At 38.5% G+C, this 72089-nt stretch overlaps 2 protein-coding genes and 1 non-coding gene across 7 annotated transcripts; 2 read left to right on the forward strand and 1 right to left on the reverse strand.

Moving 5' to 3' along the window:
- The first annotated feature begins 27780 nt into the window (after nt 1-27780).
- Nucleotides 27781-38974, forward strand: LOC107787420 (uncharacterized). Of its 5 annotated transcripts, none has more exons than XM_075226120.1 (4): nt 27781-27918; nt 29122-30911; nt 31636-31745; nt 38633-38974. In XM_075226120.1, exon 2 carries the CDS (start codon nt 29290-29292, stop codon nt 30016-30018), a length of 729 nt encoding a protein of 242 aa, XP_075082221.1. In that variant the 5' UTR covers nt 27781-27918; nt 29122-29289; the 3' UTR covers nt 30019-30911; nt 31636-31745; nt 38633-38974. The 5 variants fall into 5 exon arrangements, with proteins under 5 accessions (XP_075082221.1, XP_075082224.1, XP_075082220.1 ...); XM_075226123.1 differs by having other exon boundaries at nt 29122-30137; XM_075226119.1 differs by lacking the exon at nt 38633-38974 and having other exon boundaries at nt 31636-31946.
- On the reverse strand, nt 36774-36892 carry LOC142167619 (U5 spliceosomal RNA). The gene has a single exon (XR_012697712.1). It is a non-coding gene; the product is annotated as a U5 spliceosomal RNA (small nuclear RNA).
- Nucleotides 38975-42042: 3068 nt separating the features above from the next.
- On the forward strand, nt 42043-51543 carry LOC142167004 (uncharacterized). Its single transcript, XM_075227152.1, has 2 exons — nt 42043-42351; nt 50962-51543. Exons 1-2 carry the CDS (start codon nt 42043-42045, stop codon nt 51541-51543), a joined length of 891 nt encoding a protein of 296 aa, XP_075083253.1.
- The last annotated feature ends 20546 nt before the right edge of the window (nt 51544-72089 follow it).

The following is a 72089-nucleotide window of genomic DNA, read 5'->3' on the forward strand; positions in this document are numbered from 1 at the left end:
TTGGTGAGTTTTTGAGGTGTGATTTGGGAGATTAGGGCTTGGGAATTAGAGAGTGAATTTTGGGATTTTGGAGGGGAAAATGATGTCGGATTTTGATAAATTTGGTATGATTGGACTCGTGAGTGAATGGACTTTCGGGTTTTGTGACTTTTGTCGGGTTTCGAGATGTGGTCCTGGGGCTGGGTTGAGCCTATTTCGGATTTTGACTTATGATTTCGTGTTTTTTCTTGTGGAATTGATTCTTTTATCCTACATTAATTATATCGTACTGCTTGTGGCTAGATTCGGGGCGTTTGGAGATTGATTCGAGGGGCAAAGGCATTGCGGAGTAGGATTTTACGCGGTTTGAGGTAAGTAACAGTTTTAAATCTGGTCATGAGGGTATGAAACCCCAGATTTTGGTATGATGTGACTATTTTGGGAGGTGACACATATGCTAGGTGACGGGCGTGTGGGCGTGCACCGTGGGGGATTGTGACTTAGTCCGTTCGTGAGACTGTAAAGTCAAATAGACTATTGTTAATTACTTGTTCTCTTTGTGTTATAGAGATTTGAATGCAAATCATGTTATAAATCATGCTTAGGCTATGTGATAGTACGTTTGGGACCCGCAGAGATCGCGTACCTGTGAAGTATTTGCTAATTTATATCTTGTACTCAGTCATAGTTTTACATGCACATCATACCTCAGTCTCTTCTTGATTCCTGTTGATACACTATGTTATTTTGTTTGGACTGATCTTTATGATTTCTGAGGGTCGTGAGACTAGAGAGGTACATGACTAAGTGAGGCCGATGACCTGGTTGTGAGGTATAGATACCGTAGCACGTGAGTTGTCCGTGCGAATCATGATGTTTATACTTAGCACGTGAGTTGTTTGTGCGGATTCTAATATGATACTGTAACACGTGAGTTGTCCGTGCGGATCATGATATGATACGATAGCGCGTGAGTTGTCCGTGCAGCACATGAGTTATCCGTGCGGATTATAGCGCTTGGGCTATATGAGTCCCTCCGGAGTCTGCACACCCCCAGTGAGCGCATGTACCTATTGAGTGTGAGTACTGAGGGCTGAGAGCCGAGTGATTGAGCTGTTGTGACGAGTTGAGTGTCTGTTTCCCTGAGAGGCTGTACTTGTTTTTCATTTGTTGATGCACTTAGTTGCTATCTGTTATTGTTGTAAAATTTTTGAAAGATTCTATATCCGGATTACCTGCATTGTAACTGTATAAACTGATTTGACTTGAACTGTCGGATTTGAAAGCATATCTATTCTTTGCTGGAATTATTGAAAATGAACTGTATTTATATAGCTCGTCACTACCTTCTCAGTTCCTTATTTATTTATGTTACTTGCTAAGTTGGTTGTACTCATGCTACACCCTGCACTTCATGTGCAGATCTAGGTGTGTTTGATCACGGAGGTCGTTGAGTTCGTGCGCGATCGAGTACCGGATACTACAAGGTAGTTGCTGGCATCCGCAGACCTTATCTCTCCTTCTATGTTTTTCTTTATTTCTGTATTGATACTTAGACACTGTTTGTATTAGACTGGATATCTAGATGCTCATGGCTCAGTGACAACCCGATGTCGGGCTATTTTTCCGCACTTATGCTTTGGATTTTACCCCATTTTAATGAAAGACTCCGGTTATTTTAAATATATGAATTCATTTCTGTTAAATGTTGAAAGTGTTTTGGAGATGTCGGCTTGCCTAATATTACGATAGGCGCCATCACGACGGGTTAGGTTTTGGGTCGTGACATTCTCACGCCATGACTCGTGGTCAGAATTCTTCCAATCTCATAACTATTGCTACCTATCATGCAGTCTATATGACTTTGTCCTTGTATGTGCTCCTATGCGACTCTTCTCTCACTTTCCTTCAGCTTTTAGCCAGTCTCTAGGCCTCACTTTATGAACATATACAGGACTGCGACAAGCTGTCCCTCTGGCATCTATAGGTATACTGAAGTTCTTCGCTTGGTACTTTTTTAAATGTACCACTATTGTTATATTTTGTTTCCTAGCCTTGGTTATCTGTCCGTATAGCTTTAGTGCATCTAGGTAGGTCATACCATACTATAACACTTACTTCGATTTATTATTACCGAGGTCTGCTACCCAACTCCAGGTTACTCTCCCACTGCCTATCCCATATGTATAAATCTAAGTCCTTTAATGCTTCATTATTACTGTTCATCTAAAGAATGACATCATAACATCCTCTTATACTTTGGAATTTTTATCCATCTATTATTGATTCACCTTAATGTTGATCTATATCTACCACTGATAACTTGAGACCTCTTACGTAATACATTATCACTAGGGCTCATGTCTCATCGGGGAACATCTGAAGTGATTTTCCTGATCCACCTAGGGGTGATACTATACTTCAATAACCGTATTTCATAGCATCCCTGTGTGATTCATCTTATATGGGTATTCTAATCTCATGCAATGCATGAAATCCATTTTCTTAAAATCATTACTCATTTAAAAGACTAAACGTCATCCTCTTATCTATCACCATTACACCCTTATTCTACTACTAGGGCAGCATTTCATCTCTTCTAATTTCTCATATTCTTAGACTCCTCTGAGTTCTTTTAGACTGTACCGAGCTTTCTATAATTTATGGAAACCATCAGCTTTCTTGTTTTTATAGGCTTAATCTTGAAGCCTTACATGTTCTTGTCACCTTCTCACTCACATTTTCATAACCTTACTCTGGTCTACCTAAAACCTTGTCGCTCTATCATACTTTAGCTTGCGACCTACACATATCTATTTATACTACTCGCAATCTTCCTTTAAATTGATAGCACCATAGATTTCCTTCCGTGCCTTCTTAGTTGTCTTTAAATGTAAGCAATTACTTTTCCTGGCCTGTTGGATTTTATTAACCAAAGAGATTCGGCTTTGCGCTTTGCAAGTGAGATAATTGTCTTTCCAACATCGTTCTGCCACTTGTTGCATGAATACTTGGTTTATCTTGTTTCCCACGAATACTGGAATTTCCTGTAACTCATATGATCTCAAATATCACCTTTGATTTTTACTTCCCATTCATTAGCCAAGATGGTGTCACTTTCTTATGGAGTGTATACAATATTGTAGTGAGACTATTGTTACAAGACCATTTCTTCTTTATGTCATTATGCTTAAGTTAAAGCCTTCTTCCTTATTTCCTCAGCTAGTCTTTCTTTGTAGTACTTAAGGGAGACCCTTTGACTCCTGTAAAGTTGCGAGCTTATTACATCGTATACCATAAAGAATTTTTGATGTTCTTACTCGCCTATAATTATCCTTAGTTACTTACCTCTCCGCCCTTGTGCTTGTAGGATTGCTTCTGAGCTGAAATTTTTGACTGTCTTCTCAGTGGCACCATTTTTTATTTTTGTAACACTTATACGGTACCTTTAAAAACCCCAACTCCTATCTGAATATTTCTCAAGGATCACGATGTCATCATATTTGCGATACTGAATTCCCTATGTTGGGTTTCACTATGTTTATCTTACACGGTCTGTTGATTTATTTGTATCCATTTGTCTAGCCATAACTAGACTCTTCTTGAATCCACTACAGACTACTCGTTGGTCCATTCTCATATATATATTCTGTGTAACCCCTCTTGGGTTATGTTCTTTGTCTTAACTTACCTCTCGTACTGGCTCCTTATGTATCGAGTGTTCATTCCCACGTATTTATCAGTATCATCTGGTGCAGAACCCTTACTGCCTCTCCCCGGCGTCATGCTTGCATAATATTCTGGAGTCGTATCATATCTGTAGGATCTGAATAAATGCAATCTCATTCCTTTTACCTTTTTACCGCATTCTTTCTTTACTATTCCATAGTTACCTCTTCATCTTTGGCGTCTTTTCACATCTTTACTGACATCTTACCACCTTGCGGTAACCCTTCTATACCAAGGATAACAAAAATTCTTACGCACGAGGGTGACACCTTGTGTAACTGGCACACTTAGTCCCTTAAGCTTAACTTTGCTCATAGTGCTCGCTTTAGGGAAGCGTCTTCCTGAAAAACCTTTAAAGATTATTCTTCTGTTGTCCATTCTATTATCACCGGAACATGATGTCTAAAATTCTCATGACGTCGGCTATTGTCAAATCATTCGGTCCCTAATTTATATTCATTTTATCTTGTTCACCAACTCATACTAATTTCTATTACTCCGGGGTCTAACGTTTCCTTCTGGTAATCACGTTGGAGTCACCAACTTATTTCTCGAAAGAAGGATGCAACTTTATGGCTTATACTCTTCTATTGTTTCAAGGCATGTCTCCTCTTGTCTTTTCCTTCACTTTACTATAGACTCTGTCATCGTGTCATATTTTGATTTACTTTTATCACCCATATATCACATCTTACTCATGATTCTTCATTTACTCTCTTCTTATTCTCCGGATAATATTTTTGTCTATCACTTTATTCTAAAAACTTCAACAAAACGTTCTTTCACTTTTAGCTTCCCTTGCTTCATCTCACTGACTCTTCGGAATACCTAAAATTCTCTTTTTTTTTTACTCGGGGCTGGAGTCATACTAAGGTAAATATTTATCCCTTCTAGGATTCCACTGCCTATCTTCTGAAATTTCTAAACATTCTAGTATTCATATCTGACTGTACTATTCTAGAGTTCACTATCTGGGTGTCTCACAAGGAGATCTATTACCACATTTGCACTATCTTCGGAAATGTTAGCTAATGATAACAATCCATCCACCATTTTTAGGTTATTCTAACCCCAACTGGATCCTGATATCCTATCCTTCTCTTAAACTATATCTTCTGGTTGCCATAGGGAATAATTAAGATGAGTGTGGCCAATTGTATATAACTCTATTACTGTTGAAAGTAACTCATAATGCTTGTATTTCTCTGTCTGAATTGTAAATACCGATACTCTTCATTAACTAGGTACTTCATTCCCTTCTTCATCTTGCTTCTTTTACTTGCCAAAACTTGTATCTACCTTTTGATTCTCTTTTTTTTTTTACCATATGGGTGGATAGATATTCTTGCCTTAGGGCTCCATATCAAGAAGCTTACACATCTTAGTACACACATGATCTACTGAAGACCTCACATTTTCTCATCATAAGCATGATGCAAAATCGAGTTTCTCTGACTCAACTCTTCCACAGCCACATTCAATCTCTTACCAACTGTCTTTCTAGATGTAGGTATCATTGTATTACGAATAAAATAAAATTTAGGAGTTTGAATTCTTACAACTAAGCTCTACCACACGATCTAGAGTAAGAAGAAAGAGTGACAGTCCTAAATGTCCAGTAGCCTCCTGCTTATAAGTGTGGTGCACAACACACCCATAAACAAGACTCTAATAGACACGGCTTGTAGACTCTCTAAGACAGAACTGCTCTGATACCACTTTTGTCACGACCCAATCCGTAGGGTTGCGACGGGCACCCGACGTATAATTCAACCGAGTACCAACGTAACGTATCCTTCTTATCATACTATCATGGGTAAATGAACCAGAAAGGTCGTCATGAGATAACTAGAATTAAATATAAGAGAATAATTGACATGGGATGACCCAACATGATATAGAAGCTTATGTATACGACATACGGGCCAATAAGGCCAACATGATCATTTGTATACTCAAAACATAGGCCGACAAGGCCATACAAGTATCCATATACATGACATCTGTCTACAAACCTCTACGACTACATAAATGTCATAAAGTTCGAGATATGGCCCGCCATACCAATCAATACATGTCCAAATCATACTGACCAACTAGGAAACTCCGGAGCAAGTAGAGTGCACCAACACCTTCCGCTGAGTTGATAACCTACTAGGAGGACTCTCAACCTGTCTATCGGGACCTGTGGGCATAAAACACAGCGTCCCCAAGCAAAAGGGATGTCAGTACAAATAAAGTACCGAGTATGTAAGGCATGGTAGTAGTATATAAAAGACATGAAAGAAACATGGAGTAAAGAACTCAACCTATAATTCTGAATAGCTCTGTGAATCATGAAAAATTTATAATGTCATGTATGTGCGTATAAATTCCATACCATGCATAGGTATATGCGTACATAACATCATCAAGCCTCTGAGGGCATCTCATCATATCATCTCAGCCACTGTGGGCAAAATCATCAATGTATACCAACTGATCAGGTGGTGGTATTTATATATAGCCATAACCTTTTCCCATATCCCATATACATATAATATATGCATATATAATACCATTTGGTCATGGGTCAATGTACATATATAAATGAATGTAATGCATAATGAAGTAAGTCAGTAAGATTTATCGGAATGTAATAAGATCAATATGCCTTTGGATAAACTTTAGCAACTTACGTATTTTTCTGATACCCATGAACATAAGATATAATAATAGGACACTTGGGGAATCAAGAACATAGGCACCCCTAGTACTTCTATGAATATAGTCATTTATGAAAGTTTCACGTTTGCACGTTTTATTTGTATCATATGGATCATGCCAAAAGGAAAGAGTGGATAGCCTTAACATACCTTAACTCCATTGAGTCCTTAATACCTTCCAAGCAATTCTTCAAATAACTCAACTCAATCTACCATAGCATAAGGAGATTCAAAATCAGTGTTGAGTAAAGGCTAAGTCCGCAACTTAAACTAGTAGCTCGTTTATGTAAATTTGGGCAGCATCTCCCCTGTAACAAGAGCCTCCTCCAATATCATATACCAACAACAATGAACAGAGAAATCCAGCAATACATAATTATCAATAACAAGATACCATATAACAACAATAAGTCACAACTACTTCACGACGAGCTACAAGCCCAATTGGAATCTGTATATCCCATATCACCCCTTATAGACTTCTTGATTTAACTTAATAGTATCATTAACATGATAATGAAGTCATTCATCAATTATTCCAGCCTTATACCATATATTTATAACAAAAAAAATAATCCACAACTCCAATTATCCTCAATTAGCAACTTTATTCACTAGTTCATGTCTAGTCCATCCATTTAATTTAATCAATGTCAAGATAACCTTAAGCACATGAAAGAACACAATATACATACCTCCTACAGTAGCTTCAAATCGAAATCCAAGTTATATTTAGCTTACAACAACTGTCAATGGCAATACAACACCATAGAAGTGACTTAAGCTATTTTTCACTTCCAATCCCAAGTTTCGTATGCTTCTTTCACCAATTCACTTGATAAACATATAGACATGCATAACAACAGAAACCATATCATAATCAAGTTATTTTTCCCATTTTTCAGCCATTTATAGTTCATGGAAACAACCTTTCCAAAATAGTCCATTAAAACCCATAACATCTCAAACTATTTCAAGTCTCCTCTTATAGTATTTTGCTCAAATAATACAACCAACACACAAAAAACTTCAAGTACATATAGTAGGATTTTATACTCACATTAAATAGTAGAAACAATATAAAATTTCAGCCAAGCACAGCCCACAACTATCCTCAATAATACCACAACTCTATAGGTGTTGTATTCTCTTCTTTAATCAACTTTTGGTATTCAAGTTGGTATGTAAACACTTGTAGTTCTCCTTGAAAATCTAATATATATGAAGGAAGGACTGATTATTACCTTAATCAACAAGAAAATCATGAAATCTGAGGTTACTTACCTTTGAAGAACCCTCCAAAACAGCCACAAGACGAAGAACTACGATCTAGCAAGCACCACGGAATTTCTAGCATTGGATTCATGTTTTCATCTTAGGTTCTCACCCTAGAATAATGGAGAAACTATTGGAGAGCATTTAGGAGGATTTAGGAACTATTTTGGACTAGAAAAATGAGTTAAAACGACAGAGAATTGACTTTAATACAAGCTGGAATTTTTCTCTGACTTTGTTGGTCCCATGGGTGCTGCTTGCGCAGTCTCGCGAAAACGCGAATATATCTCTACTTCAATATCGTATCGACAAACAGTTAAATATGTTAGAAACTAGACTTAAATACTTTCAATTTAGTATATAATATGTCCCAAAAAAATATCATAAAGATTACGAAATATATTTCTCAAAAAGCTTCATTATCAGGCAAATCCTTAGTCGGTTTTTCCGTAACTTAAATCCGATTTTTCTCAATCTTTATATTTTATATACAAATATCATATATAGTCATATCATGACTTTAAACTCATTTAAATCATGATTAAAAAGTCTCAGATTCATCTTAACTTACTTAAGACTTCGGTAAACCTTTCTTATCCTTGTAGAAGGATTTCGTCCTTTTTGAGCTTACATTAGATAATCCTATAATGACAGTGACGTCTGAAGTACGGGGTGTAATAACATGTCCCCTTAGAAACATTTGTACCTGAATGATAACTCTTAAAGGATTGCGAAAATAGGACGTAACATCATTAAATCACTTTATATACTTTCAAAGAGGATCTCATTTTCAAGCTTACATCAACTGACTTACGACATACTTTCACGTACAAAAATATGGGGTGTAACACTTGTAAAATCTTATGATCAACTAAGTAGGTTTTCCAAATTATGCTACCAGTATGATTGTTATGCAAGGCTTTCTTGTTAGAATCTTTATAAGAAGATTGTATTCTACCTTTTTCATGTGTATGATTCTGCTTGGGTTGTAGTATGCAATTCTTTGAGTTGGTTCTGTTTTGAAACAATATTTGCAGTGGTTTGGTGGTACCTTATCTTGCCCTTGTTAATCTTGTTTACTGGAATTACTTGCCCGTATGTGTTTTTGGTGCCTGTCAACTTAGCATGGCCCTGTATATTGGCTAAAACTGCAGTTCTTTCAATTGTAAAAATTAAGTGTTTAAATTACTCCAATGCGTAGTTCTATTGCCGGTATGGCTAATCTGGTATCCATTAGCTTAATTACTGAAATTGTTTGGGCATGGTATATTGGGCCTGCCTTTTGTATTTGGGGGTTCTGGAGCGCACTGTCTGCACCTGGAGTTTGGGCTCGTTGTCCGCATAAAGTTCTAAGCATATTTGAAGGCTAAGATGCGTTATTGGGTTGTTCTTTATTTGTATTTGAGCCTGTAATTATTCAATATAGTCTGTAATAATTTGTATAACAAATGACGGGGAGATTAATGAAAGGAGGGGTTGGGACATTCTAATATTTGCATGAAAGGGTAGAAAACATGCCTATAGGGTCTCTGTGTAATATTTGCTATTTCGTTCAACATGTCTTGTTTGTTATTCTGTTGGTATGTTGTACACTAATAGAAATCATGCCTATAGTAATCATGCACACCTCACTTGTACACTGTTCAAACACGTTAGTCTAAGTATCTACCATACTCATTTCTATGTTACTACTGTATATTTAGACAGCATGCATATATGATGTATATTATATGCTTTTGTTCACCTAGATTCCATGTCCATAGGACTTCAAATAATCAATTTGTTAATTGCTTCTACTAATTCTAGTGTATTGCCCATCTAGATATCATGACTATAAGATTCTAATCTTTTAATCGACTATTTCCGTTGTTTTCATTACACTGCCCCGCCTAGATGACATGTCTATAGGAATAAAGTGTTATAAAATCAAGCCTAATTGTCAATTGTTAGAAATCCTGCCAATAAGATGTTGTCGCACGTATAAGAACTGTTTATGACATCAACGTTGTTAGTACTAGGCTCTCACAGCTGTTTCACTGCCTAATTATGCAACTGTTAGAAACCATGCCTATAGGACATTAACGTCTGCCTAAGGTGCACGCTTATAAAATTCAACATTAGTAATCTGTTAACTTGTATCGCTTTATTGCCTTACAAACAATTAGGAATCATGCCTATATGACCTATGATGTTTTAACTTTCCTATGCGTTGCTTATATAATACTGGAATCCAGAATCACCTAGAAACCATGCCTTAGGACTTTAAATTTTGATTATGAAATTATATATTGCTTGAACTGCTCGCCCGCATTTGATGTTTATTTGTGGAGGCTAACTTGGACCTTTAATTGTTTTTAAGTGAAGTCTTATATGTTTTGAATGTCGCCTAATTTTTACATTTTGAACACCCTAAGCTGAGTCCAGAACCGCCTAATAGTAGGTCCAAAGCCTCCTTAACCATAGGTATGGGATGGGTAGTGCACACATAGGATACGATTTAGAATTAAATTAGAGCATCTTCAAGTAACAACCTCAACATAGTAATTGGGTAGCGGGAGATGATAGTTTGTACCCGCTGAATAATATAAGCAACCCCTACCTTAAGGGAGTTACGAAGTATTATTATGTTGCACGGGGTGATTCTTTAGGCTAAAAATATTAGGACCCCCTTTCTTTATGTACTTGTTATTTACACTTAGTCATTTAACATAGATCAATATAGTTGTATCCGTGTAGTCATTAAGATTTGTATCGATTCTCATGTGTTATGATAAAACTCTTCGACTTATGTATCTTCTTTTGTTTATTTGATCACTTGGCCTAATTATATAATCCACATAGTTCGGTCGGGACCCACAGTTGTGGACCTCGAAGAGTGTCTAACACCTTTTCTTTGAGGTAATTTGAGCCCTTACCCGATCTTTGGTGACACCGACTAGTCAAACAGAGTTATTTGCAAATAGGTGCCCTAACGCACCTTAAAATTGTTAGGTGGCGACTCATCTCTTTTAATACCCATTTAAAAGAGTTGTCACACGCTGAAACCCAATATTAATCGAACAGCTACCAGATCGAAAGGTATACCTGGGCACGGGGTTAACCCCCGAACTCAGGAAAAAACTCATTGATTTTCTTAAAGCTAACATAGATTGTTTCGTTTGGTCCCATCTTTACATGACAGGGATCCCACCTGAGGTAACCACTTATAAGATGAGTTTGGACCCAAAGTTCCATCCGGTTAAGTAGAAGAGGAGGCTACAGTCTGAGATCAAGCATGCGTTCATCAAGGACGAGGTATCCAAACATCTTAAAATAGGATCCATCTGGGAAGTTAAATACCCGGGATGGTTAGCTAACGTAGTGGTAGTGCCTAAAAAGGGAATAAGCTAAGAATGTGTGTAGATTACAAAGATCTAAACAAAGCATGCCCTAAGGATTCTTTCCCTTTGCCTAACATCGATAGGATGATCGACGCGATAGCCTGGCATGAGATACTCAACTTTCTCGATGTCTATTCCGGGAACAACCAAATTCGGATGGACCCGGACGATCAAGAAAAGACTTCTTTCATCACTAAATTTGGCACCTACTGTTATAATGTAATGCCGTTTGGATTAAAGAACGCGGGTGCCACCTACCAATGCCTAGTAAACTGGATGTTCAAAGAACAGATAGGAAAATCAATGGAAGTTTATATTGATGATATGTTGGTCAAGCCCTTGCGAGCAGAGGACCATTTAAAACATTTACAGGAGACCTTCGACATACTAAAGAAATACAATATGAAACTGAACCCGGAGAAGTGCGCATTCGAGGTCGGATCGAGAAAATTCCTTGGGTTCATGGTATCCAATCGAGATCAACCCCGACAAAATCAAGGCCATAGAGGACATCACCGTGGTGGACATACATAGAGTAATTAATAGAGTAATTAATAGAGTAATTAATAGAGTAATACTTTTCAAATACTGGCCAGACATATAGCCGCCCTGAGCCGGTTCATCTCGAGGTCCTCGGACAAGAGCCATCAATTTTTCTCACTATTAAAGAAGAAGAAGAAGAACTTTTCCCGGACCCCGGAATGCCAACAAGGTTTGGACGAACTCAAATGGTACCTATCGAGTCCCTCCCTACTTCACACTCTGAAGGCGGACGAACAGTTGTATCTCTACTTGGCAGTTTTCGAGATGGCGGTAAGTGGAGTCTTAGTCCGGGGGGAAGAAGGTATGCAGTTTTCTATTTACTATGTCAATAGAACTCTAGGAACGGCCGAATCAAGGTTTCCTCACCTGGAAGGCGCTCGCTTTGCTAAGCGCCTCTAGGAAGCTAAAGTCGTACTTTCAATGCCACCCCATATGTGTCGTGACCTCTTACCCGCTAAGGAATATCATGCACAAGCCCGAGATCTCGAGCGAGTTGGCCAAAATAGGGGTGTTCAAAACCGAACCAAAACCGAAAACCGAACCGTAAAAGTGGCTTAATGGCTTATTGGTATCGGATTATCGGTTTAACGGATGAGAAACTGATTGAAATTTTTTTTATTAACGGCTTATCGGTTTAACGAATGGGGAACAGATTGAATTTTTTTATCCATATGTATATTAAATAATAAAAATCTCTTCCATACTTCCACTTCCAGTAATGACTAATGACGTCTGGCCCGATATAGTATTACTCCATTAATTACTCTATTAAACTTTAGAAACCCTAACACTCAGAAGTGAGATCTCAATTCTCATGAGCGACAACAAGTCACAACTCACAACCAGCTGCCAACCCTCTCGACCTCGAGGCTCGCCTGAGCCTCTCCCTCTCGCCTTTCCCTCTCTCCATAGCCAGAGTAGGCAACAGCAGATGGTAAGTTTAGTATTCATATTCAAGCTTAAAATCAATGAAAATCTGTACATCTTTAGATTTTCGTAGATTAGAATAGTTAGAAAGATTAACTAGACCTTATGAATAACCTAAAATAAAAAAAGGTTAAAATGAAGGGTTTTTTTAAAATAAATAAATAAATAAATAAAGAATGGTACTATCTGAAATGAATGCAAGTCTTAGGAATTACTGGAAGCTCACTCCTCCAACTCCCAGTTTGCATTTTAAAGTAAAATAAGTAGTACTTACTATATTCTTAACCTGCCATCCCTTGATAGATGTAATTGCCATGTTTGGAAGTGCTGAAGCATTATTGGCTTTTTGCTGGTATGTACTAATTATTAGTAACAATGTAACATGAAGGACCAAAATAGTCCTTTGTAATACAGATTGAAGTAGGCCGATAAACTGTCCTATAATAGCTAAACCGATACTAATCCGCCCAATATCTTATTGGGTGGCTAGCGGATTAATACATTTAAAAGTCGATAACCGATAAGCCGAACCGTTAAGAGTAATTAACCGCCCGATAAGCAGCCCTAGGCCAAATGGGCCGTGGAAATTAGCGGGCACGATATCGAATATCGACCCCAAACCACTATAAAATCTCAGATTTTGACAGACTACGTGGCCGACTTTACGCCAGCCTTAATACCCGAAAGCGAATTATTGTTAACCTCTGGGACCACTTCGAGGATCTGGACCCTTTTCATGGATAGTGCATCAAATGCGAAGGGGTCTGGGCTCGATATCGTATTGAAACCACATACGGGAAATGTAATTAGGCAGTCTATTAGAATTTTGAAATTGACTAAAAATGAGGCTGAGTATGAGGCCATGATTGCATGTCTAGAATTGGCTAAAAGCCTTGGGGCCGAGGTGATAGAAGCTAAGTGTGACTTCCTCCTCGTGGTAAATCAAGTTAATGGAACATTCAAAGTAAAAGTAGAACGGATGCGAAGATACTTGAACAAATTACAGGTAACCCTACACCAATTCAGGGAATGGACCCTGCAGCATGTACCCCGAGATTAGAACAGCGAGGCCAATGCACTGCCTAACTTGGGGTCATCGGTCGATTCCGATGAATTCAATTCGGGAGCAGTAGTGTAGCTAATGAACTCGGCGATAGAAGAAGTCCACGCTGAAGTAAACTCAACGAGTTTAACTTGGGATTGGTATTGGAGGAACAAATACATAGACTACTTGCAGATCGGAAAATTTCTTTCGAGCCCTAAATGTCATGCCCCAAAATCGAGGAGCGCAACCGGCGCTCAACCATGTAAACCCGGCCAAGCAAGCCTATTTAGATTTTCTTCTACCCAAACTCATTTATGAATAGTGAGAATATACATGTTTTCGTTAATCAACAAATAAAGTGATCATGTCTGCAATACCAATTTCTTAACATTAGTTACTTTATTTTAAAGTCTCAATTCCAAACACATTTTTCATAATCTGAAGTAGAAATAGTAATTCAAGCACAACACACGAGTTTGACTTCCCCAGCACCATTATACAACCCACACTATGTCTATGGAGCCTCTATAGGTAAAGATGAGTACAATGATAATGTCAGCAATAAGGCCCCGGCTATACCTCAAACAGAATACACAAAGAACAAAAGATGCATGATCCCGGGATGAAGTGGGGCTCACCAAGTCAGCTGGGAAGAAGGTGTACTGCTATCACTAATCAATATCTCCTATTGTTGAACCACCTGCATCCATTTAAAGATGCAGTGCCCCCGGCAAAAGGGACGTTAGTACCGTCGAATAGTACTAGTATAAAAACTAAACACCAATTTAAGAATTCAGAAATACAAGATGAATATGATGAACTAGTGCGGCAATAGAATAATATAGATAACCGTTTAAACCATAGCAAGCTTATTAAAAGCTATCAATAACATTAATAGGATTGAAGATGAGATCCTCTGTAACCATCTTCACACAAAGCGGCCCCGCCGCCTCACCCGATGTATGCAGGTGGAGGTGTACGTGCAATACCACAACTCTAATCAAGTGGTCCTGCCACCTCACCCCAATGTATGCGGGTGGATGTATAACCACAGTACCAAGAACCTACACAAAGCGGCTATGCCGCCTCACCCGATGTATGCGGGTGGAAATGCATCAACGATACCAATACCAACACAAAGTGGCTATGCCGCCTCACCCCAATGTATGCAGGTGGTGGTGCCATAACAATACCAAAACTATACACAAAGCGATCGTACCGCCTCACCCCAATGTAAGCGGGTGGATGTGCAGTCCCACAATACCATAATCTCTACACAAAGTGGTCATGCCGCCTCACCCCAATATATATGCGGGTGGAGGTGTATCACAATCATAATCTCTATACCATAATCCCCACACAAAGTGGTCATGCCGCCTCACCCGAATGTATGTGGGTGGAGGTGTATCACAATCATAATCTCTACACAACTTGGCATAATAACTTTCACATAAATCACGACTAGAAATTATAACATGTGGATACATAATCCATAGTTTGGGACACATCCTCAATTTATAATGCAATATGATAAGAGCATTTGAAACACGAATTGAACATATATCTTCATCACAAAACTTATCGGAATACTCCATTTATAATCAACATCTCGGAACTTACAAGGATATTGGGAATTCCAATTCTTAAAGAAGAGTTTAGCCACCATACCTCAAATGAGATTCCTTAAACTCTAAAACGTTCCGGAATTCTTAGCAACTTCAATCTATTTTAGAAATATAACAAATTGAATCAAAATTAGGAAGATGATCATGGTTCTAGCTCATTTGAGTATTTTATCAAACACTAGGTGTGCACAAGGTTTCAAGGTCCTTTTATGGAGGATTCCATCATCCCACAACCCAATCTTTACCATGCTTAGTTCAACAATCTTCCTACACCCCTTGATATCACATGCATGTAAAATAATCAGCTCTCATGCCCAAAAATTATCTTGCTAATTACCCATTTTCAGATGATTTCGAAATTAGGGTTTAGGGTGTAGAATCTTACCTCTAGGATGAAGACCTAGTGAGCTTGCCATCTTAATCTTCCAAAACTGGAGCAAGAATTGAAGAACAATTATTGAAGAACACCTTCTCACTCTAGGGCACTCTCTCTCACTCTAAAATGTCAGATTATATCTCAAAATGGCCCAAAATGTGTATTTAACGAAGTAGGGTCGGATTTTAAAACCCCAAAAATAAAGCTCCGAAACAGGTTCTGCGGTCACATATGCGACCGCATAATGGTTATGCGAACCGCATATCGGTCGCATAATTGGTGTTCAAAATGACAAAAAATCTGCCTGAGTCTGCGGTCACTATGCGGTCGCATCGTCGATCGCACAATTGCTTCCAACTAACCCAATTAAGTGCCTCACTCTATGGCCATTATGCGGTCCGCAGAGTGATTCTGCAGTCGCATAGTGGACCACAGAAATGCACTTTTCCACAAAAAAAATTTCCTTTACTTTCCAATGCATTGCTCAACCCAAAAGGTTCGAGCCGCGGCGAGCTTTCTATAATACTCAACACGTAAAACCAATTCAGCACCACGAAACATTATTTTCTTTTGCAAAATTTTATGAGGCCTTACACTAAAGAATCGAGAGCCCCGCATACCAAGGCTGCCAAATTTAGCTTGGTCGAAAGGGCATTGTTCAGGAGGACCTTCTACGGCTCACTAACCAGATGCTTGGGACCGGGACAGACCGAATACGAATGAAAAAAGTTCACGAAGGCACTTGCGGAAACCATTCGGGGGCAGATTATTTGGTTCGGAAACTAATTAGGGTCGGCTATTACTAGACCGAAATGGAGAAGGATGCGAAGGACTTCGTACGGAAATGTGATGACTGCCAAAGACACGCCCCGATAATCCATCAATCGGGAGAAATACTCTACTCGGTCCTGTCCCCGTGGTCATTTATGAAGTGGGGAATAGACATCATCGGTCCCCTGCCATGGCCACCCGGTAAGGCTCAATTCATACTATTCATGACCAATTATTTTTTCAAATGGGTTGAGGCTCAAGCATTCGAAAAGGTTCCGGAGAAATAAGTCATTGACTTCATCTGGGACCACATAATATGTCGATTTGGGATACCGGCCGAGATCGTTTCCGATAACGGAACACAATTCATCGGTACTAAGGTGAGTAAGTTTTTTGAAGATCATAAGATCAATAAGATACTATCAACGCCTTATCACCCTAGTAGGAATGAGCAGGCGAAATCAACGAACAAGACTATTCTTCAAAACCTTAAAGAGAGGTTGACCGATTTGAAAGGGAAATGGAAGGAGATCCTGCCTGAAGTCCTGTGGGCATACCGTACGACTTCGAAATCGAGCACCGGGTCCACCCTGTTTACTTTGGTCTATGAAGCCGAAGCCTTAATACTAGTCGAGGTGGGAGAACCCTCAGGTTCCAATATGCAACCAAAGAGCCAAACGCCGAGGCCATGGTCACGCGCCTGGAACTATTGGATGAAAGGCGGGAAGTCGCCCAGAAGCAGCGAATAGAAAGGTATTACAACCGAAGAGCTAGCCTCCGACACTTCCAAGTTGGGAACTTAGTGTTGAGGAAAGTAGCACTACACATCAGGAACCCGAACGAAGGTAAACTGGGCCTGAATTGGGAAAGACCATATCGAGTTGTCGGAATAACCGGCAAAGGCTCATATAAACTCGAAGCGGGAAACGACGTACAACTACTAAACAACTAGAACGTGACACATTTAAAGCGATACCACTGCTAAGGTATGAACTCAATTACTTTTTAATCATGTTATAATTTGAAATAACGTATGCAAGTAATCGGCCAAGGACGGATGTGGCTATTAGGTTTGAAAGCACATGTTGTACTTTATTTTCCTTGGACCGGTTTTGTCCCGAAGTAATTTTTTCGGTAAGGTTTTTAACAAGGCAACAATAGAATGTGCTACCTTAGATTTGAAGACTGGTTTCAAACCGAAATCAATGATCTTTTGCTTCAGGTCAACAATATTCGAGCCCTCACGAGTTCGACCTCGAATACTGGGGGCCATTGCCCTCGGATTAATTTCTTTAGCAATGGAAAAAGAAATTTTTATGTGCTAAAAGCTAAGGCTTGGTAGTTAGGATTCATTGTAAGGGCCAAATTGTGGTATGAACCGTACCCACATAGTCCACTCTAGCCATAACATAAGTTTTTATGCGCCTTTGATCATGTACCTTGCATACTAAGTAATGAAAGAAATTTCTACTTCCTTTACAATTTGTTACTGTGTATGTTTTCTTCTTCGATCCTGGATCCTAAAGCCCACTGACTACCCCTACTCGGGGACTGTCGAGCCCACGGGCTACCCCTATTCGGGGACTGTCGCCCGACAAAAATTCAGACGACCCAGGCTACCGTATCCCGGAGGCACCAAACCCATTAGGCGGTGCCCAAATATAAAAGGCTACTGCTACCCTAAAAACGGTTCAGAGACGTCCGAAGTCTGTAACCAGAAAGTAAGACCCTTACGAAAATTCAAAACCTATTAATGGTTACTCTTGGAAAAAACATCATCTAAAAACACTTAAGCATCTTAAAAACCTTCGGTCTCAGCAAAGGTTTGAAGCCACAAGTAAACCAAAGTTGCATCGAAGTCTTGATTTTATGCTAAGGCATCCAAAACAATACGCAAATAGAAATTGCAGGAAGATGCTAGAAAAGTAAAGACACGGTATTGCCAGAAAGGGAAAATTTTTACATACAATCCAAAATATATTTACAAAGGCCCAATAGAACAACCTCAAAATAAACAAAAAAAATTATACATAAGGAAAACTGGAAAAATACTAAGGCATCTACACCTAGTCTTCACCGGGGCCTGACTCGTCGCCAGAAACTCGGAGCACTCAGAGCCCTCGGAACCCCCGGAGCCTTCGGGACCCTCGGGCTTGTAGATCTACTTTTCCTCGGCCTCGAGCCTCATAGATTCTTCAATCTCGGTAGATAGGTCAAAACCTCAGGCATGGATCTCTTCGAGCATTTCTCTCTGGGATAGCCGCTTTATGTACTCAGTCTTCGTCTTTAAGCAGGTCTCGGCTACCTCCACATCAGCCTTGTACTGGTCCACCATTTCCTCAGCATCAATAGAGGTTTTCATGCAATTTGGACCTTAGTGCTGCATGTTCTTGTCCAAGAGCATCCCGTTCCGAGACGACCGAGCTCAGCTATGCCCGAAGATCATCATTCAGCCGAGACCACTTACCGGCTTTATTCTTCGCCACCCGAAGTTGGTTCTCGACTGATGCTAGCTCTGCTTTTGCAGCTTCCTTCTCCGAAGCCAGCAAGTCCATCTTTCCCTTCCACACTTTGGTCGTGGCCTTGACCTCGTCTATCTCGGCCCGAAGTTGATCAATCAGGTCTATCTTCTGTTGGACCTGCGAAGTTGTGTTATTAGTCACCACGACTACCTACTTATTTTTAGCCTCAAAGATCTTTACCTTCTCAACCAGGTCGACGTGTTCCCGCTTCAGGGTCGAGGCCTTCTTTTGAGCTTTTTCCAGCTCAAACTTGAGAATCGGGAGGTCTTTGAGGGCCTCGTCCTGCTTAAAGGTGACAAACATGTGGGTCGGGTCGGGCCGGTCCGGGTCGAGAAAAATAGTGATCTGACGGTCACCAATCCGGGCCGGGTTACGGATTTTACAAATCGGGCTTAACGGGTCCGACCCCATCCGGTCAAAAATTAAACCGAAACAGTTCCGGGCCTAAAGGGCAGGCCGGGCCTTGTTTTTTTTTTTTTTTTTGCATTTTGTATAACTAAAGTAAAAATATAAAATAAAAAAATCTTATAAAAAATGTGTTTGAATAAAGGATGCAAAGACTTTAAAATTCTTATATTTGAATATTTCATTAAGATAATAGAATACAATGAAGATGAAAAAAATTACATTTATAATTTGCAAGTTCAACAACAATAATAACAACAACAACAACAACAACAACAACCCAGTATAATCCCATTAGTAGGGTCTGGGGAGGGTAGTGTGTACGCAGACCTTACCCCTACCCTGGGGTAGAGAGGCTGTTTCTGATAGACCCTCGGCTCCCTCCCTCCAAGAACTCCCACCTTGCTCTTGGGGTGACTCGAATTCACAACTTCTTGGTTGGAAGTGGAGGGTGCTCACCACTAGAGCAACACACTCTTGTCTATAATTTGCAAGTTCAAACTTGCAAATTAAAGTTTACATTTAACAACAACTAAATTAATGAAAAAGAGTAAATTCAAAGTTTAATTATTAAATATAAATCTAGAACTTCAAAGGTTTTGTATTGCCTTAGTAAGTTCTTCATAATCAATATCACCTTCTTGGCCATCTTCTGGAGTGTTAAATTCAAAGGCTTTCATAGTTTCATTTCAAATTTTCATTGCATAATAATACTTCAAATTAATCTAACAAACTAAAACATTAAGCATAATACGTCTAATAATTTTAAAATAATACAAATTGTCTCAAATCAACTTAAAATCTTAATACGAATTTCTGGAGGACGCTCAAGACAACTCTTCATATGACTCCTTAAACAACTTGTGCCCTCCCACTTTCGACGAAGATTTAAGACTCGGCCACAGTTCATGCACTTTACTTTGTGAATTTCTTCATTTTCTTCTACCACCTCAAAGTGTTCCCAAACATATGAGCGCACTCTAGAATAACGGGGCATGATTTAACTTGAATTGAGAATTTGAGTTTGAGAAATGAGAGACGAGTGAAGAAATGAAGAATAGGGGGTGTATTTATAGTTTTTCAAAGGGCTAAATTAGCAATTACTAAAAGTGTTACTCCCTCCGTTTCAATTTATGTGAATCTATTTCCTTTTTAGTCTGTGCCAAATAGAATGACCTCATTCCTTATTTGGAAACAATTTACCTTTATGCAATGATTTATAGCCACACAAAATATATGTGCCTCATTTTACACCACAAGTTCAAAAGTCTTCTCTCTTTTCTTAAACTCTGTGCCCAGTCAAATGGGTTCACATAAATTGAAACGGAGGGAGTATTTTTTAAAATAATTGCCCAAAAAGGGCTATTCTTGCAAAATATCCGTTGGGCAACAGTCAAATTGGAAGCTGACCGTTACCAACGGTCAAATGAATTTTTAAAAAATAAAAACAAAATCAGAAAATCACTGTTGAACTGGGTCGGGCCGGCCGGTCCGGTTAACCGGTTCAATAGTGATTTTCTTTGACTGAGTTTGACCGGTCCAATTAACTGGAATTTTTTTTATACGGACCAGCCCCCTAACCCAGCCCACCCGGCCCCCTAACTACCAGTTCGGGCCAGTCCGGAAACGGGTCAACCCGGCCCGTTAAACAAGTTTAGTTCTGCTGCTCACTGAGAGCCTTGTACATGTCCTTCTTCCGGACCTGCTCTTTGAGCTCGAACTCGATCTAGCTAATCTACAAGCGGTACCAGATGAAGCTTTCATGGTGAAGCACTAAAGCCCGTAAAACAATGAAGTAAATAGAGGACATCAAAAACCAAAGTGAGATTCACAAAGGGGTACAAAAGGGTTGACGCTTTACCCAGTTCAGCGCCTGCTACGCCTCGTTGAAGAGGCTCGACGTGCCCATTTCGTTCATCTTTGCCTGGTCCTCCTCGGTCACCAGGCATCAGAGGTAGTTGGCTATGCCCACCAGAGCAAACAGGACCTGGGCATCCTCCGAGATTGAGAGAACGACCATTCTCTTGTGCTTGGGGTCTACTCTCGGAGCAGGAAATTGCTTCACTAGTTTTGGGCTCGAACTCGGCCCGCCCACTCCCAAGGGCACATCCTTCTTCGGGACCTCCAGGTGACCAAGCCCTAAAAAATCCTCTAGTGCGATTATACCCATACCGTTGAAGAACATGTTGAGGGCGTCATCTGGGACCTGCACCACCTCGCTTGACTTTTCTTTGCCCGTTTTAGCCTCTTCGAGCATGGACACAGTATATGAGGGTGTCTCCATGATGTCAATGACACTGGTTGCCTCCTTAGGAACATGACCAGCTATCTAGGAGGCCGCATCCTACGTCTCCCCCTCTGGTTCCCGAGTTAGAGTGGGTCGACCTAATGATCCTCTTTCTTGGTCGTCGCCTGCTCCTTTTTATTGAGGGTTGACCCATGAGTGATGAAAAGGTCGTCATCTTCGGACTTGTCCCTGAGCCGATAGAGAGAATCAAGGTCCGGCACCCTGGACTTGGTGCTCGTTTTGGGCTTCCGGACACAGATGGTCACCTTCTTCTTATTCTTCTTCGCCTCGGTGTCGGGGGAACCCGAGGACTTTCTCTTCTTCTTCTTCTTCTTCTTCTTCTTCTTCTTCTTCTTCTTCTTCTTCTTCTTCTTCTTCTTCTTCTTCTTCTTCTTCTTCTTCTCCTCCTCCTTCGTGGCAGCCTCAGGCTGCCCTGAAACGGAGGGCTCAACAAGCGAGGACGGATCCTCGTCCTTATCTAATAGCCTAAGTTCGGTGGTCTTAGGCAAACTTGTAAGAAAAGAGAAAGGATTAGCACTGTGTAAGTTAAAAACATGGTGATAATTATTCAAGGAAGAATCTCACATGAGAACATGCATTCCATTTGCCCTTCGAAATCTTGCGCCATGCGTGCTCGGAGTACGACATCTGCTTGCAGATCTCTTTGATCCACTCCTTGAATCGGGGGATTGCATCAGAAACTTAGGCAACAACTGCACGACCACAACCACAGGCAATGAGAGAAAGATTAAAAAGAAAGGATTACCCGAGAAAGACAATACTTACAGGATGCGTTCCACTCCTCAGGAACAACGGGAGGGATCGGGTCTTTGGTTTTCACCCGAACGGTCTCCCCTTCCAGCCTCGGTCTTAGTCCTCGTCGATGCTCGAGAATGGAGGCCTTGATTGCTCGGAGAACGAGCTTGATCAGTCCCCCTCGGAAGATTTAGGGACTGTATAGGCAGAGTAGATGGTTGAGGGCGAACCGAGGGGCTTCGATATTGTCCATGAAATAGTGTAAGAGGATCACGATTCTCCAGAAGGATGGGTGGATTTTCCCAAGGCACACCTCGTACCTTTTGCAGAAAGCAAGGACTACGGGGTCCACCGGGGTGAGCGTGAAGGGGTAAGTGTAAACACTCAAATACCCCTTCACGTGAGTAGTAATATCGTCGTTGGGGCCAGGAATGACCACGTCCTTACCCTCCCATTGATAGTCCGCTCGAACTATGGGTAGGGTTTCTTTAGTGATGAAGCATATGTATCTCCATGCTCCCTCGCCTCAGTCTTGTTGACTAGAGGCCTTCTCGACCTTGAAGTTGTCTCCGATAGAGCAACCCTCGGGTATGAAGCTCTTCATGGGAGGCTCCTGAGCCACTTTGGGAACGGACACCTCGGCATCTGTAGCCGAGTGGGAAGATGAAGGAGCAGCCTGCTGAGGCACTAACTTGGAGGTTTTTGCCATTGTAAATCTGGGGAATATGAAAGTCTGAAGAAAAATATGAAGTTTTGAAGATGGTATGAAGGTTTGAAGTTCTGGCTTGAAGGTTCAAAGAGGATGTATGGGGATTGAAGATGAAGATATAAAGGCTCAAAGAAAAGTGTATGAAGATTTGGAGAAGTTAAAAGCGGTTAGAGAGTTCGAGGGTAAAGTCTAGAATCGGAAAGTGGAAGAAGTGAAGAAGGTTAAAGCTTTTATAGGGGAAAAACAATCAATGCGCGATGTTTCGCATTCGAAGCCAGCTAGCCGGTGACTGACATGTGTCCGAAGTCAGAACGACGCGACTGATGAGACGTTTCGATTTACCCGCTATCTCGGTTGTAACGTACGAAGGAAGGAGCTAGGGTTCATCTATCGTTTTGGCAAACCTACTCTCCGGAAAATGAGGAGACTATCTGTATACGGATAAAATCGGGGGTAATGCATACCTCTATTTTCCGGTGAAGAAAATGGAAGAAGGGCATGGATGCACGAGATCGAAATCGAGGCTGGGAGCCCTTCGTATCAAGACCTATGGAAGGTGAACGATGTAATCATCATCGGACATAATAAAGGGACGTTCTGCGGACCCAGAACGAGTTCTAAAACCTCGGAAAATACAGTAAACGGTTACACATGACGGATAGAGGGCCGTGATATTCATACATAACCGGATATCACAGCGCATATCTCGCTCGATATTGGTTACAGATCAGTAATTAACGAGAAAGGAAGATTTTTATCTTTTTAAAACTTGTACTAGGGATGAAACTCTCCTACTATATAAAGGAGACGTTTTTCTTTTGTAACACATGTAACACGTGAATCAAAGTAATACAAATTTATTTCTGCTTTCTAGCTACGTCAAAAGCTTTTATTTAATTGTTTTGTTCTTTGTTCACCACTGGGCTCGAACCAAGGGTCCAATCGAGGGCTAAATTACTGCTCAACCTAGGGTCGGACTAGGCCATAAAATTACAACTGGTTTGATCGTTTACTTTGTTTTTAACTCGTTTATCTAATATTCTTGATTATTTATGTTGAATCAATCCACGTATCTTTAAAATCACGTACAAATTTAATTATCATCCAGTTTAAGGGTAAACAATTGTTGTTGGGGCTTTATGTACACGAATATAAATTGGCAATATCTTTAAATCTTTCATACAACGAACTTACAGAAATTTCAATAGCAACTTCAATTGAAAAATACCTAAAGAGGAACAGCGAATATCTTAGAAGGTACTTTGTCAAGTCTTGAGAAAGGTTAGAAATTAGAATAAACTTGTTAACTTCTCTCTTATTGTCCGTTGGGTGTGAGAAAGACAAACAAGTTTGTCACGTTTTCAACTACAATTATTTTTTATTCTTGTCCAAACATAATTTATTTTCCCAAAATCAATCCAGACATATTTTATTTCTCAAAATCAAATCCAAACATGGATGAAAAACAAACCAAAAATAAAAACAGAACAGAAGCAAACTGTTTCCTTGTTTGACTTGCCGCAGTTTTATAGATGCTCCAAAAAGAGAATCGTATATATACTTCAAGTGGGATTAATCGTTTCCTCTAATTCGAAAGTTTTCTCTTTCAATCAACATTAAGCCAATTAGAGTAATTTATATTACTATAACCAACTTTACAAATGAAATATAAAGACACGCGCAAAATCAGCACTTTAATTAAATTAACAAGATTAAAAGATTCTTTACAAACTAAAATTATTGTAATAACCAAGGCAGTACATTTCATGATATGTGACCCCTTTATATCAATAGAAATATAAAATATATGCTTGTATCACAGATTTTATCATAGAATGAATTGAAAATACATTACTACTGTAAACATTAAGACTCCCTAGTATATATCGAGATAAGTCCCAAATAGAAAAAAATTGAAACTTATTATAGCTTAAATAGTGAGTTTTGATAAAACAATGATATTTGTATATTTAACTGTTTGGAGTTTAAAGGTTAATAATCTAATAGAAAAAAAAACTATCTTTATACTCGTGCGTTGCCAAATGACTAAATGAATGACTATGACTATAAAAAATCTCGTCAAATTAGACGTAATTTATCAAATTAAAATTTTATTTAATGAAAATATTTTAAAGAGAATTTCAAATGTAAACTGATAAGTGCAAATTTGTATAAAAGTCCAATACGACAAAAACTCTCTGGTAACGATACGAAAATCAAAAAGACACTTCATGAATGACGTACACATACATAAAATTGTATCTGGACAGAATAGTGGGCCAAAGAAATAAAAGATTAAATAAAATACGAATTCACAATTTTTTTTTTTTCATGTTCGATGTCCGTTATCTGTATTGGAGCCCGACTATATTCAAATTCGTGCCGCGTAAGACTCCATTCGGCGAAAACGTTCCCTACCAAAATTTTTTCCATACACTTGACTCGTACTTGAGACTTCATTAAGAAAAGAATAGTCTCGTCCACTGCAACACATATTTTGGTGTTCAAAATTAAACGAATTCACATGTTTTCAACTTAAAGTGGAAAAGGACGATTAGGCAGGTAAATATCTATGTCCAATTCATTACTCATCAGCCACTTGTGTGTTGCCCAATAGCCAATCCCACGAAATGAAATGAAATGAAAAGAAGACAACAAAAGCTGAGAGGTGTAAGACAGCGTAAGTTCTGTCGTAAAAGCCAAATTCTTTGTTCCCCTTTCTTAGAGGCAAGTCTTTCATGTTATAGTTTTCCATTTTTGAAAGGTGAGTGTTGGATTACACGTATAAAAAATGGAGCTACTATAATAAGATCTTTAAATCATTTGGTTGGATTAAATTTGAGCAAAGAATTTTTTATTTTTTCAACGAATCAATTATAATCTATCCCTTTTAGAGTTTTTAGTAAAAACTAGACTTCCAATAAGCATGAGTTATTTCTCTCGCAGAGAAACATGAGGCAGAGTTGTAAGTATTAAGTAATTAACCTCCTAGATCAATTACCAGCAATAAATGCATAAATTCCGGCTATCTATTTATATTTTTCCCTTTTAATAGTTGAAATATATTTAAAATGCATATGTTTCTTATATACTTACCCGTTTGCTTTCCAGATTTGTTAGTGATGGTTATATCTGTCTCTATGACTCCGTATGATCTTCAAAAATAAAATCTCAAAAACATACTGTATGCATGGAGAATAAAAGAAAATACTGCACGAAAAGTTAAGAGGCTATGTCGTTGAGCAAGTTAATTTTCTTGTTAGAATTACACTCTTTTCATTGACATGTGTAGTTAAGATGTGTCTTAAACAACCTAGAAATCAATCACTAATCCAATTTGAGAAATGATTTTTGATTGATTTTGAGAAAATGACACTGTATGACCGCTCTTAAAATAATAACATAAAAAATCTATATTTTCATGTGTTATATATATATATATATATATATATATATATATATATATATATATATATATATATTTGTATTTATGATAATTTATTTTAGATTTTTTTTGCGAGAAAACTTCATTTATGACAATCCGTTAGAAACTAATATCAGCCGCTAGCTACAAATTGCAATATGCATTTTATAATCCAAAATTAATTATAAGGACTAGCCACCGAATTATACATCTGACCCACAAACACAAACACAGGTTCATTTGGAGAAATGATTTTCGGCCCAAAATGGTTTAGCCGGAAAACTTCACCGGTCATAGCAGTGGCCAAAAATTTCACGGTCGTCGGAATTCAAATAGCAAGCAAGCGACCTTTTAGATCTAGATTTTCATAATATCAAAAGCCAACGAGATCGAGCACAGATCTAAAGCCAACGAGTCGCCAGATTTAATATAAAAAATTCACGAGTCGCCGGATTTAACGAGATCGAGCACAAATCTATTGCCATTTCCTCTCTGTAATTTGTTTCAAAGGATTGGCTCCCATTGGGCCCCCTAGTATCAATTACTCTCCCTATCTTTTATTGCAACTCGTGCATATCAAACATGAATATTTTATCAATCTCTTTTTTGGACCAACTTTTTCACAAAAAAATTATATATGAAGCTAATATTTAAAACTCATTTTAGATTATGTATTAGACTGGAGAGCATTTCTTTTGAATATTGGTATATTACAAAATATATATACAAAATAGACTATCACTATACAAAAATTATACAAAATACACTGTCACTATACAATTTATATACAATAGACTGTCATTATACAAAATATATACAAAATAGACTGTCACTACACAAAATATATACAAAATAGACTGTCCCTATACAAAAATATACTAAATAGACTGTCACTATACAATTTATATACAATAGGCTGTCACTATACAAAATATATACAAAATAGACTGTCGCTATATAAAATATATACTAAATAGACTGTCACTATAGAAAAAACTATACAAAATAGATTGTAAAAATACAACAAATATACAAAATAGACTGTCACTGTACAAAAAATATACAAAATAGATATTTCGGGCTATTAGATATAATATGTTTGGGCCGGAGGGTTATTTTGTGTAAATGAGAAAAAATATGGGCAATTAAAATTTTAATAGGCTATAGAGGATAGTTTTCTCTTTTTTGGAGCCTGGCCCGATTCTGGTTCAAGCCTGTGGGCCAATCCTGGTCTTGGTCCGGAACCGCGGCCGGCCCATTTGAGAACACAAAAACAACTTAAAGATAGTTTGGGGACTACATCATAAAATTAACGCCACGTCAGCTGATGCTCAACTCGCACGTGGGCTCTACAGTCTCAAATTGGACCCGGATCCGACTCCATATAGGTCCTGTTTCAGTTTCAACACATTTTGGAGCTGCACTTGAAGAGCAGAGGAGGAAGCGATAACTGTCTTCGAGTAATTACCTTTGGTCTTTCCTCTCAGTATTTTCTTGAGTATTTTGCTGCTGTGTACGTTAGAACATACCCTAAACATATTATCTGAAAATGTGAAAATCATATTTTTTTTTCTTTCTTTGAAGGATTTATGTATATGTATGCATTGATTTGAAATTTGAGTTTTTTCTGGTTCTCTTTTGAATGATTTTCGTTTATGAATTAGGTTGATCCTATCACTAGCAAGCAGTTCCAGCAAAATTTCTATTTTTGTATATGTGTATCACAGTATCAGAATTTTCAAAAGGCGATTTTGTTTGAAGTGCATTCTGCTGGGACTTTAAGGGAAAAGCATGATTAAAGAGTAGGTTTTAGCTAAAAATGCTTTTATGAATAAAAAAATGTAAAATTTGTGTTTAGTGTAAAAAAAGAAGAACTATAAACACAAGCATATAATACAAAGGAATTGAAATTACTGAGTGTGTATTATTGTAACTCTAAAGAAGCATAACCAACGGTATGTTATGTTGCTGATTTCTTATGGAACATGATCCTACGTTTCTGATTGTTCTTATCTTGCTCAGTTCAGTTAAGACGGAAGAGATTTTGGACAAGTTCTAGTTATTCCTTTTCAAGTTTTGATAAGTTTATGTACGCGAAACAATGAACAGAATGAATAATCTGTGTTTATTTGGTTCAAAATGGTATCTTTCTGCTTGTAATTACACTATTCGTCAATTCTGGACTATTATATGCCTCTGGAATTTCTGTTATCAATTTGCTCGCAGCTGGTTTTGGTATTGATATTGGTATAGGTTTGAGTATTGAATTCTATGATGTAGCATCCTTGAAAGAAGTCAAGAGGGATAAGTTGCCCAATGATTAGTCACAGTTAAGCGGTTTCTTCATAGTTGGGTCATTTGCATAGCAAATGCTCAAATTGTAGAATTTTTCCCAACACTTTTACTAGTTTAGTTTGTTGTTGGTCATTGAACTAGCATATCATTTCTAAGAGTAAATTCTTTCCACCCTGTAAGAAGTGTTCAAATTTGTCTTAAGTAATTGATTTGGGACCAAACTTAGTTATGCTTGTTGTTTGTGTTCCTACACTTTAGTCATTGTAATGATCCATTTGTTCGTTGTTTGTTTTGCTTCTTGATAAGTACTGCATTTTGTTTGCTTTGTGTGTAACCTTCCCCGTCATAACTAGGTAGGAATTTTACAGAGAATGATGGCAGAAGAGACAACAGCATGTGTCTGGCATGGCTAACGATCCACCAGCGAGACTCAGACGACTTCTCCGAGCAAATTTTCCAATAAGGGTCCTTGATAACAATCTCCTTTTGCGTGGTCTTCAAACATACGGGAGAAACAAAGTGAAAGAAAAAAAGCGATGCTTGGATTTTCATATGGAGAGATATTTCTCTTGCTTGGCGCTACTGCTGCTCTTATTGGACCTAAAGATCTGCCAATCATAGCAAGAACAGCTGGCAGATTTGCTGGGCGTGCCATTGGTTATGTTCAATTGGCCCGTGGTCAGTTTGAAAGTGTCATGCAGCAGTCTCAAGCTCGCCAGGTGCATAAGGAACTGCAAGATACCATTGCTCAACTAGAAGCCATACGTCATGAAATTCGAGCAGTCTCGTTTATGAATCCTGGTCCATTGACATCGAGGCTAGTAGACAACATCAGCGCTACAGCTGGGGCTGGCACGATAGCAAATGGACCTCAGAAATCTGATGAAGAGAGCACAATAGTTGAAAATGGACCTAAAAAATCTGATAAAGAGAGCAAAACAGTAACTGTCACACCTAAGGATCATAATTCAGGGAGTTCAGCTTTGACTGATATGCACAGCCAAGCAGCTGCTTATGCGAGATTGGCAGAAATGACTCCTTTGAAATCTCTGTCCGTAGATAGGGAAGGTCTGAGTGAACTGACTGATGAATCTGGCAGTATTATTGTACTCCCTGTCTCTGCTGAGAGTGCCGGGTTGTTGCCAAAACGTAAAGATGAAGCAAAGGGGTCTGACATTGTCTTAGAAGCAATACTAGAGGCAGAAGTGGCAAATAATGCCAAAGAATTTTTCTCACAGCCACAAAACCAATTAAAAAGTGAATAAAGAGGTATATTGGAAGAACTTTTACACCATTAGAAGGAGGCCAAGTGAGCATGCTAACATTGGACGAAAGATCACCATGGAAAGAGAAACGATTTAGGCCCAGTTGGGGTCTAGTTACGGTTGAGTCTTTTTACCTCGTCTCTGCAGATATCATTCCCTTTCCCTCTCCCCTCTCAATCAGCTTGGGCATATAAAGAAGAGACTACAGCATTAAACCTTTCATTGGGGTTTCCTCCTTTTCTTTTTGCATTGGTTTTTCAATTTTTCTTCTGTGAAAATTCTTTTCTTCTGCCTCTGTAGTTTTCTTTCCTTCAATCAATCTGAAGAGACGACAGTTTTGATATGTTTCAGTCATTATGGTTTAATTGATAAATGCATTTCTTTCTGCAATCTAACCCAAATGTAGCATTTTCTCTTTTCGAACTAGTTAGCATGTACAGTAAGACTATTAATCATGTTTTACACGAGGATCTTATATTCGCCTGAGGTTTTTCTTTTTCTTTCCTTGCATTATCGTTTTCATGGTAATTGGACTTGGAAGGTTTATCTTTGTGTTTTTTCCCACTGAAAAAGCAAACCCGGAGACTTGTGTTTCCTTTTCTTTCTCTTGTTCTCATTCCCTCCTACCTCCTTCTCTCCTCTCCAAGTTTTTTGCTTGATGACGGGAGAGTTTTCATGGACGTGAAAGTCAAACATAAGTTTGATATGAAGCCTCACACTCAGAACGTGGAGGAGTATAGGAAAATGAAAGGACAAATAAGTCAATGATCTACAACAGACAAATACATGTAAGATCCAATTCGTGTTTGCTATTACCTTGATTAGCTTGCTGGAAAAAGAGGCCACACTAATGATCTCGGAGTGCATATGAGACCCATGCCTGGCATGATCAGGTATTGCATCCGGACTTGATAGCATCTTCTGGATGCTTGATTAGTGTAAGCTATTTCAACTGACCAAACAAAAATAATCGGGTATTGCATCCAGTACTAAGTTATTTGCTATGTCGTTGTTTCTCGAAGTAGAAATCTATGCCGCTGTTTTTTTTTTCTATTTTTTCATAAACCATTTTGTCCGAGTGGGATATTCTTTCTAATGTGTAAGAGATAGGCATCAGGTGAAGAACTTGGAAGGATCTGGAATATCCCTAACTTTACTGTATTTTTACTTTCTAACTTTAAGACCAATTTTGTAGTCTTTATTTATTTTAAGACATAACAAATTAGAGCTTTACTTAGATTATGGTTCTTCTGAAGCCTATATGTTAGGCTTCCTAGTATTGTTCAGGAAACATGAATCAAATTGCAATCTGAAAATTGCATAGAATAGCTTAGTTTTGTAGTTTTGTACTAAAACAGAGTTAGTGCGATTTACTAGTACTGAATTCCTCCTAAAATCGTCGAGTGGTTATGTGGAACACTAGATTTAGCGGTGTTATGTTTTACAATCTATTAGCAGTATTAGTCTAGAGTCCAGGTTTCAGCTGAATTGAATAAAGATACGGTTCCAATAATCTTTTCCTTTTAATAATATTGGAAGATGTTGCATGTCCTTCAGTTATGCAGTTGCATTTTTCAACTATCCCATGTATACCTGATTATTTTGCTTGTTTTGCAGCAATCTTTGAAAGATATACTGAAAGAGCTCTGCATGTACAACAAAAGAGGAATAAACCAAGAGAACATATTAGCTGAAGCCAGAGTATAAGAAATCTGTGGAGGATACAGGTGCCAAATGAATTGTGTCTCTGTTTTAACGTATATTAGATGTGCAACGTGAAGTAATAGGATTTTTCAGAATTCTCTTTCATGAATGTTTATATCCCAGGCCTTCACTAGTCAATAGGTGTGTTGATATAATGTTCTTGTCAATCATGAAATTGCATAGAGTTATGTGAATGAGATAAATACTGGAAAGCATTAACTAAACCTACTTTCTTTATTTTACCTTTTTGCTTACTTTACGTCTATGTTTTAAAAAGCCGAGGGTCTACCGGAAACAACCTCTCTGCCTTCTTAAAAGTAGGGTTAAGGTCTGCGTACATACTACCCTCCCAGACCCCACTTGTGGGACTACACTGGGTATGTTGTTGTTGTTGTTGTACGTCTATTTTTAAAAGAAAGAACTGGGCTCAAGCGTTGTGTTTTTTCTGGTTGGTGTATTGTAGATTGATAGAATTTAGGTGGCTTACAGCAATAGTAACCACATTATGTTGATATCAATCTCGGGCAGTTCTGGAATATTTGTATAGGTTCAATTTCCCATGATGGTAGAGTAACAATATATTATTTTTGACACGCATGACCTATGTGCTTAAGGTGTAGCCATTTTCTTTGCTTCTTATAAATAGCTAATTGGTTGTATAATGGATAAGAATACAAAAATATCTTTCTGATATGTAGTGCGTGAACGGAGTACTCTTGTGCACTAGCTTTCTGGTCTTTTCAGGAGAAAAAAACATGGTAGGTCATAACTTGTTTTAAAGGTGGGGTATCTTTGGCACCAAGGACATCTGTATGTGCGTAAGTTGAATCGTGAAAATGCTGAGACGTATTCTAGTTGTCTGCGTTGGTGGTGTTTCTTTTATAATCCTTGAAATGGAGGCATCACTAGGTTCTTACCTGGGGTTTGCACATCTCTCTTGCCACTTTGTGATTCTAGGTTGGAGATGAGTAATTCTGTAATTGTGTTTGACTCTCCACTTGAGGACATCTTGAAAGCTCAAAGATATTTTCAAGCTTATATTTTGAGCTTGTTGATTCCTTTTTTACTTGTACTGATGATTGATGAGAGCATGGTCATATCTTCTGAGCTTCTCCCCCGCCCCCATTCTTACCCTCAGGAAAAAGAAAAGGAACGAAAAGAAACCAAAGATTGCATCAGTTGTTTTATCTTCCATTTTGACTGTATTTGAAGGGTTTTGAGTCCACAATTAGAAGTATGAAGATTTATTCATTTCCCACTAACTAAAATCTTCTTTTCCTTCCTAGGCTGTCTTAGACTTTTATTCACTTTTGAAAATTTTCATTTAAAATGATTATTTATTAATTCATGTAACTGGAACGGAGTGAAAAGCCCAAGATGTCATGTTGAGTCTAATCTTTTAGATCCAATGATTTCACTCATAATATAATTTGATTGTTTTCCTTTACCTGTGCTCATCTAAAATGGGACAATTTAAATGGGACGGAGGGTGTATTAACTATACCAAATGCAACGTTTAGGGGATGAGGCTTCGCGATTTTCCAAAGGGAGGATGATTTCTTTCCCCCTTCAATTTGTATGATTAGTTCAATGGTATCATTATGTCGGCCATTGGTTAGGTTTGGTTTGCAATGACATCTCTATGTGCTGCTACTTTACTTTTCTTCCAGCTCACTTTGTTTGACTCTTTTACTTTAAGGTCGAAATTCCCAGATAGCCCCTCAAACTTGGCACGATGTCAGTTGGACAATTCAGCTTAACTAATGACCAGATAAACACCTATGTTAGATAGAAGTGTGTTACATGAGCACCTCACACTTGCATGGAAAATTGTGTCTTACACTTAAATTTGAGCGCGTGAAAAGCTCAAAATATGCTTTTTCTTTTTTGAAAAATTTCACCTCTTCCTCAAAATTTCCAGTTGCCCTTTCCACCATTTTCACAAATTTTAAGCTTAATAATCACTTCTCTCCATAATCCAAAAAGAGAAAAAAGAAAAAGAGCTGCCAATTCGAGCAATCTCCATTACCATTGCCAAAATTTCTGATGACCCTTTCCACCAGTAGAGATGGTCCTTCTCATAGATTAAGTTAAATATGTCTTTCCTCGTCAGAGTCTGGAGCTCTATATTTGGTCTTGCATTAATGGGTTTGTTTCACACAGAGAGGATAAAACAAGAGAAGGTCGCTTGAGATGGTATAACTATGTTCTCGTGGACCTCTAAATGCACCATCCCTAGGTGCTGCACTATGATGATAGATTGCTAAAAAGGGGACGAGTTAAATCTGAAATTACATGGGAGTAAAGTTATCTCAAACGGCCCGCAATTTCTTGAAATTCTTACCACGTAGGAAGAACAAAACAAAATGAAAGCAAAAGATCCATATAGGCGATTCCAATAAATTGGAATTAACGTTTGTCATATAGGTGCACTTACACTAGGTTTGGTGTCTGCCAGAAATTTTTTTAGTTTGTTTAGAGAGAAAATGTTGGGGAGTTCTAGTGTTAAAAGATCCTAATTTGTCAAATGATTGAGTATTCGAATAAAACGAGTCCAAATAGGAGCTGCATGGATCACCCAAGGGTGTAGCTTAGTGGTTAATGAAGTGATCGAGAACCATGAGGTCTCAGGTTTAAATCCCATCGGAGGCAAAAAAAACTAGGTAATTTTTTTCAATCTGTCCAACCCTTGGTGGATAGAGTTACCCGATATCTGTGCTGGTGGGAGGTAGAAGATACCTCGCGGAATTAGTTGAAGTGCGCTCAAGCTGGTTCGGACACCACAATTATTAAGAAAAATGATGGATGTTAAAGATCAAGCCGACCCTAACTAGTTTAGAGTTGAAATGTAGTAGTTATTGCTGTAGTACAGAGGGCTTGAGTGTTGGGCTGGTGAAGATTGTTGAGTCTTCTTAAGTGCAGTAATCTCTGATTTAGTTCGTTTATTTGGTAAATAAGGAGTGATCATTTCCCAGTAATATGACATTGGTGATAATGAATGATTTTCATGAGATTTCCACTCTGGGGAATCATATAAACAGTTCATTGCATGGATGTGCCATTCATCCTCCTTGGAAAGGTCAGATGGATAGAGAGGTTATGTTTCCGTTGGAGATTGGAGAGACGAAAATGACACAATTTTGGAGGAGCTTATGATGGCTTGGGATTCCATTCATAAATGATCCATTTTCCTTAATCAAGGAAGGGCAGGGATGCTATTTCCTAGGATAAGAATGTTGTACTTCCAACATTTATGGGAGAGGTTTGGAGTAGTTTGGGGGTGGGAGACTCTTCCTCTGGAGCCCTTGCTTAGGGTAGTGCAGTTTTTGTGGTTGCAAATAAAAATGTTAGGCCTCATTGTTAAGGTGCCAAAAATTTAGAAATTTTTCCTGTGGAGCTCAATCAAGAGATTGATAAGAGTGCGAGATGTGGAGCAGAAGTTTATTGAATATCATGATCATTCATCTGAAACTACTGTTTCACTTAGTGATGTCCACATAATGGATGTACCTGCATATGTGCGACATGGTAAAGGAAATGCATTTTGGCACACTATCTAGTGTCTCCAGTCTCATTTGACTCTACAATGAGATTTATTCTATCCTTTCTGCTAAGATGCTAACATAACAGCTGTCCTATTGGTATGACGATCATGGCTTTCATTTGTCTAGCACTGTAACTGTATATTAGGTACTTGGAATAAATTGCTTTGTTAGTACTTTTTGTGTATAGGAAGACTGAGTAAGTTGCATTCAATCTCCTTTCAAATGTTAACTATTCTTTCATACTTTCTGCCCCCAGGGCTAAGTCAAGTGGCAAAGGTTGAGGGACTTGTGACTTAGGTCACAGGTCAAGCCCTGCACCATATGAACTAAGCGTGGTATTTAAATGGAGAAGGGTAAAGGGGCCTGCCTGCTATCCCCAGGTTTTGAAAGCTGCCAGTGGTCCTAAGGTTTGGCCCCAGACGGATTTCTCAGTCATAAAATAAAAATCATACTTTCATCCTGCATTTAGTTTATTAGTTCTATTACAATGACAGACTGGTTAAAAACTAATCTAGAAAAGCTGGATCTAGTGTTTGGACTCAAGTTCGATATTGATTCATGTGCATTTTGCTGGAAAATAGTAGTTTTCCAGTATCTATCACTTTCTGGCTCAAGAGATCTCGAAGACCTGTGAGCTCTACCATGTAACATCAGCATTTGTCCTGAGAAACACATTAAAAAAAAAATGGCTCCCCAAATTATGATCTACCCTCCTTAGGTTGTTTTGTTTTTGAGTGATTACTTTTTGTGGTACTTGTTACAAAAGAAAAAATGGCATTTGTATACTATATGAATTCGATCTCATTTGCATGACTTTCATGTAGCAAATTGAATTTTATGCTACTGAGATTTTGATGTTGTATAATTAAGTATGACAGACATCCGTGGGAAGCCTGCACCTTTCTATCAATCTACGGATAGATTAATTCATGATTTGGTGCTGTTACTATGCCTTTTCTTTTCTGTTTCCTCTCTTTTGTTGTGTGGTGGTGGCAGGGAGGGACAGTAAATGGAAGGAGTGTTTTTGCGCGTTAAGCTAGGTGATTGTGGTTAATCTTGGTAATGTTGTGAGTGAGTTTATTAAGCTGAGGGAGTTTTGGAAAGTTTTGGGAATATCTTGGGGACAGGATCAAGGAAACGTTGCCGTATTATTAATATTTTTATGATTATAATTGAGAAAAGCGGGAAGTGGGTAAGCAACGGAGGGAACGCGTTGGACTCGGGAAAACCAAACATAAAATAACGGAGTTGAATTGAGTGAAATGTGGGATAAAACTGCGATAAGAGAACTGTTAGCTATAGAAAATTGAGACTTAAGGTCTAGATTTTATTGTGTGCCAAGGGAGTGATGTTACTGCTAAGGGAGACAAGTTTTTGTGTAAGTTAGGTAACCTCCTTCCGTTTTTTATGCATTCAGCTGTTCGATATAGGTTTCAACCACCAACTGCTGCCCTTCTATATATAACACTTCTTATATTAAAAAATGTTGTGAGTGCTTTTTATCTTCTTCCTTATTTAGAAGAGAGCCCCTTCAATAATAGGCATATGCCACTGAATGAAACGAGCGCACGATATTCTTTAGTAAAAGGCGAAACACTAGTTAGCTCTGCGCTCACTGCATGGCTGCCTAATGTTTTTTTTTTGATAAGTTCCCTTATTGTCCCATAAAGGTGCGTGCTGGGGTATTCATTTTTCTACAACGTCTATTTATAGCTCATACATGAGTTTTAAATTATTTGATCAGCATTCCAGTGAAAAGTTAAAATGGAGCCTAGTGCTCTAAAAAGTAATTATGTAGTGGTAGTCCTTTTCTTGAATATGTTCAACATGCAGATTCCCAAGATAGTGCGGCTTTCATGTCAGTTCCTAAGCTTGAGTCCATTTCGCCACAGAAAAAAGAAAATAAAAATAAAAAGAGTTTAAGCATTCTTGTTAGGTTTATATGTTAATATGTCCAACTAGTTCTGTATGAATTATGATGCTTGTAGGAAATGGATATTCTGAAAGCTTGGTCAGACAAGTTTGTGAGGCTGTTGTTTCTTTAAAATTGGACTAGTAATAACGAACTCAATGTGGCCCCAGGGCTTTGGTCTAGTGGTAAGAGTGCAATGTATGATGTGTGCAGTAGGCGCATGCCATAGGTTTGAACCCTACCGCAAGACAAAAGCCTAGTATTTAAGTGGAGAAGGGTAGAGGGGCGGACTCATTATCCACCGAGTTTCGAACCTTGTGCCATTAGCCCTTGTGGATTTCTCGGTTATTAAAAAAAAAAAAGGTAACGAACTCAATGTGATTTTGGATATTTTAAAGTTCAGTAGCTCTCCATTGAGTAGCAATAGAGAAACTTTCCGGACAACTGACCTTTCTGGTATCTTTAAAGCTGCCTGCTTGTTTTTTATGGTTGATACAGGATGTCAAGATTTGAAAGTTAATGAGTTTGTCCTTCATATTTTTGCTGTCTACCACATGGTCTTCCATATGCAGATAAATTTATCAGGATGTTCACCTAAGTTAGCTTTATCTTATATGTGTGACCATATTTGTGACTGCTTAGTGCTTAGTTATAAACTGCATGTATTTGATGAAAGAATAATATCTGTATCCCTGCAGTCTGAGATGCCTATGAGAATGTCAAAGTCACAGCCAAATTGACTGTAATGCGCTCTTTCTGATAGCGAATAGCCAACCAATTTGTCCCACTGATTTAACTTCTCAGATACATGTGAGTCAGAGTAGGTATCATGAAAATGGCCAACGAGGAATCTTCTTTGTCACCTTTGGAAGATTTTTAGCATCTTTTAACGAGAGATATTTGGTCCAGCTTCTCATTTTTCACGATTGGACTACAGATAAACTTTATTAAGACTTTTGCATGTAATGGTGGCCTATGGTGCCTAATATTGGGACCCTTTACCTATATATATCATGCAGCTTGTGACTGTTAATGGAGACCTCCCATGAACGTGGATGGTCAAAAGTGGCTAACCACAAGAGAATTTGATGAACATAGTAATGGTCCTACTCTTGAATGGAATCTGTACTATTTCCATTTCTACTCCACTTTGAAGACTAATGATTTTGGAGTCCCATCTATTCATCTCTGCCACCATGGCTTTTGGTATTGCATTTTTACTTTATGTGCACCTGACTGACAATAACAATTATCCCTTGCTTGGATTTGCTTTTTTTCCATATAAGGTGCAATTTGATTGATTATTGAAGTTTTTAGAACTAGAACATGGTGCTCAAAAATGCTTTTGGCATATTCATGTACATGGAATTACATGCATTTGATTAGCGCGTAGAAACTCGATAAAGCTTATTTTAACCTAGATTTTTTTTGTTTTGTTTTTTGTTGGCTGAAGACCAGGATGCCTATGTTTTAGAAGAATGGTAAGAAAAATCATGTTGCTTTACTACAAGAAAAGCAATTTCTTGTTTGTTTACAGCGAGAGATTGTTTCCATTTCTTGCCCTTGTAAGTTGTAATTTGACTCTGTTGTCAAATTGTCTGTACAATAGTGTGTCGTTTTTTGATAATATTAGATTTGCAGTCTTAAGCATCAGCAGGAAGACGCGACGAGAAAGACAATTTTATTTTGTGTGTTGGTCAAATTTGGTGGCTGGTTAGGCCATGATTAAACTAGGAATGTTTATCTTGTGAAAACGATGGACTGGTTCAGCAATTGATGATAGTAGTTATCTGTATACTTCCATCGCTTTACTTTTGAATCGCATGAACTTATCAAGTTTGTATATATACACACACACATACACTACTTTTTACATATGCAAAAGATAGGCTGCCTTTCTTAGATATTCAGTAGACGTTGCTGCTAGTGGGTGGGTCTATTTTCTACCCAAAAGAAGCTAAAGAAAGCAGTAGTGTGAGAGCAAATAAATGTAGAAATGACACCAGATAGCCACTCTAAAGGGATGCTATTTAGGAATTAGTCAATGCGTTTTAAATCTTAATTTTCCTGTTCAATTTTTCAGGACAAAAATAACCTGAGTTATTCAGAAGTTTAGATTTTTAATTTAAAATTTCAGGACAAAATAAGTATTGGCTAACCTCTAAATAGCATCCCTGGGAATGGCCATCTGCCCACTTGCCCTAGCATCTACTAGTAGATAGATATCATAAAAGGGCCAAACGGCTTTAAGTTAGGAAGACTTGAAACACTTTCCCAAAGCAGTAAATCATATGTATGTTTTGAAATCTCCATTTATCATTGATTCATTGGATTCGTGAAAGTAGCCAATTGTAGGTGAGGAGATAAAATCAAAAGGAATAAAGGTAACATTAAACCTAGCAAGGATGATGCGATTGCTATGCTTTTGGAATATTGGCAAAGGAACTAATCAAAGTTGCGTAACGAGTCTGGATTTGATCCAACTTTCTGAATCTAGTTACTTTTCTATTTAGTTTTAGTTAGTTTTTGTTACTAATATTAACTTTAAGGCAAGGGGAGGTTATGGTGATTTTATGATATACTCTAGAACCTGTATAACATCTGATCGATCTTAATATATTAAAGGGCAAAGTACAAAATTGTCTGGTTGGTCAAGATTAATTGTATTCGCTGGCCAAAAAGAGTATAAATATGTATATAGTATATACATAATACACATACATATAATAATTATATATTTTATTGACTGTTATTTTTTGGAGTGGCTAAAAATGTACATTTCTTTATATTGGGATTAAAGAGGGTTTCTACAACCGATGAAAAGTAATGAATATCCAGTCACGGCCATTTCAAGCTCAGCTCGAATAGTCGCCCTTCAAAAGAACGAGCGTAGTGAACTACAAAAGGTTCAAAGATCTCGCTAAAGAAGGTGATAATTTATTATACTTGTGTACATGTTTTATGTCATGGGCTGGCTTTTCAGCCATACCCATGACTCCTTGGAAGGAGATATGGTGCTGTTGTGCTGTATGGTTCTAAATGACTATGCCTAATGAGGTTTCTTTGAAAGAGACTAATAGGTCTAATGTTTACTATTTGATGTACACTACATGTGAGCATGTGGTGAGGTTTAGGGATATAGACCAACCACAGGCAGATGCCAACAGCGCCGCGCGCGTAGATCCTGATGCTAAAGACAAGGTTGCTGCCAACGGACCGGCTTCTACTTTGTAGGAATCTAAGTCCTTTTCATTGTAAATATAGAGTAGTTTTATTTCATGTATTTCCATCATGCCTCTCTAGCTTAGTTAGGTCAAGTCCTATAACTTTGGTTTATTTTTCTTAAGCATTATTAGGGGGGATCAAGCAATCATACTTTCAAGCAAACAAGCAATTCTCTATACTGGTGTCTCTCCCCCTCGACACCGTGTTGCTTTTCTGTAATAGCTTTCGTTAATGCAATTAAGCTTCTTTCATTCTTAATTCTCTTTTTTATTCTCTCAATTGCTCTTGACATTGGTTTTCCCGTACGGCACTGACAATCTCGTCTAGTGTACGGAGGAGACCTCAGTTAGTGGATAGTAACTATACTGACATCGGTTGCTTAGCCGTACGTCTCCCTTCCAAAGAATCTCAGGAAGGAGCCGCGTAACAGTTGGTATCAGAGCCTAGGCTCGACATCGGACAAGGGAACCCATTGCCATTACCATAATTTCTGACCATGGTGAATCATGGGGATCGCATTGCGGCCCTTGAAGAGATGGTTGACGTATTACGACCCACCGTGGATGCGATGCCTGGTCTAAGAACTAACCTAATGCAAAGGTTGGACGACCTGGACCGCAAGATGTGGCAGGCCGAAGGTGACATTGCGAACATCAGTCGCGACTCTGAGGGAGACTGGCAAACGACAACCGAAATGTTTGGTAAATTTGAGGGCCTCCAACAGTAGCGTACCGAAGATTTAGCCTACAAGGCACAAGAGGAAGACAAGGTGATTGCCATGTAGCAAACTATAGACAACTTGACAGGCCAGCTCAATGTTGTCAATGCTGCACTACAAGGCCTACTTCGAAGAGGCAGAAACCAGATCGGAGGTGCTGTGAACCTCAACCCTGTGCCATAAAAGCTGAAGATTCCTGAGCCAAAACCATACAATGGAGCTAGTAATGCCAAAGAAGTGGAGAACTTCATCTTCGACATCGAACAATACTTCGATGCCGTGGGGGAGTTAGAAGAAGCAAAAAAGGTAGCAACTGCTACCATGTATCTTCAGGGTGATGCTAAACTCTGGTGGCGGGTGAAATACGAAGCCATCAGGGCCGGTGAACATACTCTCGAGACATGGGCAGAAATAAAGGCAGCCATACCCCTATAGTTCTTCCCCGAAAATGTTGAGTACGATGCGCGGAGAAAGCTATGGGAGCTCCGCTAGACCAAGTCAGTGCGGGATTACGTGCGGGAATTCTGCGCACTCATACTGAACATACGAGATATGGGGGACAAAGAAAAACTCTTCACATTCCTTAAAGCTTTGAAACCTTATGCCCATATGGAGCTGCAAAGACAAGGGGTAGACACCTTACCCAAGGCGATCCAAGCAGCGGAATGCCTTGGGGACTATCAAGTGGAATCTAGGAAGGATAGGCCTCAATCGCCTGTCCGAGCGGGATACAAAGGGGCCAACCTAGCAATGGTGGCCCTAGCAGAAGTGGAGGAGATCGGAGTGCAACAAAATCTAAGGCTCCTTCCTCAGGCAGCAATAGTGCTGTATCAAATAACAAAGATCGGGGGAGAAAGCCCCCTTCAGGATGCCGTGATTGCGGCGGGCCATATTGGAACAATGAATGCCCACATGCATAAATGAATGGCCATCAAACTTTTGATGATGGGACGGATGGCGACACATATGATGTTGATCAGACCGAACCAATAGGTGCATTCAACACATTTGTTTGTTCTATTTCTGAGGCCTTAGAGGGAACCAATACTGGTATCCATAAGAAGAAGGACCCATGCCTAATGACCAAGAAAGGGAAAAAGAAGGCGGATGAAGGGCCTTCTCTTAACCAAGGGAAGACCTTAATGTTCGTCGAGATGCAAATTAATGGCAAGCCCATTCGGGCGATGATAGACATGGGTGCTACTCATAACTACTTAGCCTCAACTCAGGTAGAACGCCTTAGTCTAGTTGTGGGAAAGGGCAGAGGTCGTGTCAAGGCTATTAACTGTTACACCCCATTTTTTCGTACGTTAAAGTTTCGTCATAAGATAATCGACGTGAGTTCGGGAATGAGATTATTTTGAGATTATAAGCATTATGCTATTTCAAATAAGTGACGACTAAATTCGTGACGGTGAGAGGATAAGTGAATCGAAGAAAATGAGTTTCGTCGAAATTTAATAATTTGGGATAAAATATGGTCCGAGCTATAATACCCGATATTTATGGACTAGTACCATACAAGGTACCACGTGGCCATGATAGTAAGGTATATAAAGTATATTAAAAAGGAGTAGTATTTTAAGTAATTTGAGATAATTCTTAATTATATGGGTAATTGGTTGATTATTGATTAATGGGGGGATTAATTAGTTAAATAAGATAATAGTAATTAATTAAGCCTCTAAGATAAGCAAAGAACGTGGAAGCCCGCCCCCCTCTTAAAACTTAAGATGACTCTTAAGTCATTAATATAGGTGGCAAGCTTAAGAGATGTGGGCAAGTCTTGTAACATGAGTCACATTATTAATTTAAGGAAAGAGATCCCTTTTTTAAGTCTTAGGAAGATGAGTCATTAGTCATACAAAGGAAAGAAAGCTTCAGTCAAGCACATAAGAACGTTCCAATTCCAATCACTTTCTCATCCAAGGAACATAAGCAACGTTAATTTACTTTCCAAAATAGCAACATTGTTGCTAAGTTCTTAAGAAAGGTTTCGGCCAAGATTTTCTTTGCATAGCAACGTGATTGCTTCGAGCTTTTCATACGACTTGTTCCGTATTTTGTCGCAATTAACGTGTGTTAGAGGATTTTCAAGAGAATTAACTGAGGTATGTTAAGGCTATCCTTTCTTTCTTTTTGGCATGCTCCAAATAATATAAATGAAACGAGCAAAATACGCAACTTTCATAAATGACTCTATTCATAGAAATACTAGGGGTGTCTATATTCTTGACTCCCCATGTGAATTATTATTATATCATATATTCATGGGTCTCAGAAAAATACGTATTTCATAAAGTTTATCCGAAAGGCATATTGATTTTATGACATTCCGAGAAATCTTATTAACGTATTTCATATGCATTTCATGCATTTATACATGCACATTGACCCATGACCATATGGCATTATATACGCGTATATATATGTATATGGGATATGAGAAAAGGTTATGGCGTTATATACGCACCACCACCTGATCAGCTGGTATACGTTGATGATTTGCCCATAGTGGCCGAAATGATATGATGGGATGCCCTCAGAGGCTTGATGATGTTATGAACACATATACCTATGCATGGTATGCCATTTATACGCATATGCATGATGTTATAAAAATGAAATGATTCACAGAGCTATGCAGACGTACATGTCGAGTCTTTTACTCCATGTTTCTCTCATGTCTATTATTTACGGATTTTCATTCCTTACATACTCGGTACATTATTTGTACTGATGTCCCTTTTGCCTGGGGACACTGTGTTTCATGCCCGCAGGTCTCGGTAGAAAGCTCGTGAGTCCTCCAAGTAGGCGATCAGCTCAGCGGAAGATGTTGGTACACTCCATTTGCTCCGGAGTTGCTTGTTTGGCCAGTATGATTTAGATGTGTTTTGTTTGGTATGGCGGGGATCTGTCCCGACCTTCATGACAATTATGTATTCTTAGAGGCTTGTAGACAGATGTCATGTACGTAAAAGATTGTATGGCCTTGTCGGCCTATGTTCAATGTACGAGTGGTTATTTTGGTCTTAGAGACCCATATGTCTTATGTATAAGTTGGTATTACATGTTGTATTCTACCTATCTCACGGCAGCCTCTCCGGCTCAGTTATCTATGATAGTATGATACGAAAAGGTACGTTATGTTGGTACTCGGTTGAGTAAGGTACCGGGTGCCCATCGCGGCCTATCGGTTTGGGTCGTGACAAAAGTGGTATCAGAGCAGTTCTGTCCTATGGAGTCTACAAGCCGTGTCTAGTTGAGTCTTGTTTATGGGGGGTGTCATGCATCACACTTATAAGTAGGAGGATACATGGCATTTAGGACTGTCACTCTTTCTTCTTACTCTAGATCATGTGGTAGAGCTCTGTTGTAAGAACTCAATTTCCTAAACTCTATCTTATTCATAATACGATGATGCCTACATCAAGAAAGACGGTTGGTAAGAGATATAGCTATGGAAGAGTTGAGTCAGAGGAACTCAATTTTTGCATCATGCTTATGATGGATTATAAGGTATTCAACAGATCATATGTGTACTAAGATGCGTAAACTTCTTGATAAGGATCCCTAAGGCAAGAATGTCTATCCACTCTTACGCTAAAAAGGAATAAGAGAATCGGAAGGTAGACACAAGTTTCAGCAAGTAAAAGAAGCAAGACGAAAAAGGGTACGAGCTACCCATGTAATGAAGATTATCGCAGAGGAATATAAGCCTTTTGAGTTACCTTCAACAATAATAGAGGTATGTACCATTGGCCACACCCATCTCATTTATACCCTATGGGGGCTAATAGAAGTAGTATAAGAGAAGACAGGATATCAGGATCTAGCCAGGGTTAGGGTAACCCAAAATGGTGTATGGATTGTTAGGGGTAGCTGACATTTCCAAAGGATATTGAAAATGTGCTAATAGATCTCCTTGTGAGACGCCCAGATGGTGCACTCTAAAATAGTACAACTAAATATGAGTACTACAAAGATAGACACTAGAAGCCTGGAAGGGATAAATATTATCTTAGTGTGGCTCCCGTTCTTAGTAGAGAGAGAATGTTAGGCAACCCGAAGAGCCAGTGGATGGAACAAAGGGAGCTAAAAGCAAAAGAATGTTCTGTTAAAATTTTCAGAATAAAGTGATAGACAGAAATGCTAGTAGGGAAATAAGAAGAGAATTAATGAAGCATTATGAGTAAGATGTGATACATAGATGTCAACGGTAAATGAAAGTATTACAGAGTCTATAGTCAAGTGAATGAAGACGAGAGGAGACATACCTTGAGACAACAAAATAGTATAGGCCATAAAGTCATATCCTCATTTCGAGAAATAAGTTTGTGACTCAAACGCGACTACCAAAAGGAAAAGTTAGACCCCAAAGTAATATAAATCAATATGGACTTATGAACAAGGTAAACTAAACATGAACTAGGGACTGAGTAATAGTCGGCATCATGAGAATTTCAGAGATTGCGTCCCGACGATGATAGAATGGGCGACAGAAGAATACCCTTTAAAGGCCATTCAGGAAGACGCTTCCCTAAAGCAAGCAACGTGAGCAAAGTTAAGCTTAAGGGACTATATGTACCAGTTATACTAAGTGTCACCCTCGCGAGTAGGGAAATTTGTTATCCTTGGTACAGAAAGATTACCGCAAGGCAATTAAGGATCATCGATGATGTGGAAAGACGCCAAAGATGAAGAGGTAAGAATATCTATACGTAGATCATCGTAGCACTAACTCTTAGTACTCTCCAAAAGGGAGAAATATGGAGTGATGTGGCATTAAGTCATAATTAAGTGATTCTAGTAATTATGGAATGGTAAGGAAGAATGCGATAAAAATGAGAAAGGGATGATATTGCACTTATTCAAATCCTATAGATATGCTATGATTCCAGAACATTATGCAAAAACGACGTCAAGTAAAGGAAGTAAGGGTTCCTTCCCGGGATGTTATTGATAAATAAGGAGCCAGTGCGAAAGGTAAGTTAAGACAAAGGGAATAACCCAAGAGGGATTACGTGGAAATACAGATATGAAAATGGACCAACGAGCAGTTAGTAGTTGATTCAGGAAGAGTCTAGTTATGGCTAGATAAGAGGTTACAGACAAATCAACAGATCGTGCAAGATAAACATAGTGAACCCCAACATGGGAATTCAGTCTCGCAGATATGACATCGTGATCCTTGAGATATATTCAGATAGGAGTTGGGGTAGTTAAAGGTAAATAAAAGAGAATGCCACTGGGAAGATAGTCAAAACTTCAGTTCAGGAGCAACCCTACAAGCACAAGGGCATGGAAATAAGTAACTACAGATAATTATAGGCAAGGAAGAATATCAAAACTTCCGTCAAGTATACGATGTAATAAGCTCAAAGCTTTACAAGAGTCAGAAGGTCTTCCCTAAGTACTACAATGAAAGAGTAGCTGAGGAAATAAGAAATAAGGATTCAACCTAAGCACAATGACCTAAAGAGGAAATGGTTTTATAACAACAGTCTCACAACAACATTGTATGCACTTCAAAAAAAAGTGGCACCTATCGTGGTTAATGAACGGGAAGAAGAAAAAAAAAAATCAAAAGGGTGATATTCAAGATCATATGGGTTGTATGGAGTTTCATATGCGTGGGCACTAAGATAAGCCAAGTATTCATGCAACAAATGGCAGAACGACCAAGGAAAATAATTGCTTACATTTAAAGAAAGCTGAGAAGGAACGAAAGGAATTATTCGATCAATGATCCAGAGTTAGTTACGTTATGAATGCACTCAAGATTTTAGAGTATTATCCATGCAACATATATTTTGGAAATCATATAGCCGTAGAAGATTCCGGTATAAGTTAAAAGAAAGAATTGAGCCCAGATCATAGACAAAGGATTGAATTATTAAAAGATTGTATCATGGATATTCCATAGAGCCCATGAGAGGCTAAAGTAATAACTAATACCAGGAGCCGCATATCAGAAGATAGCTTAAGCCTACATAAAGGCTGATAAGAAGGAAGAGGAAACTAAAGAGTTATATCAACCAAGTAAATTAGCAATCTGATTATTAGACCCAGAAAATTATAGACATCATGATTGAGAACCTTGCAGAATCACTCTTAATATAAGAGGTACATGAGAGATAGTACAGGAGCCATATTCTATAACGGCTCTACGATAAAGCCAGTTAGAAGAGTACCAATATAATAAGAAGTCAGTATGAAGCTTCCACTGGATTGTGTATACACCAGAGGTGCAAGTATTATAATAGAGTTTTAAGTATTTAGACAAGGTGGGTTGCTCTGATGGTAAGCACCCTCCACTTCCAACCAAGAGGTTGTGAGTTCGAGTCACCCCAAGAGCAAGGTGGGGAGGTCTTGGAGGGAAGGATGCCGAGGGTCTATTGGAAATAGCCTCTCTACCCCAGGGTAGGGGTAAGGTCTGCGTACACACTACCCTCCCCAGACCCCACTAGTGGGATTATACTGGGTTGTTGTTGTTGTTCTTGTTCAAGTTGTGGATGTGAATTGTACCTATGTGGAAGGGAGGTCATGAAAGAGATAGAAGATATGATGCGAGATTTTAAGGCAAAGGTAAACAACGTACGAGATACTCAAATGCAGAAGGTTGTAAAGAGTTCATACTTCGGATAAAAGGCTAGAAGCACGGGGATTCAATATCCAGGAATGATAGCAGCGTCGTCAATGGCATGTGTTCCAGCCTATGGTTTCTAGGTATCGAGAAGCCTAATTAAGAGAGCAAAGAAAATAGATATGTGTAAGTCGCAAGCTAAAGTATGGTAAAGCGACAAGGTTTTAGGAAGGCAGGGGTAAGAATAAGAAAGGGTGAGTGAGAAGGTGACGAGAATGGATAAGTCCTTGGGATTAAGCCCATGAAAACAAGAAGAGTTGATGGTTTCTCTAAGTTATACAAAGCTCAGTATAGCCTGAATGAACTCAAAGGAGTCTAAGACTAATGCATTTAGAAGAGATGGAATGATGTCCTGATAGTACAATGAGGGTGTAATTATGATAGATAAAGGATGACGATTGGGCCTTCGATTGAGTAATGATTTGAAGAGGATTTCATGAATTGTACGGGATTAAAATACCCACGTAAGTGAATCACATTGGGATGCTATAAAATACGGTTATTGAAGTACAACATCGCCGCTAAGTGGATCCAAAAAATCACTTCAAATACTCCTCGATGCAACGTAAGCCCTAGTGGCAAGGTATTACGTAAGAAATTTCAAGTTATCAGTGGTATATTGTAGATCAATATTGAGGTAAATCAACAATGGATGGACAAAAGTCACAAAGTATGCGATGAGATTAGGCCGTCATTCTTAAGATGAACAGTAATGAGGAAACATTAAAGGACTTAGATTTATACATATGGGATAAGCAACGAAAGTAACCTGAAGTTCGGTAGCAGAACTTAGTAACGATAAATTGAAGTAAGAGTTATGATATAGTATGACCTACCTAGATGCAGTAAAGTCATACGAATGGATAACCAGGTCAATAAAATAAGATATGGCAATATTCGTAAGTTCGACAAAGTACCGACCGAAGAACTTCAATACACCTATAGATGCTCAGAGGGACATCTTATCAAGTTCTGTATATGTTCCCAAAGTAAGGCCTAAAGATTGGCTAAAAGCTGAAGGGAAGAGTCGCATAGGAGCACATGCAAGGAAACAATCCTACAGGCTGCATAGCAGAAGGTAGCAAGAGTTACGAGATTGGAAGAATTCTGACCGTAGACCGTGGTGTGAGAAAGAGGCCAAAAGGAAGGAATGCCCTGGTTTTTAGATTTATTCAAAGAATAGTTGCCTAAATAGAAAGAAGAGTATTAAAGTATTCGCAAGAGCTATGGGTTATGAGAATGATAAGTGCATTAGTCAACATTCGAGGACGAATGTTCCAAAGGGGGGAATGATATTACACCCCATGTTTTCGTACGTTAAAGTTTCGTCGTAAGGTAATCGATGTAAGTTCGGGAATGAGATTATTTTGAGATTATAAGCATTATGCTATTTCAAACAAGTGACGAGTAAATTCGTGACAGTGAAAGGATAAGCGAATCGAAAAAAAATGAGTTTCGTCGAAATTTGACAATTTGGGATAAAATACGGTCCGAGCTATAATACCCGATATTTATGGACTAGTACCATACAAGGTACCACGTGGCCATGATAGTAAGATGTATAAAGTATATTAAAAAGGAGTAGTATTTTAAGTAATTTGAGATAATTCTTAATTATATGGGTAATTGGTTGATTATTGGTTAATGGGGGGATTAATTAGTTAAATAAGATAATAGTAATTAATTAAGCCTCTAAGATAAGCAAAGAACGTGGAAGCCCGCCCCCCTCTTAAAACTTAAGATGACTCTTAAGTCATTAATATAGGTGGCAAGCTTAAGAGATATGGGCAAGTCTTGTAACATGAGTCACATTATTCATTTAAGGAAAGAGATCCCTTTTTTAAGTCTTAGGAAGATGAGTCATTAGTCATATATTCACCTAAGGAAAGAAAGCTTCAGTCAAGCACATAAGAACGTTCCAATTCCAATCACTTTCTCATTCAAGGAACATAAGCAACGTTAATTTACTTTCCAAAATAGCAACATTGTTGCTAAGTTCTTAAGAAAGGTTTCGGCCAAGATTTTCTTTGCATAGCAACGTGATTGCTTCGAGCTTTTCATATGACTTGTTCCGTATTTTGTCGCAATTAACGTGTGTTAGAGGATTGTTAAGAGAATCGACTGAGGTATGTTAAGGCTATCCTTTCTTTCTTTTTGGCATGCTCCAAATAATATAAATGAAACGAGCAAAATACGCAACTTTCATAAATGACTCTATTCATAGAGATACTAGGGGTGTCTATATTCTTGACTCCCCATGTGAATTATTATTATATCATATGTTTATGGGTCTCAGAAAAATACATATTTGATAAAGTTTATCCGAAAGGCATATTAATTTTATGACATTCCGAGAAATCTTATTAACGTATTTCATATGCATTTCATGCATTTATACATGCACATTGACCCATGACCATATGGCGTTATATACGCACCACCACCTAATCAGCTAGTATACGTTGATGATTTGCCCATAGTAGCCGAAATGATATGATGGGATGCCCTCAGAGGCTTGATGATGTTATGAACACATATACCTATGCATGGTATGCCATTTATACGCATATGCATGATGTTATAAAAATGAAATGATTCACAGAGCTATGCAGACGTACATGTCGAGTCTTTTACTCCATGTTTCTCTCATGTCTATTATTTACGTATTTTCATTCCTTACATACTCGGTACATTATTTGTACTGACATCCCTTTGGCCTGGGGACGCTGTGTTTCATGCCTGTAGGTCTTGATAGACAAGTCGTGAGTCCTCCAAATAGGCGATCAGCTCAGCGAAAGATGTTGGTGCACTCCATTTGCTTTGGAGTTACTTGTTTGGTCAGTATGATTTAGATGTATTTTGTTTGGTATGGCGGGGCTCTGTCCCGACCTTTATGACAATTATGTATTCATAGAGGCTTGTAGACAGATGTCATGTACATAAAAGATTATATGGCCTTGTCGGCCTATGTTCAGTGTACGAGTGATTATTTTGGTCTTAGAGGCCCATCTGTCTTATGTATAAGTTGGTATTACATGTTGTATTCTACCTATCTCACGACAGCCTCTCCGACTTAGTTATCTATGATCGTATGATACGAAAAGATACGTTATGTTGGTACTCAGTTGAGTAAGGTACCGGGTGCCCGTCACGACCCATCGGTTTGGGTCATGACATTAACTCACCACTTCAGCCGGTGGGTGGAATAGCCAAAGGAGTGCCAGTGAAGCTTGGCCCTTATGTAGGAAAAGTCAACTTGTGCATGGTGATCATAGATGACTTCGAGATGATAGTTGGGTTGGAATTCATGAGGCAAACCGACACCATTCCAGTACCTTATGCCGACATGCTACTGATGATGGGAGCAAACGGGGCCAAGCCCTGTATTATTCCATGCACAACCATAAAGATGGCCGCTGAGAACATCTCAGCCTTGCAGTTAAAGAAGAGAGTCAAAAGACATGAACACACGTTCCTGGATACCCTCTGTATTGAAGATATAGAGCACTCCTTAGGCCCTTTTCATGTACCCGTGAAGGAGTTGCTACTGGAGTTTGAAGACGTCATGCCACAGGATATGCCAAAGCGACTCCCGCCTAGGCGCACTGTGGACCATGAGATTGAGTTCGTGCCAGGTGCTAAGCCACCTGCCCGGGCGCCTTACAGAATGTCACAACTTGAGCTCACCGAGCTTCGGAGACAGTTGACAAAAATGCTAGACACGGGGATCATTGTGCCCTCCAAGTCTCCTTATGGGTCCCCTGTGCTATTCTAAAAGAAACATGATGGCATCCTACAACTCTGTGTGGATTATCGGGCCCTAAACAAAATCACCGTGAAGAACAAGTACCCTATCCCGTTCATGGCAGACTTGTTCGATAGGTTGGGTGGTGCCACTGTGTTCACCAAAATAGACCTAAAAACAGGTTATTGGCAAGTCCGATTTACTGAAGGAGATAAACACAAGACGACCTGTGTAACAAGATATGGGTCGTACGACTTCCTGGTCACTCCATTCGGCTTGACTAATGCTCTATCCACATTTTGCACATTGATGAACCAAGTCTTCCGAGAGTACATTGACGAGTTCGTAGTAGTCTACTTGGACGACATTGTGATATATAGAAAAACATTAGAGGAACACATGAAGCACCTACGGAAGGTCCTAGCCCGACTGCAGGAACACGAACTATATGCGAAGCTGTCCAAGTGCGCCTTCTCCCAAAAGAAGATTGACTTCCTCAGACATATCATCGAGGAAGGGCAGATAAAGATGGACCAAGAGAAGATTCAGGCTGTCATAGATTAGCTGCCGCCTAAGGATATCCACACCTTGAGGGCGTTCCTTGGCCTATGCAACGTTTATAGGCGATTTGTGAAGAATTACTCTCTCATTGCATTGCCGTTGGCATAACTCCTGAAGAAGGTCATACCTTGGGATTTGGGTCCCAAACGAGCGGAGGCCTTCAACGCATTAAAAATGGCTATGTATAGTAGCCTCGCCTTGGCCCTTCCTAATTTGGCCAAGCCATTCGAAGTACAGACGGATGCCTCTGACTATGATCTGGGCGGAGTCTTGCTACAAGAGGGGCATACAGTGGCGTACGAGAGCCGAAAGTTGAAGGATGCAGAACGACGCTATGCCGCCTACAAAAAAGAATTATTGGCTGGCGTCCATTGCTTACGCCATTGGAGGCACTATCTGCTAGGAACCCTATTCATAGTCAAGACAGACAACACAGTTGTTAGCCATTTCATGACCTAGCCAAAGCTGAATGGCCGATAGGAACTCCTAGCAGAATTTTACTTCAACCTCGAGTACCGAAGCGGGAAGACCAACCGAGTTGCTGATGCGCTTAGTCGAAGGGCTGACTTAGCATCGGTGTGCCTAATCGCCACCCTAAGGGGGAGCGAAATGGCCACCACTATAAGAGACCAGATACACGATCTACTCCCAAAGGATCTTGCTGCACAATATTTGGTCGATTTGGTAGGACAAGGCAAGACTCGCCAGTTCTACATGGAAGATGGGTTCTTAAAGGTGAAAGGGAACCGACTTTATGTTCCTAAAGGAGGAGATCTCCGAAGGACACTTCTGATGGAATGCCATGATACCTTGTGGGCCGGCCATTCAAGTGAATAGTGCACCATGGCGTTGTTGCGCTGTGCTTATTATTGGCCTCAAATGACTGATGATGTTGCTCAGTATATGAAGACTTGCTTAGTATGCCAGAAAGACAAGTCAGATCGCTTGACACAAGCGGGCCTTTTGGAGCCATTGCTTGTTCCAAAGAGATCTTGGGAAAGTGTTTCACTGGATTTCATCACCGGGTTGCCCAAGGTCGGAGATCTCACAAACATCTTAGTTGTAGTAGATCGGTTTTCCAAGTATGCTACATTTATAGCTGCCCAAAAATATATATCAGCAGAAGATACAGCTCAACTTTTCTCTCATGTTGTCAAATATTAGGGTCTGCCTAAAGACATCGTTAATGATCACGACTCTCGCTTCACCAGCAACTTTTGGACTCAGCTCTTTAAGTGCCTCGGGTCCAAATTGAGCCATAGTTCAAGTTTCCATTCATAATCTGATGGCCAGATGGAGCGGTTCAATGGCATGCTGGAGGAATATCTCTTCCATTTTATTACCGGATCGCAGAAAAATTGGGTGAAGCTTCTGGATGCTGCTCAACTGTGTTTCAATTCATAAAAGAGATCTAGTACAAATAAAAGCGCTTTTGAAATTGTTACCGGACAACAACCGCTACTTCCATATACTGTGAATGCCCCAAACATGTCGAAATCTCCTCGAGCTGCTAGCTTCTCGAAGGAATGGAAGCAAAATTTGGAGATAGTACGGAGCTATCTGGTCAAAGCCTAAAAGCGGATGAAGAAGCATACTGATCAAAACCGTCGCTTTGTTGAATACCAAGTAGGAGACAAAGTGATGGTGAAAGTTCCAAAGTGATACTTGTTTGCAGGGGTCCATGACCCTCGTCTATTGCAAAAATACATTGGAACTTTGTCCATTGAGAAGCGCATTGGGAATGTTGCATACCGAGTGGATACCCCATCCTGGTAGAAGATTTATCCAGTCTTCCATGTTAGTCTTCTGAAACCTTTTCGGGAAGACATGGAGGATCCTTCACGGAGCCAACTTACAATACCCAGTATTCGAGACCCTAATTCAACGGAAAAAAGGCGGGTATAAGCTATTCTCGATGATGGAGTGGTTCATGCTTCAAGGAAAGATCACCAAGAGTTCTTGGTAAAATGACATGGATGTGATGCAGAAGAGAATACTTGGGAAAGGGGAATGCACCTCAGAGCCTACAAGAGCCTGATCGATGATTATCTTGCAAGCAAGGCGCCGAGGACGTCGCTAACTCAGGTGGGGGAGAATGTCATGGGCGGGTTTCCAGCCATACCCCATGACCCCTTGGACGCGCCCCATGGCGTCCCGACAAGCCTCCCAACGCCTAGCGCCATGGTCGGCCCCCTGGTCTTGGTTGCGCCAAGTGACAATCACGCATGTGCATATGTCGAGTCATCGATAGCCCTTGCCAGCGCCCAGCCACAGGCATATGCCAATAGCTTCGCACGCGCATACCCTGATGCTAAAGACAAGGTTGCTGCTAACGGACTGGCTTCTACTTTGTAGGAATCTAAGTCCTTTTCATTGTAAATATATAGTAGTTTTATTTCATGTATTTCTATTATCTCTCTCTAGCTTAGTTAGGTCAAGTCCTGTAACTTTGGTTTTTTTTTTAAGCACTATTAGGAGGATCAAGCAATCAAACTTTCGAGCAAGCAAATAATTCTCTGTACTGGTGTCTCTCCCCTCGACACAGTGTTGCTTTTCTGTAATTGCTTTCATTAATGCAATCAAACTTTTTTTCATTCTCAATTCTCATTTTTTTTTCTCAATTGCTCTTGATATTGGTTTTCCCGTACATCACTGCCAATCTCGTCTAGCGTACGGAGGGCACCTCAGCTGGCGGATAATAACTGCACTGACATCGATTACTTAGCCTTAAATCTCAGAAAGACGCCGCGTAACATTTAGTACCATACAAGTTAAAACTAGTAGAGCGGTCGTATTTATGACCAGAACTTTAGATCTGTCCATACATGACCTTCCCAAAATTGGGAATATTCTGCTTCCATTCATTCGAATATAATTACTATGTATAGGTACGTATAAAACAAACAAACTTACCAATTTTCATAACAATGGGCATGCCAAAAATCAGAATAATTAAAAGCAAACTGCTGACTAGTTTACCATAAGATATAATGGTGTGTATACAGTATATTTGGTCGTGGTAGAGGAAACAATTTGAGAAGTCCTTTACGCAAAGTCATCACTCGTATTCATCTCAAATGCGACAATGGTATTTAAGTCAAAGTGTGACTAATTATAACGTTTGCAGTCATTGTTATTGACCCACTTTGAGAGCCATGAAAGTCACAGCTTTTATCATAAATTTGATAGCTTCACTTCTTTAGCACTGTCTACTGTTGGCCAAGGCAAACAGGTCCGACTTCAGCTGATCACATTGTGCTATGGGGTCACATAGTCTTGTATTTCCCAACATTTTATACGCGACACTTCGTGCACATTTTTAATACTAATATTTAAGTTATATACACGAAACAATTGGAAAAATATTCTAATAAGGGATTCAATATATATATATATATATATATATATATATATATATATATATATATATATATATATATATATATATATATGAATGAATGAAAACAAGACTATAATAGCATCCATATATAACAATCATTCATTATAAAAGTTAAATTTTTCTTGCAATCGATTTGTATGTTATGTTATAATATATATTTTCTATAATATCATTTCACTATAGTAGTCAAAAAATATCGGAACAAATAAGGTCGTTATAGAGAAGTTTAACTGTACCTCGGATTTCAACATGTAATCTTGATCAACATTTGAGCTATCTTTGTTGCTATACTAGAAATTTCTTTTGTGTCCAGGAGATCTTACAATTTACATGTACAAAAAAATTATTGTTTCTTATTTATGCATTGTAATTTTGCAATAAAGGGGATTCAAGTGAGTTCTTTAGACATGCAGCTTCGCCCAGGAACGAATGTAGAGGTTTGATTACGGGTTCACATGATCCTAGTAGCTTTTGGCAATACCTTCTCTCTTTCGAAAATAACTTCTCTACCTTCATAAGACAGGGGTAAGGATTGCGTACATACTACCTTCCCCAGACCCACTTATACTGGGTGTGTTGTTGTTATATATAAATATATATATGCGTAACTGTGAATTCAGTTATTGTTGTAGTATTAACTGAGATCGATCGTTATAGAACTCATAAGCTTCAAATCCTGAATCCGCTTAATTCATCCATACATTAACTGTGATAAGTCTGTTTAACGTAAGGTTGTAGAGGTCAAACAACTCCTAGATTCTGAACATATATGTTTCCCTTGAACGTAAGAGTGCAAGGGCAGGGTTTACTCAATGGAAATTATCATGGTTAGTGAAGGCGACTTATCATACTGCACCCATTCTAATTTATATGGATTCCATTCGCGCAAATAAAAGAAATAAATAATCGATATAAATACATGTCGAGGGTGCGAATAAAGTTGACTAGTATATTCCATTATATGGCTTTTTTCACTTTTAGTCCGTATCAGAAACTATATATATATATATATATATATATATATATATATATATATATATATATATATATATATTTTCCGACTATTATTTTGAGAGCGACTATACGGTGTCATTTTTTCAAAAGATTGAGAGTATACATATAAGGTGTAAGGATCTTTTAATGGTTAGAGGCCTTTTGGATAAATCGTACAGGCTTGGTCCAAAACGGACAATATAACACTATAGTAAGAGAGTATCATTGGATCGTTTTAGCCCAACAATATATGTGTCATCTTTTATGACGGTTCAATATTGTATCCATTATTATAAAGAATTAGCACGTGGAGCGTGACACTTATTAACTTAAAATTCTGAATTCGTATATGTACATGTACATGTGCATCTTTGTGATGTTATTAAGTTTCAAACTATACTTTTAGTTGCTGGACGCAAGCAGACATGTAAATCTGTATGACTCAGATTATGTTTGGATTCTTTTTGGGCGTGAGTCATACACGGAAATCCTTTTTATGATTGGATAAATAGTTTTATTATCACTAAATTAAAGACTACATCGTCTTATATTATTCTACGAGGTAATTCACTTAAAGCTTAAAATTAACCTTGAAGAAATAAGGCTGTATTTATTTGTAATTTCCTTTTAGTCTTCAATCATATTGGAATAGAAGTTTCTTAGGAGTATTTTTTATTTTCAGATCTATGATTATTTATTATAGTAATAGCTTTTTTGAGCAAAAGGTTATGAACAATTGGCTTTATAAAACGAAAAAAAGAGAGAGAGAGAAGATAGAGTAGCTTATAAAGCAGTAGCTTAGGAGGAAGCTGACCGAAATATATGCCCTGTTAAATTTATTATTAAATTTTCTGTTTCTAATTTTGGCTTCATTATTCTAAAAAATACATAATAAGAGAAAACGAAAATACATGACCAAAGGTTTGACGGCTAACTTATTTGAGGTGGAGGGTTCAAATCTCATCAGTGGATTAGTATCCAATTCTCCTTTCCCTCCCCTGATGTAACTAAAAAAAAAAAATACATGACTAATGGACACAAAGAAAAATAAAATGAAATAAAATCATAGAGTTGTGATAAAAATAAGAAATACTGCAATAGATTAGCATTTGACATTTGATATGTTGTGTATGCACATGTCCTGTTGGAGATGAAACTAATTCACTCTTTTTACCATTTCAAATTTGGTTTCGTTGAGAGAATTCGATTAATAAGTCGAAAATCACTTTTTAAATTATTTTTCTTAATTATTACGTCGAGAATTGGTAAATGGTACTTAGTAATATTATTATTGTTCATTGTAGGACTGGAGTTAAAAGTTGTTTTTTCTTTTATTTGCAGCTGTTAACTTGACAAAACTAGTGTGATGTAATGATTATACTAAAAATCTTTTCTTCGGTAGTTTCAGAACCGACCATTTATAATTTAACAAATCAAAAAGTTGATAAAGGATATTGTTGTGCTAAGTTTTGACTGATTTTTTTATATTTAGATACAATTCAACTTTAAATTGCTATTTTATCCTTAATGATTATAAAATAGTCATGATATGTTTTAGATCCCACAAATTTTAGAAGTCTTTTTTTTTTTTTTTTTTTTTACAAACTTCTACCAAATTAGACAGTTTCACAAAAAATAAAACTTAGGGAATAGGGTGTAATAATTAAATACAAAAATTGATATTTTCAATAGGATGGATATTTTATTTCTTGGTTTTTAGACAGTTTCACAAAAAATAAAACTTAGGGAATAGGGTGTAATAATTAAATACAAAAATTAATATTTTCAATAGGATGGATATTTTATTTCTTGGTTTAATTACTCAAAAGGAAGGAAAATGAAAGGGAAAGATCTTTCCCACTTTTCCAATTCATATTCTCATGCCCCAAAACACCTTTTCAAAAACAAAGTTTGTAATACTAATTACACACGATATTCTTCTCCCATAAGTGCTCATAATTACCAAATTAGCTTTACCAGTCATCATGTGTTAAGAAAAAAAGAGAACTTGGATTATTAGGGAAAAACATGAGGGAGGAGAAATGATAGTAATCATATCTCTTTATTCATGTAATCTGTACTATTGAATTTATTTATGATTCAAATGGTCAAATGGATTTTGACGAGATCAAGAAAATAATAATATTAGTCATTCTATGTTAGTATTAGCTAGTAATATTGCAAAATCAGGAGGTTCCTTTATAATCTTAAAGGGATTCATTTAAATTAAGTCTTCTGTAATAAGGACCTAATTAAAACTAGATTAGACAGTTTCATTGTTTTAACTTACCTTATAAAATTTCACAGCTAATGTATCTAAATTGGATATTAATGGAAATAGGTAAGGACTATTAGAGCGAAAAGCTGAATTTTTAAAAATTAGTAGCACAAATATTTTCTCGCGCATAACGGGAGCTTAGTGTATCGGGCTGTCACTTTTTTTTTATAGCACAAATGTTTCTAAGATAGGAAATTTGCTGACCGAAAAGTTTATGGGAATTACCGTATTTTATATGTTTTGGGTCTTTAAAGAGTATTTAAAGTTTTATTTTCTAAAAAAAGAAATCGAGAATCCACTCAGAAACAAGAAATTCTTCCGCATCAAAGACTACTATATATGAAACCCCAAATATATTTTGACAAAATCTATGGCCAAATGGGTCCTTAGTTTCCCTATAATTTAAGCTACAACTCTATCCATTTATTCATCCGACTTAATTTTTTGTTCCATCAAAAACAATAGCTAAAACCATTCCCGAGATGCAGAGACAAATTTTTATTTTTTTTGGATGAAGTTATTTTGTCCCCCCCTCCCTAAATGAATGAGTATTCCATACAAATATTTTTGATTGGTAACCAGCCTTAAACATCTACGAGGAATATTCTTTCACTTTAATTTAAACCTTCAAAATTATAAAGAGAGAAAGTGGGAAGTATTTTTCTTTAGGAATATTCTTTCTGCTTTTCTTGATTTGAATTAAATTTTGCAAAGCTATGACAACTTTAATTTTTCTTTGAGATTGCTACAAATTATAAAAACTGCAGCATGCTTTTTCTTCTTAATTCTTCCTTTGCTCCTTTTCTTGTGCCCTTTATTCCCTTCAATCGTACGAATGAGATAGACAAGCATGCGTTTACTGGATTTAATTGTACTTAATCGATGTTTACTTACCAAACAACTTTCACTGGATTTAATTATAATTAATTGCTGTTTACTTACCGAACAACTTTTTTCTATTATGAAATCCATGATGATGTTCATCTTTCGGTTAGAGTCCGATGAGTCAACTTATCATTCATAATTTGACTTTATTTTAGGCACATTCGATCTAAAATCCGAACAGGTGAATTATACAATAGTTTTTTTAAATACCTCCTCTTTATGAAGAAATCTCAACGCAAAACTCGCACACTTGCACAAATACATAATTAAATTATTTAGTTTTCGTGAAGGAGTACCGGATAACACCGCTTTTTTGAAGAGAAGCTCTACCATATATATATATCGAGACATTAAATATATGGCACTTATATTTTACAAACAACCTTCCTAATTAATGCAACATGCAACAACACTAAAGGGTTATTTGGTATAATGATGGAATATCCCAGAATATCTAATGAGGTGGGATAGCTATCCCATCTTCTATATGTGATAGCTAATCCTATAATGTTAATATAAAATTATCCTATGATTAGTTAATATTTATAATCAAATATGGGATAAAGACAATACGAAATTTTATCCCGATATTATTAATCTTATTCCTTATAACAAACGACCCTATTAAGAGTGTATACGGGTGAACTCGGGGTTAGCGCACACCACGACTTCCTCGTAAGTCAAACGAAGTAAGAAGTATGAACATATGAGATAGAGACCGAATCTGAGAACTCTTTGAATCGAGGCTGGAACGGGATACTTGCCACCGGGCCTGACAAGACAATACTCCCCGAACCCGAAACGAGCTCCAAGACCTCGGAAAGTACTATAAACGATTGCACACGACTAACAGAGGACCGTGATATCCGCACCCAACCGGATATCTCGGTGCGGATCTCGCCCGATGTCGGTAATGTATCAGTGATTGACGTGAAAGGAGGAGTTTTACTTCTTTTAGAATTGTACTAGGAATGAAACTCTCCTACTATATAAAGGGAAAAATTTTTTATTCAATAGACACATTGTAACACACATATCAAGGCAATAGAAACTTATTTCTCTACTTTTCTAACTTTTGAAAAGTTCTTATTTTAATCATTGTTCTTTATATATATTTGGCTTCGTACACCACAAAAAAACTGGAATTAGTTACGAATATCATTGCTAATCTGTCGCTAAATCGCCCGTAGCTAGCAGAATTTCTTGATAATCTATCGTTAATCCGTCGCTAAATAAGATTAGCGACGAATATTTCGGTTTAGCTACAGAATTTGTTTGTCGTTAAAATCAGATTTTTTTAGTAGTGGTATCGAGGGTTCGGTCGAGGACAAAACTATTGTTCGGCTCAAGTCCGAGCCCGGCCTTAACGTCGCAACTGATTTGGTTATTAATTTTATTTTTAATTTATTTATTTAATATTTTTGATTACTTATGTTGAATCAATCCATGTATCCTTAAAACCGCGTGTAAATTCAACTGTTATCCATTTTAAAGGTAAACAGTTTGGCGTCCACCGTGGGACTAAGGATAATAGTGGTGGTTTTAGGGGTGGGCGTTTGGTACTTCGGTACGGTGTTTAATAACTACGGTTCGGTACTTCGGTATTCAGTATATTAATTATGCATACCAAATACCGTACAAAAATAGTTCAGTACAGTTTGGTATTTTCTTATTTGGTTCAGCACGATTTCGGTATCATACCTAAGTCTTTCAAATCTCCCAAGAGTATGCTATGTCTATTGTCTAACATCTCTTCTGACTTCTGGTGAGGATTCAACCACTCAAAGGCAAACTCAAAGCCATTTTTTCAAGAATAATTAGTTCGCTGACGCTGTTTTGATTTGCCAAATCAGAGAAGAGAAATAGAATTGATGGTGTATATAGAATTATCCCCAAAAATAATGATTCCTTAAATGCTCAAAAACTGATTATTGTCAACATACGAAACTAAATGAAATATAACAAGTTGAAACTAACATAAAACCTCAAGATGGAAGAATGAAGAACTTATGAACATGTTGAACACTTGAAGATTGTAGAATAGCGGTCAACAATGAGCAAACAAGCAATCGCCGAGGAGAGGAGTTGCCACTCTCCGAGGTCGTGAAGTCGTCGTCGCCCTCTGCTATTGTAGTCGTGAATGCTGCAGCAGCCAAGCAATGTTGATGTTGCAATTTTTGAGAGAAGTCTAGTGTCACGACCCAAAATTTCCATCTTCAGGACCGTGATGGCGCCTAACATTTCACTTGCTAGGCAAGCCAACATTAGAATAATATTAGCCATTTTAAATTAATTAATAATAAAGAAACAAATGCGGAAATAAAGTCTGAAATAAAGTGAATAACCCATAATAATAGCGATGTCTAAATACCATCCCAGAACTAGTGTCACAAGTGCACGAACTACTAAGATAATACAAATAAAGGTCTCAATAAAAATGAAGTTGCCTAAAAGAAATACACAGCTACGATAAAGTGGAAGGGGACTTCAGAACTGCGAACGCCATGCAACTATACCTCAAGTCTCCTGCGAATAGCTGAATCCGAGTAAATTTACTGTACGCCGCTAGGACCAACTCCGGTATCTGCACAAGAAGTACAGAGTGTAGTATGAGTACAACCGACCCCATGTACTGAGTAAGTGCTGAGCCTAACCTCGACGAAGTAGTGACGAGGATAAGGCAGGTCACTCACATTAACCTGTACGCAATAATAATAATAACGACAATAATAGAAATAAAACAGGTAACTCAATTCAACAATTGAAGCCAACTCGACAGTCATAACCAATCATTCTTTCAATCAGTTTTCGTTGCGGCGTACAACCCGATCCCATAATATTTTCATTTCAATCAATTTTGTTGCGGCGTGCAACTCGTTCCTCAATATATCTTTTCAATCAATTCTGTTGCGGCGTACAACTCGATCCTCAATATATCTTTTCAATCAATTTTGTTGGGTATAGTCTATTTGTGCAACATTCTTGGCCTGATAATTTTGAAGTATCGTTTGAGGAAGCCAAAAGTGTGTTGTCTGAAACCCCCCTGATATTGGTCCAAAAAGTCTGAAATTTGAACATTGTGTACTAGCCCACATTATTGCTACCACCTTGCTACTCCGTACTGGTTCACTTAGCACCCTATCTCTTAGAGATGTGTTTGTTTTGTACTGTCTGGTAAATGGGAAGGCCATTAATTGGTTTGCCTGGGTACGTCAGTACATGCTTGAAAGCATCACGGATGTTTCATCCTCTGCGAACACTTTTCCCTATGGTTTACTAATCTCTCACATCTTGAAAGTTATGAAAGTGGATATGTTTCTCTATGCTCCTAAAACTATCTCCAGTACATATGACAAGACTGCCTTTGCCATGATGGGATATACCTTGATTGAAGAAACGTGGCTTAAGAAAGATAAGGCACCTGAATTCATCCCTCAATAGGGCACTGGAAGGATTAAATTTTAAGCAAGCAAATCTTCTTCCTCAGATCAGTTGCTGCTAATGTAGCAAAACATTGCAGGTATCAAGGAATTGCTAACCTCTATGCAGGAACAGGCGGACAAGATCAGGGTAGTAACCAAGGAAACTGGAGCAGATGTGGCTAGGCTAAGGATCACTCTCCAAGTCACAAAGAGGCAAGGAATCAGGGCTATGCAGGATGTAACTGAGAAGCTAACCAAAGTTACCAAAGATATTGATGCCTCCTATGAATATTTATGCACCAAAGTGATCAACACCCTGAAGTATTTTCTTGTAAAAAATTAAGTGTTTGGGCTGTTTAGATAATTCTTTTATTTATTTTTATGTGGTGGAGGTTAAAACTGTTTTTTTGTTGTGTCTGGATGGGCATGTCAGTCGACTATGCCCAGTATAACTACTAGCTGTATATATTTTTTGCCTGCTTAACTAGTACTATTATTTAGATATTGTTCTTCTTAGTCTTTTTGATTGATGTCAAAGTGGGAGAAGAAAAATAGTACAAAGACAGGGGGAGCAACAAATAAGGAAGAGCTCCAAGACAGGGGGAGCAGAAGTACACTCGTAAAAGGGAAGTACCCCCTAAAGTAGTCAAACTCTTTTTAGATTAATGTCATCATCAAAAAAGGGAAAGATTGTTAAGTTTAAAATTTTAATAATGTTCAATAATCTAAAGAATCCTTGCCTAATTACATCTCATTGTGTGCAGATTTGGACAATAACAACATTGACGAAAGGAAAGAAGATCATACTCAACGACTATGTATTTTGAATTTTTCATCTAATGGAAAAGGAATCAATCAATCAAAAAACAAAGAAGGAAAGTCAATCAATCAACCTTGCCAAAGATTCTCAAGCGCGCAAGAACGGAAAGAGAGCTAATCACAGCTAGAAAACAAATCAAGAACAAACTACAGAAGCTCTAATCAAGGAGAAATGAGGAACCAATTCGTCAAGATTAAGGATGAATGTAGTTACCCTTTCAAGCTAGATTTATAAGGCTACCCTTGGGTCTCACTCTTAGATATGTATGCCTCACAATAAAAGGTCTCCAATAATTACTGCCATACAATCCCAGAAGATAAGGAAACAGAAGACTCATCAAGCTATAAAGGAAGAAGTAGAAGGACATCGAAAGGCACGCAACTACATCATCTGTTTCTACATCTTTCTAGTTCTTAGTACAAACACTATATTCTTGAGTCTATAAGTGTCGCAAAAGATAGGAAGAGTTAGAAAAAAAAAATGAGAGTTCTGTCAACATTAAAAAGAAACATTATTGTTGTATATCGTTGGTGGTGAACGTACTAAAATTATCATTGTTGTAAACTCTTACTGAAGATCTAAGAGAACCCTTATGACCCAAGAGAACTGGATGTAGGTACCATATGGATACTGAACCAGTATAAAAATTATTGTGCCTCCTTTACTTTTCTGTCTGCTCAGTTTATTTTTCTTGCGACCAATCACTGTGTAAAGTATAGTCGACTGATTTCCTATATAGTCAACTAAGATTTTCAAATTGGCTACAATTCACCCCCAACCCCCTCTTGTACTTTCAGTCCGAAGCCCGTAATCAAAAAGTAAGGCCTTTATAAGAACTCAAAGCCTGCTAAAAGTTTACCCTCGGCAAAAATATCGTCTAAAATTCGCTTAGGCATCTTGAAAAAACTCCCGGTCATACTGAGTTTTTGAAGCCTCGAGCAAACAAAGTTGTATCGAGGTCAAGCCGTGTTTGAACCTCTAAATAACGAATGCCCTATAACTACATTTGATTCTATGCTAAGGCATTAGAAACATTACATGAATAGAAATTATGAAAAGATGCTGGAAAAGTAAAGACAAGATATTGCCAAAAAGGGAAAATTTCATATATATTCTAAAATATATTTACAAAGGCTCGACATAATGGAATCAAAATAAACAAATATATATATATATATATATATATATATATATATATATATATATATATATATATATATATATATATATATATATATATAACAAAAACTAAAAGAGTACTAAGGCATCTATGACTGGTCTTCACCAGGGCTAGACTCGTCGCCAGAACCGTTGGAGCCTTCGGATCCCTTGGATCCCTCGGAACCTTCGACACCTTTAGGCTCGTAAAGCTTCTTTGCATTGGCCTCGAGCTTTTTGGCCTCCTCAATCTCAGCCGACAGGTCAAAACCTCGGACGTGGATCTCTTTGAAGGTCTCTCTTCGGTACAACAACTTCATATATTCGTCCTTTGCCTTCCGGTAGATCTCGGATGCCTCCACGCCAGACTTGTATTGGGCCACCATTTCTTCGGCATCGGCAGAGGTTGTATCCAATTTGGACTTCACTACCTCATATTCTCTACCGAGGGAATCCTGCTCTGCGACGACCTAGCTCAGCTGTGCTCGGAGATTGTTATTCAGCTGAGACCACTTATCAACTTGGTCCTTCGCCACCCAGAGTTGGTTCTCAACCAATGCCAGATCCGCCTTAGCGGTTTCCTTCTCCCAAGCCATCAGGTCCATTTTGCTTTTCCACTGTCGGCCATGGCCTGGACCTCGTCCATCTCGGCTCGGAGTTGGTCGATCAACTCGATCTTCTGTTGGACCTGCGAGGTTGTGTTGTTAGTCACCACGACTAGCTCCTCATTTTTTAGCCTCAAAGACCTTTACCTTTTTAACCAGGTTGACATGTTCCCGCTTCAGGGTTGAAGATTCCTTTTGAGCCCCATCCAGCTCGGCCTGAAGATCCTTGACGGCCCCATCCTGTTGCTCACTGAAAAGCCTGTACATGTCCTTCTTTCGAACCTACTCCTTGAGCTCCAACTCGAGCTGGTTGATTTCAAAGCGATACTGGAGGAAGCTCTCATGATGAAGCACTGAAGCCTACAAAACAACAAACATAGTAAGAGATATCAAAACCTAAATGGAATTCACGAGTGAGTATTGATGCCTTACCCGATTCAGCGCCTGCTGCGCGTCCTTGAAGAGACTCGACGCACCCACCTCGTTCATTTTTGCCTGGTCTTCCACGGTTACCAGGCATCGAAGATAGATGGCTATGCCCACTGGAGCGGATAGAACCTGAGCATCCTTCGGTACTGTAAGAATAAATGTTCTCTTGCGGCCATGGTCCACACTTGGAGCAGGAAACTGCTTCACCAGTTTTAGGCTCAAACTCGGACCGCCAGCTTTCTAAGGCGTGTCTTTCTTCGGGATCTCCAGGCCGCCTAGCCCGGAAAAGTCTTCCAAAGTGGATATGTTTGCGCTATCTAAGAAGGAGTGGAGAGGGTCGTCTGCGCCGTTAACTCTTTCACTTGACCTTTCCTTACCCGTTTAGGCCTCTTCAAGCATGGACTCATTATAGGAGGGCGTCTCAATGATGTCTATCACACTGGTCGCCTCTTTCGGAATAAAAGCGGCTTCTCGGGAGGTTTTAACCCCCGTCTCCACTTTGGCCTCTCAAGTCGGAAAGAGATCAGCCTCGTTGCTCTTTTCCTCGATTGCCGCATGCTCCCCGACAGGGGTCGATCCGTGAGCGACAAAGATGTCGACTTCTTCAGACTCATCCCTAAGCCGACGAAGTGAGTATGAGACCGTCACCCGGGAGTTGGTATTCTTCTTGGGCTTACCAGCCCGGGAAGCCACCCTCTTATTTGGCTTCACCTCTGGACCCAGGGAGCCCGAGGACTTTCTTTTCCTTTTCTTCTTCTCCCACGTGGCAGCCCTGGGCTGTCCCATAACGGAGGGATCAACGGATAAGGACGCATCCTCGACCATTCCAGCCACCTAAGTTCGGTGGTCTTAGGCAAACCTGCGAAGGAAAGAGAAAAGGTCAGCATTACGTAAGTTTGGGGCATAGTAATAACTATTCAGAGGAGAGCCTTACCATGAGAATGAGTCTCCCATCTGCCCTTCGAAAGCTTGCGCCACACGTGCTCGAAGTATGACATCTGCTTGCAGATGCCTTCGATACACTCCTTGAGCCGGGGAACTGCATGGGGACCCGGGCAACGGTTGCATGACCACAAATACTAATAGTGAGAAAGGAAACAAAGGAGACTTGACACTTAAGGAAGAACTACACTTATGAGATGCATTCCACTTCTCAAGAAATGGCAGGAACTCGGGAGGGGTAAAATCTTCAATTTTTACCCGAACAAAGTGCCCCTGCCAGCTTCGGTCTCGATCCTCGTCGATGCTTGAAAAGGGAGCCTTGTTGGCCCGGCAAATGAGCTTGATTAGCCCCCCTCAAAAAATTCGGGGAGTGTATAAACGGAGTAGGTGGTCGAGGGTGAACCGAGGAGATTCAATGTTGTTCATAAAATAATGTAGGAAGATCACGATCCTCCAAAGAGACGAGTGGATTTGCCCGAGGCACACCTCGTATCTCTTGCAAACAGCCAAAACTACTGGGTCTACCGGGCCCAACATGAAGGGGTAAGTGTAAACACTTAAATACCCCTCCACATGGATAGTAATATCGTCCTTAGGCCCATGGACTACCACATCCTTGCCTTCCCATTTGCAGTCCCCTCAGATTATGGGAAGGGTATCTTCGGTAATGGAGCATATGTATCTCAATGCTCCTTCACCTCGGTCTTGTTTGGCTGAGGCCTTCTCGACCTTGAAATCGTCACCGATTGAACATCCCCCAGGTATAAGGCTTTTCATGGGGGGTTCTGGGGCCGTTTCAGGAGAAGTCACTTCGGGAGCAACTATTTCAAGAGTAGCCTCCTCGAGAGCGACCAATTCGGGAACAGCCGCCTCGGCATCTATGGCCGGGTGGGAAGATGAATAGGCAGCCTTCTGAGGAACTGATTTGGAAGTCTTAGCCATCGTGATCTGGAAAATATGAAGATTTGAAGGAAAGGTATAAAGGTTTGAAGAAAAGAGTATGGAGGTTTGAAGGTAGGATGAAGATCTGGGTAGAAACCTAAGAACAATTATGAAGATTTGAAGATCAAAGATAAGGATATGAAGATTTGAAAGAGCTGATAGCCGCTAGGGAATTCGAAGGTAAAAGCTAGGATCGAAAAGTAGAAGAAGTACAAAGGTCAAAGCTTTTATAGGAGAAAATGTAATCAATACGCGACGTTTCATATTCAGAGGTGACCAGCCGATGATCGACACGTGTCCGAAGTCAGAACAACGCGACTGATGAGGCATTTTCACTTATTTATCATCTCGGTTGTAACGTACAAAGGAAGGAGCCGGGGTTCATCTATCATTTCGGTGGACCTACTCTCTGAGAAACGAGGGGACTAACTGTATACGGGTGAACTTGGGGTTAGCGCACACCACGACTTCCCGGTAAGTCAAAGAAGTAAGAAGTATGAACGTACGGGATAGAGACCGAATATGAGAACTCTTTGAATCGAGGTTGGAATGGGGTACTCGCCACCGGGCCTGACAAGACAACACACCCCGAACCCAGAATGAGCTCCAAGACCTCGGAAAGCACTACAAATAGTTGCACATGACTAACAGAGGGCCATGATATCCGCACCCAACCGAATATCTCGGCGCAGATCTCGCCCGATGTCGGTAGTGTATTAGTGATTGACGTGAAAGGAAGATTTTTACCTCTTTTACAATTATACTAGGAATGAAACTCCTATTATATAAAGGGAAAGTTTTTTATTCAATAGACACATTATAACACACATATCAAGGCAATACAAACTTATTTCTCTGCTTTTCTAGCTATTGAAAAGTTCTTATTTTAATCACTTTTTTTTATATATATTTGGCTTCGTATCGAGGGTCCAGTCGAGGACAAAACTATTGTTCAGCTCAAGTCCGAACGTCGCAACTGGTTTGGTTATTCATTTTATCTTTAATTTGTTTATTTAACATTTTTGATTACTTGTGTTGAATCATCCACGTAACCTTAAAACCGCGTTTAAATTCAATTGTTATCCATTCGAAGGGTAAACAAATAGATTTGCAAGTGCAGAGAAAGCTCGAAGGGGTGCAGGGAGATTCTCTCGTGCGAACAAAATCTGAAAATTTTAGGGTAGCTGTCAGCGATATATGTACTTTGTAGTGAGAATTTGTAACCCTAAATGAAGACCAAAGTATGCCTATGGTAATGAGAACCATTCATATTGTTACAACCTGGCTTGGTCTGTATGATTTCCGACCGGTTTAATTTGTGCCAGCCGGACCCGGTCAGCTCCCTCCTTAATCCTTACTGATCACTTTCCTCGTCTTTTCCTCTCTTTTTTTGGTTTCTCACTCGAGGTCCAATATTTGTATTGGGCTTCCGACTAATTATAATTTGTATAGCCTAAAACTCATTAAAGGGGAAATTTTCTATCGAATTCTTTTTTCATTTCACAAACTCAAATCCGAAACCTCTGGTTAAGAATGAAAAGATCCTATCCATTCACCCCAACTATTAGGGGTCTTTCCTCATCTTTTCTACATTCCCTCTTCCTCCCATTCAATTTTATTCGTGAATCGGATCCGAATTAGTATCTTACGTATTATATGTCATACGTCTCAAATGCTGGTTGACTGACATTTTATTTTTAAAAAAATCTCATACCATATCTAGACACTATAAATAAAAAATATATTTGGGGATTCGTTTAGCCTGGATTATGAAACTACTGGGATTATTCGACAAGTGATTCATTTTATATGTATATAAATGATTAAAACACCAATCTATTAAAGGACTAATATAATAAATTTTGGTTGATTCAACTTAAAAAAGTGAAACGAAACATGCTATTAATAGGAAGAGACTAGGTTGAGCTCATCTTCCAAATTCATATTTACCATCTTATTCTCACCTTGATAATTAGGTTAATTATACTATACTTTAAGCCAAAGTAGTAAGATTAATTGTGACTGTTTGAGTAAGTAAGTGAAAATATAGGAAGGGATCAAGAGCTAGCTCACTTAATTGGTGAGCTCCTTCTTGCCTACTATAGTTGAGGTGGAGGATTCAAATCTCACTAGTGGCGTGGTATTCCCTTCCCTTTTTCGTTGTAGTAAGAAGATTTAAGAAAAAGTAAAAATTGGGAAATAAATTTTAAACTAAAAACATTTATTACTAATAAAATAATAGGGGCAAAGTAGGTAATGGATCCAAAGAAAATCTGGTTATAGCTCTTTTTTCATGACATAGAATGGCTGTCAGAAAGGAGCCATCTTTTAAGGATTAAAAAGGCTAAGATTAGGTTTTTATATATTCTCAGTCTTTTTCCTTTTTAGTTTTCACTTTAAAATATTTGAAGAATTTTAGAATGATGATGGTCTCAATTGAGGGGGGGGGCACAATGTCTCTTAAAGCAAAGGACATGATAGCAAAGCCAGGCCACACTTGAGAGAACTTTGGGAGTGGAAATCTCACTGGAAACACTTCATTAGTTGCCCTAATTAATCAAGAAGGTGATTAAATTAAAACACTGTCTTAAGCAGACATCATAATTGACTCAATCGTACTATTAGTTACCATTAAAAGATTTTTATGTCAAATTTTCCAGCAAAAAAAGTTGTGCGAAAAACAAATTCTTCTTTTGGCTGCTACTTTTGAAATTAATGTTTCTCGACAGATACAAGTACTAAACATTTTTCTTTCTTTTCTTTCCGTTTCCCTTGTGATCTATTATGGACAAGATGGTTCACTTAATTATTTCTTGACAATAGATTAAAGGATGGAAATTAGAAAGAGAGATTATCGAAAGCCTTAAAGTGCCCCTAAATTGAAGGAAGAAAAAATATATGAAAAAATCTTAGCTATCGAGAAAGTGAAGAGGAGAATATAAGTGGCCGTCGAACTATAGAACTTAGTTTATATATAGATAATGACTCATTTACACAACATTTTGCTTCTCGGACGAAATAAAAGAGATATATGTTAATCAATTGTTGGGTTTTTAAGGCGTGAATGGAAAAAAGTATATTTTGGATGGCACATCCATCTCATCCTTTTATTGCATATAAATTCAGAGGCTTGGCTATACTTTTCATACACTGAAAATTCTGAAATTTTTCTCCTCTTCACTGAATTATTATTTTTCCATAACAAACATAAGTTTCAAGTGTAATTTGTTTCGTCGTTTGATCTCGTCGAAATTTTGTAATTTGAAATGCCACTATTACAAAATAATTTTTTCATTCTATCTTGGAAAAATTAATCTACAACCTTGGGCAACAGTGAGAGATTAAATTCAGAGCGAAATCACGTAGGCTCGTATTATTTAACATTTTCATTTGTTTATTTTTCAATTTATTTCGTATATTCTAGTTTACTGATTTTAGAACCCAGATTCTAACAAGCAACAACTGTATTTGAAAACCGCAATTAGTGGACATACATAGGTAACTTTATTAGTTTATTACACAATAAAGAAAGGATTGATAATTTCATGGTGTAATACTAAGAGATTTTTGAATAGGTTCAAATTCGAAAAAAACAGCACCTACGATGGTTATGGCCAAATGAATTTTAAAACACCTGCAATTAAATCCTTCCTAGTTAGAAGTAATATTCTCTGTAGATTTAGTAGCCAATTTTTTTTATTTCCGTGAGCTTACCAGACGATAATTTTCGAAGTTCACGAGTATGGTTAGTTAAGCTCTTCTACTTATTTATTTTTAAAGAATTCTTTCTTATTTTTTAAATTGAGCGGTCAAATATTCGGTCACACGAGTGGTCTCACGAGCACAGTCATATGAAACTGATTAAGATGTTGAAAGATTTATTGTCTACTAGTTTTTGTCATTTAAATGGTCCATACCCCTAAGAACATGTGGTTGTTCTTGTACGGACAGGGTGGATATTGAAGTTCGAATTATTTGCAACTTGAATAAATTTCCTGAACAAAATGAAAAATACATACTAGCGTAGCATGTATAATCCGTATAAAGTTTTTAAATAATAAAAAATTAAAGAGTACACTAGATTAGTTGTAAAGATAGTAGCTTCATTAAACTCTCGCTAAATGCAAGGGTCCGGTGACAG

The sequence above is a fragment of the Nicotiana tabacum genome, chromosome 12, assembly GCF_000715075.1.
Source record: "Nicotiana tabacum cultivar K326 chromosome 12, ASM71507v2, whole genome shotgun sequence".
In the NCBI taxonomy this organism is placed as follows: domain Eukaryota; kingdom Viridiplantae; phylum Streptophyta; class Magnoliopsida; order Solanales; family Solanaceae; genus Nicotiana; species Nicotiana tabacum.

Coding starts and splice junctions, on each gene's coding strand:
- LOC107787420 (XM_075226120.1), top strand. CDS start 29,290: ATGCTTGGATTTTCATATGGAGAGATATTTCTCTTGCTTGGCGCTACT.
- LOC142167004 (XM_075227152.1), top strand. CDS start 42,043: ATGAATGGCCATCAAACTTTTGATGATGGGACGGATGGCGACACATAT. Junction 42,352..50,961: donor ACTACTTAGCCTCAACTCAG/GTAGAACGCCTT, acceptor TCACCACTTCAG/CCGGTGGGTGGAATAGCCAA.